At 34.5% G+C, this 72,089-nt stretch overlaps 4 protein-coding genes and 1 long non-coding RNA gene across 6 annotated transcripts; 3 read left to right on the forward strand and 2 right to left on the reverse strand.

Annotated features, from left to right (window-relative positions):
• Positions 1-1,330: 1,330 nt before the first annotated feature.
• LOC140873848 (DEAD-box ATP-dependent RNA helicase 5-like) lies at positions 1,331-6,674 on the reverse strand. Of its 2 annotated transcripts, XM_073277120.1 has the most exons (13): positions 5,967-6,674; positions 5,754-5,878; positions 5,214-5,321; positions 4,860-4,940; positions 3,953-4,031; positions 3,685-3,770; positions 3,551-3,607; positions 3,374-3,441; positions 2,780-2,848; positions 2,526-2,619; positions 2,139-2,303; positions 1,943-2,035; positions 1,331-1,635 (listed from the first exon to the last, which is right to left on the reverse strand). In XM_073277120.1, the coding sequence occupies exons 1-13, from the start codon at positions 6,565-6,567 to the stop codon at positions 1,540-1,542; spliced, it is 1,722 nt and encodes a 573-aa protein (XP_073133221.1). In that variant the 5' UTR covers positions 6,568-6,674; the 3' UTR covers positions 1,331-1,539. The 2 variants fall into 2 exon arrangements, with proteins under 2 accessions (XP_073133221.1, XP_073133222.1); XM_073277121.1 differs by lacking the exons at positions 1,331-1,635; positions 1,943-2,035 and having other exon boundaries at positions 2,161-2,303; positions 2,522-2,619.
• Positions 6,675-9,439: 2,765 nt separating this feature from the next.
• Positions 9,440-14,876, forward strand: LOC140873838 (CSC1-like protein At1g32090). Its single transcript, XM_073277110.1, has 11 exons — positions 9,440-10,225; positions 11,246-11,398; positions 11,760-11,895; positions 12,065-12,166; positions 12,349-12,468; positions 12,571-12,651; positions 12,751-13,091; positions 13,274-13,519; positions 13,664-13,988; positions 14,069-14,302; positions 14,383-14,876. Exons 1-11 carry the CDS (start codon positions 9,912-9,914, stop codon positions 14,599-14,601), a joined length of 2,271 nt encoding a protein of 756 aa, XP_073133211.1. The 5' UTR covers positions 9,440-9,911; the 3' UTR covers positions 14,602-14,876.
• Positions 14,877-19,071: 4,195 nt separating this feature from the next.
• On the forward strand, positions 19,072-22,451 carry LOC140873842 (G-type lectin S-receptor-like serine/threonine-protein kinase At1g67520). Its single transcript, XM_073277114.1, has 7 exons — positions 19,072-20,332; positions 20,515-20,616; positions 20,877-21,061; positions 21,188-21,398; positions 21,491-21,728; positions 21,816-21,966; positions 22,044-22,451. The coding sequence occupies exons 1-7, from the start codon at positions 19,102-19,104 to the stop codon at positions 22,353-22,355; spliced, it is 2,430 nt and encodes an 809-aa protein (XP_073133215.1). The 5' UTR covers positions 19,072-19,101; the 3' UTR covers positions 22,356-22,451.
• Positions 22,452-59,495: 37,044 nt separating this feature from the next.
• Positions 59,496-60,842, reverse strand: LOC140873843 (uncharacterized). The gene is made up of 3 exons (XR_012148103.1): positions 60,712-60,842; positions 60,153-60,346; positions 59,496-59,606 (listed from the first exon to the last, which is right to left on the reverse strand). It is a non-coding gene; the product is annotated as an uncharacterized lncRNA (long non-coding RNA).
• A 7,471-nt stretch (positions 60,843-68,313) lies between these two features.
• Positions 68,314-69,443, forward strand: LOC140873871 (cysteine-rich receptor-like protein kinase 8). The gene is made up of 4 exons (XM_073277145.1): positions 68,314-68,355; positions 68,405-68,685; positions 68,773-68,923; positions 69,001-69,443. Exons 1-4 carry the CDS (start codon positions 68,314-68,316, stop codon positions 69,310-69,312), a joined length of 786 nt encoding a protein of 261 aa, XP_073133246.1. The 3' UTR covers positions 69,313-69,443.
• Positions 69,444-72,089: the final 2,646 nt, after the last annotated feature.

Genomic DNA, 72,089 nt, shown 5'->3' on the forward strand with positions numbered 1-72,089 from the left:
AAATGTATAGATTTATTCTAGATTGCTCTTAATTCTTATGCACGCTGTCCGACAGTACGTGCAATTTCAAAAATGGGATTTTTTTATGAGCTACTCTTTCTAACATAAAGTAGAAATTATATTTAAAATTTTAGAAATTGCATTTAAAAGAAATTGTATTTTTCAAAAAACAAATTATATTTTTTTGTGTTATTTGTAATAGACAATATGATATCTGATGCGATCCCAAAATTTATTTTCACTGCTTGTGAATTTTTCCATCTGTGTTTTCCTGAAAATCATGAAAATCCGGTTAGGGGCGCCAGGATTTCTCTCGACGTGACCCCTCCAATGCCTAAGTCAGGCAGAGAAAACATGGAAGAAAGAAAAAAATAATGGGAGACATCATGGAGAAAAAAGTGCAGAAACTCTCTTCCCTCGTTGTGTGTGTAATCAGGAAGAAACCATATAGATAAAAACTTTCCTATGATTTAGATCGTTGAAGACGTGTATCCCCTGATGTCAGTCCATAACTAAGAGGGCAATGCCCATGATATGATGAGATGTAACCCATGATCTGATAATATTGACAAGCCCAAGCCCGAGTGTAGATAGTGAATATTTGCGAGGCTCATATCCAATAATAATTACAAGAAACCAACTATCACCAATAACCTGCGTGTTATTATCACAAATCCCGATCTAAGTTCATGCGAAAAAATAAATACATCTCGAGATCTCATCATATGATATCTTGGGATATGTCACATTACATCAATATCCATACTATAGGCCTTACCATCGGATCAGACACGTCACAATTATTAGGTATCATTTGGTACATAATATTATTAATCTATATATAATTTATCACATCCAATCTTGTATTCTTCTCGTCATATTATTTATCCATATATTAATTATTAATTTTACATCAATCAAATCATTGAATTTAAATTACTATATTATCTTTTATAAATAATATTATTTATATTTTATTTAATGTTAAAATAACAAAATGATCATTTAACATTTTTACATAAAATCTATTCAATCAAATCAAATAAACTATAATGTATCAATCAAATCAAATCCAATACTCTACTACTATCATTTTTTATTTATTTTTTATTACATTATATTATTTATTTATATATTATTTATCATATCCCTAACCAAATGATAGCTAATAAGTCATCAATTTTGCCGTCAAGTTTGGAACCATAATTAAAAAAATAGCTTTGATTATGCTTCCCGATTAATGTACCGGTCTATAAAAAAAACATTGTGATGTAATACACATATAAACCAAATCAATATTGAGAAGTAATTTGAACCACCTAAAAATATTTAACGGGGCAAAAAAATTTAATGTAAGATACAAAATATATGGTGGTATAAATATGATCTCCATTAAGAATCGCATCATTTAATGTAGAATCACGATCAATAAAAATAAAAATAAAGAAAAAAATATATTGATTTTACATCGACAAAAGCAAGCAGCAAAAACAAAATCGAGATTTCCTTGAAAGAAATAAAATTATAGATCTTGTAAAATCAATCTTCGTCCTCGGAATCATCAAACTTAATCTTTGTAGCTTTGGGAGCATTAGAAGCAATTTCCTTGAAATGGGCACCGTATAACTTGGATTCCTGCACGAAGAAGTTAACAGTCAAATAGTGCCAATTAGAGTTCGGGGGCACAATCTCGAGGGTGCGAAAGAGCACGATGAATTTCGAGCTCGAGTTGAATTTTTCTAAAGATCATCAACCAACTAAAGAACTTAGAATGGCGTTTCTGATGAATCTTATATAAAAGATCATGTACGTATAATGACATAATTAATAAATATACTAAAAATGTGATTTCAATTTTATACAAGATAAGCTCCAAACCAAATGAAGTTGGAAAAGTTCTGAAATGCCTATTTTGGCCCCTACTAGGAAACGATATGCTCACCTTTTTCTTCACGTGAGTCCCGAATTTGAGCAAGGCTTCGGGTACGACCTGCTTAGCTTCCCTAAGAACGTTAACCAACTCCCCAGCAAGTCCCTGAAAGGAGTTGAATAATATTCGCGTCATACGCTAAAATATAGAAAATTCGTGTTCTAAACAAGAAGATTGGGATATTTTCGCTACACAGATGGAAACATACCTTGTTCTCCTTTGTGAAGAAAGTGTGAGCCACTCCCTTCTTACCAGCTCGTCCGGTCCTACCAATTCTGTGCACATAATCCTCTGTTGTGAGTGGAAAACTGTAGTTTATTACAACTTCAACGTCGGGAATATCCAAACCTCGAGCAGCAACATCAGTTGCTATCTGTAGAAAAGAAAAACAAACCAGGTTCCGAAAATTAATGGTCACTGTTTGGCAGCTCGTCTTGGTGTGTGAATATGTGTATCAGTACATGAAGTCCAGTTTCAAAAGGAGGCCGAACCACTAGATTTTTATTCACTCGGAAGTGAGGGGATGGACGAAGGTTTAGTACCATCATTACTCATTAGTAATTTTATTTAATCAAACTAAACAGTTATTACCTACCAATAGAGGGCACGATCCCTCCTTGAACAATGACAATGCCTGAGTCCTTGCATGTTGTGCTTTATCACCACTTATAGAAACAACTTTCCAACCCCTGGAAAGGAAAAATAAACAGAAATTGTAAATAATGCAAATTAATAAAATGTGAAATTAGGGATAATCAATCTTCATTCCTGAATCTGCAGAACAAGAAACTTCGCGGCAAGAGTCGTGCCTCGTTTAGGAGGGAAAATTAATATGTAACTCAAAATCACCTTTTCTGAAGCATATTCTCGACCCTTGATGCTTCCTTCTTGTATAAAACAAAAACCAAAACTCTATTGCTGCAACAGGTTAAACCCCAAATGAGAAGAATTTGGATAACAGCTGTTAATAACAAATAATCCATGCTCGCTTCTCTAGTAGGCATAAATAAACAAAAATAAATTTTATATCATTCATAAATTTAAAAAAGAAAGGTCAAAAGAAATACAGTTGAAATATAGAACCAACCGATAATATACGTAAATGTAATTGAAAGTTTAACACATCATTTCACCAACTAGCAGAGTCCTTGACATTGCAAGTCCAGTTCCACAAATTTGTGATCAAGCAGATACATTACTTAGCACAACACTCAGGGGGATTTCTTCCACGTAATGAATGCAGCCAAAAAATGAAAAAAATATACATGGAGGAGTGCTTAACTTTGCAAGCATATTCCACAACTTTGAAATCAAGCAGATACATCAGTAAGCACAACATTCTAAGGAGATCTTTCTTCACATAGCTAATGTAGCAAAGAAACTAATAATATGTACATGTATATATACACGTGCACAGACAAACACATATTTCAGTAAACTCACCTTCTAGACTTGTGGTATTTTTCTAGCAAATTCTGCAAGCGTTCATCCCGTGCTCGATCCTCCAACACCTACAACATCAAGAAAAATAAAAAAACCAACTGTAAATAAGCATTCAAAAAATATGAAGGCACTCCTGATTCACGCTAGTCCTTCTATGGTATCATCTCTAAGCCATACCTCCACTATTTGCAGGACATCATGGTTGGCAGCTAAATCTTCTGAACCCACAACCACCTGAAACATGATTGCTTCAAAATTAAAAGACGAGAAATAAGGTCGGTGGTATTGTAACTCCAAAAGAAAATATATACCTTAACCGGGGAGGGATCCATGAATTCTTGAGCTAATTGATGCACGGGTAGTGGCCACGTTGCACTGAACATTACCATTTGGCGAACTGCATAGAAAGCCACATGAAATTACAAGAAAAACCAGGGAAACGGAAAATACAGACCAATAAAATCAAACTAGATATGGTATAAGAAAGTATAAATATAATCAAAACATAAGGTCAAGACATTTACTTAATTGGAGCCAAAACAAAAACGTTATCATAAGTGATTAAATTTAACATCATACCGGTACACGTTTGACTTAATATTGAGCGAACCTCGGGTTCAAATCCCATGTCAAGCATTCGATCAGCTTCATCCAACACCTAAATCATAAACCATGGAAAAACACTTTTGGGTCACGTTTAAAAGTAATACAAGCATTTAAATACATGTGCATCTCACATTCCAATTATAGATGGGTAAAGCAAGCACAAACTAAAGTAAAAATATAAAAATAAATCATTCTATATGCAACTTCTTGGATGCCGAAGGACTTGGCTTAAGTACTTTTTCTTTAAAAAATTGTAGAAGTAATTTTATATTTAGATAAAGTAGAGTAGTAAAAAAGAGCTCTTTCCTGATTTTTTTAAATGGAAGCCCTAAGAGGTACTGAGACATATTGAACTTTTGTCTTGTGGCTTTATAATTGCTTGTTTTGAACTAAAAGGGCCGACCCTGCACAACCTTTTTTTAAGGAAAAAACTTACTATTCTAAGAAAAGCTGCTGCATTCAAACACTTTCAAATGAAAAGGAGACCACTCAATCTCAATCCAGGTTCTTGTCCAGATAATAGATTGGGCACCTAGGCTGGCTGATTAGCACTTTTTCGGTGAGGCCCGCCTAGGCCGATTTTTAGAACACTGGTTATATGCAATTGGATAATTAATTCCAACATATAAAGTGATTGGGATGCCTTTCTGAATTGGAATTCTAGAAAATCTTACACCTAAATCATGCGACTCTTAATTATTATCACTCATATCACCCCAAACTTGCTGTCTAAATGAACACTGTAAAGAAGAATATTGAAGTAAAAGAAATCAATAAGTAGCCTGACGGGAGAAATCAAAGCCCTGGCCAACTGACATTGCAACTTGCCTTTCTCAATATAAGCTAGAAAATCAATGACAGAAGAAAAATTGTCACATACCACATAAGAAACGTCCTTTAGATGGCACAGTCCCATTTCAATCAAGTCCTTTAGGCGACCAGGTGTCCCGATCACAATGTCCTGAAGTAGGTCAATATAAGAGAGGCCGAGTTAATGATGTGCATTAGTAAAATATATACAAGCACAAGCTGGTTAGAGTGAACGCGTGACACAATAAAGCGAGGACTATAACCTCACTTGAAAATTACGAAAATGCATCCCATTAAGACTTGAAAATTTATTATTGCTAGTTACAATTGAACATCAAATTTAGAGAGAGCATGTTTGAATCATCAGAAAAATAATACTTCCTACGCTCACACGAAACGGAGTTCAAGATTGCAGCAAACTTACCACACCAGATTTTAGAGCAGATATTTGGGGTCCTTTCGAAGTTCCTCCATATATACAAACTGACTGCACTCCACAAGGCCTCCCAGCATCACAAAGTACATCTGAAATCTAGCACAAAAAGGAACCATCGTTATTTTTTCTACATCATCACAACGATTTTCTGAGCAGCTCACATTCAGAATGTGTATCGGAAAAGTCACAGGCAGATGGCAACGAGGTATTGGGAAGCATCAGGTGGGAGGGGTGTGTGCACAGTAAAACCCATCCCTCCCCTGCATAAACAAAATCCATCCAGAATCCACAAATAGTATTTTGTATAGGGAACACAATATTAGGTCAGCGTGGAAAAGGCTCAATTAGGGTGGGAAGTTCTAACCGGGATTGCCAATATGTGTTACTCATATTAATGCACATATAGTAAAACCAACTAATGTGTGAAAAAAATACAAATCTTTGTTTAGTAACCAAAATAATTGCGCTTTCACAGTGGTACTAATCACAAAACTTTTACAGTACTGTTATATATAGGAGAGAACTTACTTGTTGAGCCAGCTCCCTTGTAGGCGAAAGAACAAGGCAAAGTGGATTCTTTCTCACAGCAATTTTACTTTTTCGTTTGCTTAATACACTCATTATAGCAGGAATTCCAAATGCCAGAGTTTTACCTGATCAAACCAACGACAGACTGTTACAACAAAAGCACAATGTAAACTCCGATGCCTTAATCAAATAAGATAAATGATATAATTTTACCAGACCCAGTGGCCGCTATTCCAATAAAATCACGACCATCAAGAAGAAAAGGCCACGAATGGGACTGAATTGGTGACGGTTTATTAAAATTCTTACAGCATTCCAGCACCTCACTTGGGAGCCTCGATTCGGAAAAAGAATTCAATGTTGCGTATTTAGAATCATTCACATTCTTCCCAGATACCACTACTCCACTGCCATGTCTAATCTCCTCAGAGGCATTCTCTGAACCTACGCCACTACACTTCTCCAGTTTCCTCGCCGTTTCAATTATGCCATTATTCGCACTCTCGTTCTCCCCTCCTTTGTCTTTTTTCTTTTTCTTCTTCGGTATTTCAGTTGATCCATCATTGAAGGTCTCTTCCTTTTCCTGTTTCTTCTTTTTTGTTGCAGAAATCTCAACAGACCCGTTAAGCACCTCTGCCACTTCTTGTTTTTCTTTGTTTTTCTTCTTATTCACAACATTCGCGTATTCAGTACCGATCTCAGCGGCAGTTTCTTCAGGCTTTCTCTTTTGCTTGTTCTTTTGCTTTTTCTGCAGCTTGATTTCAACATTTTCCGTCGTATTGGCGGCTTCTGCATCAATTTTGTGGCCACCCATTACTAGTGAGGAAAGAAAAATTGGAACTTGGAACCCAAAACCCTAGACGGAGGGGTGGAGCGATTCTCTGATGTCAGTAGGGTTCTGGGTGCCAAGCCACAAGGGGTTGTTTGGCAATTCGCCTTCATAAATATGTATTATTTTTGTGAGTTTTTTTCCCTAAAATATAAATAAATAAAATTTGTTTTTTGTGTTTTTTTAATTTAATATTGAGCATATATCATCTTTATATCCATATATATCTTAGAGCATATTTAATAATGCAAACAAGTTGGTGGTGCCATAATTTAAAAAGATGAGTGATGATAATTGTATTGTATGTTCCACCGTAGTAGTACGGTGAATTTACAATGTTGAAATATTAATATTTACATTAAAAAACACACATAATTTTTTTAAAGAATACAACTGATTTAAAATGACATGTGATTAAAAAAATACACATAATAAAAAATGACATGTTAGTAATTTTTTGAAAAAACTTAGACATCTTTCGAAAAAAACTATTTATTTATTATCTATTATCTATTCTATATTATAAAAGATGTGTGGGTTAGAGTAACTAACTTGGGGACACCAAAATAATTTACTCCAAAATTACCTTTTTTAACCATTACTTTACTAAAAACTTCCCACTAACTCCGTAATTTGTTTTTTTTAAAAAAAAAAAAAAAAATTCTACACACACAAAGTGTGTGCATTTTTTACTTAGTTTTAGATAGTATTTAAAAACACCATAATTATCTGACCTTTGATCTTAAACGACGAGATAAATGAGCATCCATAATTCTTAAACACAATTTAAAAATTAAAACATTGGTGGGCTTCATAAACTCTCAGCACAAGGCCCACCAACATGATGACCGCATTTGAAAGTTTCTACGAGCGGTATTCTCGTCTCTGATGATTTGGGCCGATGAAGTTGGGCTTCTTCGGCTCAGATGATTTGGGCTGATGTTGGACCCACATTCATAATAAACCAAATGTCATACTTTCGGCCGAAGTTTATCTTGTCAAAATAAATTTTATTTGTAGTTACACGATATATCCAACAAGGTGCTCTTGTAATATAAAAAATTGGTGTATGACAAAAAATTTAATATGAAATCGTTTATAGGTTTGTGAATGAATATATGATCCGACCTAATATATGAAAATATATTAATTTATATGTCGAAAATTTAATTTTTTTACATCAAATATATATCAAATTAACTTGTAGACTTAATATATGATCCGACCTAATATATAAAAAATAAGGCTCACTCGTGAACTATGTGAAGTTGTAAAAAAAGAACTCGAGTTATTGCCTTTTCACAATTTGGATTTAAATCCAAAATATTTTATAGCTTGATTATAAAATACAATGATTGAGTTTTTTTTTTTTTTTTTGCACAGTTATCTCTTTTGTTTCTTTTTAAACATCCATATGTTTTGTTTGACAAATTTCATTCAATCCATACTCGATTTGCTCCACCATATATTAATTGTTGAGAACTAATGAGAAGTAATCATAGTCCCTACAATCATATCCGAAAAGTGTTGTTTTCGAACGACTTAAAAATTTGATTTTTCATCATTCGACTTTTGTGAAAAATCTATTTTAAGTGTCTTGTAAGAGGGGGGAAAAAAAAGAGAGAAAGGATTTAGACAAATCCAAGAAAATTTGAATTCCGTTGGATTAAATACGGGATAAAAGGGCACACTATTTATTTATTTATTTATTTTCCACATATGGGAAGATCCTCCCATGTGATAAAAACAAGTGTATGGAGTATGGACACAATTTCGATCTAATAAACTTTGAAATCTTTATTACGTTCTGTCTAAAAATAAAAAGGGAAATCTTGATAATATTGGGGTGACAATGACCTAATTAATTACCAAATTGCCGTAAAATATACCGAGTGTGATGATTTAATTCAAAAGTCAAACTTTTTAATTTAGCAAATGTGCCATTTAAATAGTTACGTGTGGAAAGAGCTAGCATGCATCCACCTTGAGCCATGAACCATACCAAAAAAACAAATGTCACATAATACAATAACTAGCGATAACACACACGTATTGCGTAACGTAATACATAAATATTATGTGTTGTGCGTATATTATATTACATTTATTTTTAAAGTATTTGATTTTGATATGACGTGCATTTTTTGTAATTTGACATTTTTATGAGAGGGTTTTTTTTTTTTTTTTTGCAATTTAAGGTTAAGCATGCCAAAAGACCAACTAATGTGTTTTTGCTTAATATGTAGTATATATATATTATTTGGATTTGGATCCTCTGCTGTCCAAACATAACAGCACCCCGTGCTGTCTTGTTTTTTTGTTTTGAATTGAGATGTTTGCGTGAACATCTTTCGCGAACATCTCAATTGAAAAAAATAAAAAAAATAAAGATTGCAATAAAACGACGTCGTTTATGTTTGGACAGCAGAGGATCCAAATTCTTATTATTTTATTTCCCTCAACTTTTTCCATATTCTTGCTCCGGGTAAGGATATGATTCCAAGAGAGGTAAAATGATGAATTTGAAATTAAACTCAATTTAGATGGATTACAAATTCATTAATTTTGACATCACATTTGCATAATTCAAAGAGGTGTGGATTTGAGAAAATGTATTTGATATCAATAGCAAATCTATATATTACATAAATTTGAAATAAATTATGTTCTTTTTTCGCATAAGAATGCAATCCATGATATTAATAATCAAGATTTTATTAACAGAATCTTGAATGGTGTGTGTATGCATGCTCACACTTAAATCACGGCGGTCTTAGAGCGATTTGCCATAATAACCACCGCCTCTCCTCGGCGGAGCACAGACACTTGGGAGACCGAGAAGTCAAAGGAAACAAGAAGAAAACACCCCACTTTTTCACTTTTCTACCCCACGAATCATGCGAATCAAATCACATATCCATCCAAAAACACACTAGAAAACAATCCTCAATCACGAGCGCAAAACAAGAACCAAAAACCCACCACCTTATGCTCTATTCTTTCTGACATCAAGTTCGTCTTTTTCAGTCACCAATCCTTGAAGAAACCACAAAGTCCCGCCATGCTTAATGGTCCCAAGTTCACACACAACGCATATTCGCAGACACAAAAGAGCTTTTTGAATAAAATACTGAATTCACTCGGCCAGATACCAACTATTTTCTGAGCGTAAAAGCAAGAAATCGCATACCCACCCAAAAAAATATATTCTTTGCTTTCAACTTTTTGACAACTTCCTTTCAAAACACACCTTTTTATTCTTCTCGAATTTTCTCTTTCTGTTTCGCATTTTATGCTGCTTTCTGTGAATTCAGGCATAAGGAACAAAAATGGCGACTCTTGAGGATATTGGGGTGTCGGCTCTTTTTAACATAATAGGTGCTATTGGATTCTTGCTGGCTTTTGCACTGCTCAGGATTCAGCCAATCAATGATAGAGTCTACTTTCCCAAATGGTACATTGCTGGGAAGAGGACGGCCCCAGGGAGCAGGGGCGGCGTGGGGGGAAAATTTGTGAATCTCAATATCTGGACTTATTTCACATTTCTGAATTGGATGCCTCAGGCTCTGAAGATGAGTGAATCTGATATTATTAACCATGCCGGGCTTGATTCTGCTGTTTTCTTGAGGATCTATAGACTTGGGTATTTTCAAGATCCCAACTTTTTTATTTATTTATCACCATTTATCTTCTTTGATGATGTGTAGTGGTGCATATTTCTGTTGGAAGAAACAATGGAATCTTGAATTATCAGCTCACTTTTCTGTGTTTTCAAGTTTTTGTAATCTTTGCATGCTTGCCAAAGTTTCAACACCCCCACCCCCCCTCTTCTCTTCTCTTCTCATATTCTCTTCCATGTGCTTTTCCTTTTCGTTTTGTTTGTGTTGTGGTCTGTAGTCATGTGACGCTGGATCAGATCATGTATATTGAACTACAAAGCAATATTTTTTCTCATCTTTAGTTCAGTGTTTCTGTATGCGCTGCTTGTTTTCATTAAAAAGTGGTTGTATTTAGTGTTATTCTGTCTCCAAGATTTTGTTTTTATGTTTTATTTGACCGAAGACCTGGCTGGGGCATGGTCATTTGAATTGGAAAGAAGGAAAAAATATGTAATTTTTGTATAAATTCAAAATTCGTTCCTCAAATATTTAGGATTGTCGTTGTGTCTCCTTCCCTCTCACTCAATTACTCAGGCCCAGTCCTGATTTAAATTTTTTGTTTTGTTACTAATTTTTTTTTTTTTAGGTCTGTCAACTATTAAGTTTTGTTACTAATTTGATGGCGTTGGGTGCACTTCAAATCGAATAAGCTATTCTTTTTGTGCTGTGAATTCAATGGAATTTGTTTGAGGTTCTAGTTTGCTTTTATTAAACAGTGTGTATCACATTACTGGAACTCTAGGCCTCAATTTACCCTCAATAGTGTGAACTGTTTTCCTGGACCCTTTCTCGTATTTATGTCTCAAGATTTTCCGAGCATCATGCTACATCAACATAACATGGTGGTCATCTCCACTAGATTCACACAATTAGCAGAGTTTAGTTAAACGTGATGATTAATGCAAAGTCTTCTCAGATAATCATCGCGTTTTTCAACTACATTTTTTGAAAATGCATCGATTATTTTCCAGTACACTTGTTATGGTTTTCTTTGCATTTTACAGCTTGAAAATATTTGGACCTGTGGCCATTGTTGCACTCCTAGTTCTGCTTCCAGTGAATGCATCCGGTGGTACTTTATTTTTCCTGAAGCGTGACTTGGTTGTGAGCAACATCGACAAGCTTTCCATATCAAATATTCGTCCCAAGTCCTTCAAGTAAGTTTCACGTCTCTCTTCCCTGAAATACACGAGTCATGACTTATGATCTCACCATGGACACATTGTCATCGTTTACATTTATTTTGTGAACCAAAATATTTAAATTAATTCTAAATATATAAAATGCTAATTTAACTAGGTTCATAGTAGATGTTTAAACTGAATTTTCGAAAGTGTGGACATGGATTTTTAAAGGAAAGCTGAAAGTCCACGTTTCCAGTTATGCAGAATCACACAGATAAGGTGATTGATCGTCAAATATAAAATATAGGAACACAACTCATTGTTGCATTCTCGATACTTTTTCTTGCTACTTATGCATGATTGCTGAGAAAGGATCTACCGTGATGAATTTCAGGTTCTTTATCCACATATCATTGGAGTACTTGTTCACATTTTGGATTTGTTTCATGCTTTATAAGGAATATGGTAAGGTTGTGTCAATGCGACTAAAATTTTTGGCTTCACAAGGCAGGCGTGCTGAACAATTCACCGTGAGTTCAACTGTTGATGTCATTTGCAATCAAAGAATCCTGCTCTTAGTGATATTAGCTTGTAAATATGATACAGCCCGTGTTTTAAGAATCAATCACATCTATTCTTATTCCTTGTTTCACTTCAAAACTCTGTCGTTTCGGTTATTCTCATTTGAACTATCCTCAGGTTCTTGTTAGGAACGTGCCGAATGTTTCTGGACGTTCGATATCAGATAATGTGGAGAGCTTCTTTCGAAGAACCCATCCAGATCATTATCTATGCCACCAGGTAATAAATGTGGAAAAAAATTCTTATTCTGAAAAACTTCTGTTTCATCACATTCAGGTTTTGACCCGAAAATAGAACTTCTACAACTCCATTCAGTAATGCCTTTCATCCTTTATACTGACTTGCGAAAATTCTTCTATTGTCCAACCTTTATACGTTTAACTTGTACCATTTTCTTGTAGGGTGTATATGATGCTAATAAGTTTGCTAAACTTGTTCAAAAAAGAAACCGTCTCCAAAATTGGCTGGACTACAATGAACTTAAATTTGAGAGACATCCAGGGAAGAGACCAACTACGAAGGTGCACTACTTTGTTAATTAAAATCCCTCAAGAAAAATTCTGAGAAGTATGTTTGCTGTTAAACAGTCTTGTATTTATCGATAATCCTATTTGGCCTTTCAGAGAGGCTGCCTTGGACTGTGGGGTGAAAGGGTCGACTCAATCGACTTCTACAAAGAGCAAATAAAGGATTTCGATAGAAAGGTGAGTTGTGCTTGTTCTTTCTCTTTGAGACAGGCCTCTATATTTATATTATTTTGATCTCTTTCTCTGTTTTTTTCCCATTTTGATCCTTTCATTTAGATGGCTGCGGAACGCCAAAAAATTCTCAAGGACTCTAAATCTGTCACACCAGCTGCCTTTGTATCGTTTAATTCCAGATGGGGGGCTGCCGTTTGTGCCCAGACACAACAGAGCAAAAATCCTACACTCTGGTTGACAAATTGGGCCCCTGAACCACGTGACGTATACTGGAAGAATTTGGCCATAACGTTTTTTTCACTTAGTATTCGGAAACTTGTTATTTCAATAGCAGTGTTCGCATTGGTTTTCTTTTACATGATCCCTATTGCTTTTGTTCAATCATTGGCGAATCTGGAAGGGCTGGAAAGAGTGGCGCCATTTCTCAGGCCAGTTGTTGAATGGTAAGCAGCTATTGAAAACATTTATCATATCTTGTGTGGTATTGTTTGCATCATTCTATGTGTCAATACATAGGAAAGGGCTATTTTATTTTATTTTATTTTTCACAAAAAGACAGTCGGGTCTTTTAAAAATCTGCCCCTCTATATCTTAAATTTAACAAGCAGCTCCATCTGTATTGCAGGTCATTTCTCAAATCAATTCTACAGGGTTTTGTTCCTGGTTTCGCTCTCAAAGTTTTTTTGTATTTACTGCCAGTAATTTTGATGATCATGTCAAAAATCGAGGGGCACGTGGCAGTCTCAGTATTAGAACGAAGTACGGCTGCAAAATACTACTACTTCATGTTGGTCAATGTGTTTTTAGGCAGCCTAGTGACTGGAACTGCATTTCAGCAACTTGATGCTTTCCTCCACCAATCAGCTACGCAGTAATGTCTCCATCTCTTCTTGCTTCTATTATTGTTTTTTGGAAAAATTCAAGATCAAATTTGGGCTGGAAATAAATTTTTCCATGCTTAATCTATCACCAGATAGTTCTCAAATGTAGCATCTCTCTATTACTTTAATTGCAGAATCCCAAGAAACATCGGTGTATCCATACCAATGAAGGCTACTTTCTTTATCACATACATCATGATTGATGGCTGGGCTGGAATCGCCAGTGAAATCCTTCGTTTGAAACCTCTAGTAATTTTCCACCTAAAGAATATGTTCATCGTGAAAACCGAAAGGGATTTGGAGATGGCGATGGACCCTGGAGGTGTTGATCTTCCCGAAGCTTTACCAAGTCTTCAGCTTTACTACCTTCTTGGCATTGTGTACATGGTTGTCACACCGATACTTCTTCCTTTCATAATTGTCTTCTTCGCCTTTGCGTACTTCGTGTATCGTCATCAGGTTAGTCCATCTCACGCCATCAAACTTTTTTTATTCTTTTTTTTAGTACACACATATTCATGCATTTTACCACAATCCAGGTTATTAATGTGTATAATCAAAAATATGAGAGCGCTGCTGCATTTTGGCCACACGTTCATGGACGAATTATAGCAAGCTTAATAATCTCACAGCTGCTACTAATGGGCTTACTAAGCACAAAAAAGGCTGCAAACTCTACTCCTCTGCTTGTAGTGCTGCCTATATTGACTCTAGCATTCCACGTGTACTGCAAGAATCGCTTTGAACCAGCCTTCAGAAAGTATCCTCTCGAGGTAAGATCATATGTCTTACTGAATCTATCATTCTGTACATCTAATTGGACCTTTTTGAGCAACTCTCTTTGCTTCTTCAGGAAGCCATGACCAAGGATACACAAGATGCTGCTGCTGAATCAGACTCCAGCTTGAAATCTTACTTGTCTGAGGCATACTTGCATCCCATTTTCCACTCTTACGAAGAAGTGGAGTTGGTTGGAGTTAGAATCGATAAGAACGAGTCCCATATTGCCAATGCCTCTCAAAATGATCTCGGTTCTTTGCCCCCTCATGGCGCATATCATCGTGAAAACTAGACACCACTAAACGTCCAACGCTATGAGGTTGAATCAGGGGAGAATGCGTATAGGTATGATATTGAATCACACCATGATGGCCATCGACATTGAAGTTTGATACATGTTTGATTTAGTGGAATTCTCTAGCTGTGGATCGTAGTTTGACTCCATAGAAAGCTATAACATTTCAGTTGTAAGTTTTGTTAGTTTGATGTAACTGAAAAACTGGCCAGTGGTTACTAACTTGGTAATGAAGCCAATCAGTCAGGATTCTTTTCTACCTCTTTGTTCCACTTTTTTTCAAGTCATTGCTAAGCAATCATCGTTTCTTCTTTAATGTTTTTTTTTTTTGCCGAAAATATAGTATTTCCGGTTTAAAATAATTTCTTTTATATACACTTTAGCAGAACAATAAGAAAGTTTATGATGTTAAAAATATAATAAATTAGTAAATTCAATAATGGAAATAAAAATAACTTTAATTACTTTGCTTATCTCATAAGAATAGATTAACCCATAAAGTGTGTCAAAAGTAAAATTATATCAAAAAAATTGTCTAAAGGTTGTGTTTGTAGATAGAGACCGAATCTCAATTGACACTCAAATAATTAATTGCATCATCTAAGTTACCCATCATTATCAATAGTCATTACATATATTTGTAAATTAGAAACTGACTGACCATCCATTCAGTACAAATTAATCATATTATATTACTATAATATGTGAATCCTGCAAACTAATATACTCCACACCTCATATTACTACCATTTCGAATTCTTAATTTTAGCTGACTTAATTCTTTTTAAAAAAATTACCTAATAGCAAATATATATATATATATATAGAAAAGTATTTGTAAATAATTAAATACTGTAAAAATCATAATTTAAGTGGTGTACTTTTATCAATAGTAATTTGACTATTCCTATTGAAACGACCCTAACTCTATAATTAATAAATAAATATGCGGAAATTTTTTTTTTATATATATATACTTACTAAATAAAATATGCACATATATGCCTATACATATATGCACAGAATAAAAAGATAAATAAATAAATAACTTAAATAAAAATTTGCATTCTTTAAATAAAATAAATATCTGAGTCAATCATTTAATTAAAAATACTGCATAAATAAAATGATTAAAGTTGCATGCACTGACAATATTCAATAAAGTATTCAAAACCACAACCACTGAAAAAAATAATTAAAAAATGTAACATGCTGACATAATTAAAACATGCAATGTGACTCAGACATCTATCACGGTCACGGGGTCACTGCATGTCCGCTCATATGTCCTCGCCGCCGGTAGGAGCTACATCCTCCTCTACGTACTCACATGCACCATACCAGTGTAGTGAGCCTAGAGGCCCAACATGCTAACATAGCAAGGGTTTAAAATAATTTAAATCACTTTAATACTAATACATAACATATACATGAATAAGCATGCTTAAAATATTATCATGGCATAACATAACTTAAATTTACTTAAATAACATAACACATACATATTGTTGAGCAAATTATTTTCTAACATGGCATGGTTGTATCCGTAGTGTAACCTTAAATCATACATTAAATACTGATCAGCGTGGAAACCAACGTACGTGGCCGGGGACGAATCACCTCTTAAATTGGCAGTAAACTGCCCTTCAATCATATGGGGACGAATCCCCCTTAAATTGTCACACTATTTCAACTTCCAACATAAAATATTTTCTTGCTCAACCTTAAACATTAAATCATGCATAAAATATTATTTCATGAATGCATGTACTTAAATAAACATGTGTGTCCTTCATATATATTTAATTTAATTTCTTACTAACATATACATATTAAAATAACTTCAATGCATAAAAAAAATAATTAAATATATAATCAGGACACATGCAATTTCTCATGGATTGCACTGGACTGCTAGCCCTAACACTCAAGCCCAATTACTTAAATCTGGCTCATTAAAAATACTTAAGCCCAATAAAATTGTTCTAAGCCCAATTAAAATAATTTAAATCCCATAAAACATTCTAGGCTCAATAACAACTTAAACTGGCCCAATGAGCCCAAAAGCCCAAATACTAGCCCAATAACTTTTATGGGCTCAAAAGCCCATAAAATTAATGGATTACTTAATTAAAATTTTAAAAACCCGGAGTCCAAATAATTTTATTTCTAATTAATTGGCCCCAAAAACCAATTAATTCGTAAAATACTTTAAAAATAAAAAGACTCGAGCCCGGCCCACCAAACCCGGACCCGAACTCACTTAACCCGCCCCACGACCCACTGACTTGACCCGGACCCAGCCCTAACCCTAAACCCGAAACTCACCCTCTCCCCTCCTTCTCGGCCGCCGCGTGCAACAGCCCTTCTAGGGCTGCTGCCGCCCTGCTCCGGCCACCCCTGGCCGGAGCCCCGCCGCCCAGACGTAGCCCACGTCTGGGCGGTCCTAACCTAGCCCAGACCCCGACCCCATGCAGCCTGAACCGCCAAGGCCGAGCCCCCTTCACTGAACCCTAATCCTGCGCCTCATGGAGGCCGATCGAGCCTAGCTTGCTTCCTGGGCTCGTTTGGCTCAAACCAACCGAGCCAGACACCCCTTAAACATCCTAGGGACCTTGACCAGCAGTCGCACGATCCATGGCTAAGAAAAAAAATGAGTGTATGCCAAACAAAGTGAGAAAAACGTGAGATGCTCAACCATCCCTAGCCTTTTCTGAAAAATTTCTGAAGGTCTTGATGCATACACAACACACACATATATTTCACTGATATAGCATGAAAATAAGGGGAAGAAAACATGCCTTGATAATTAAATCGACGAAGATAGATGCGTTTACGGGCTCCGGAACGACGAACGGACCAAAAACCTTCAAATCTAGAGCTTGATCGGCTAAGGGCTTGTGGTTTTCTGTCAAAGCATGAGGGAGGCTGATGAATAAGGTTGGAGAAAGGTTGGAGGCGGCTAAGGGAGAGGGAGACGTGAGTTTAGGATAGATAGGATAGATTTTTGGTTAATTAGAATTTAATTAGGATAATAACTTATTTAGGAAGATAATATACCATAAAACAAATATTTAAAAACCCCTAATAATAATAATAATCTGATGGGAAAAACTAAATCCCGAAATATTAAAATAGGAAATTTTTAAAATTTAATAAAAGTCATTAAAATGACTTATTTTGGCTAAAAATAAACCCTTAAATAAATATATAATTAAATACTAAAATTTTCTTGACAAAATATCTTAAAATATTATTTTAAATCTCATAAAACTCATAAAATATATTTGGCTAAGAATTTTGGTATTTCGTCCGTCCACGGTCCCGTCTACGCGATCAAAACAATTAAATTCCTATAAATCATGAAAATCACTAATTATGGGTTAAATGCTTAAAATAACTTAAAACATGCACAATTAATTTCACATAATTATTTAACCCATAATCTAAAATTCTAAATAAATAAAATCCTTAATTATGCATGCGAATTTACGTATTAAAAATACCGGGTGTTACACCTATTGTCAAATTTCATGTTTTAGTTTTGCATCATCTAATTTTTGTCATTCGATGTACATTTTTTTTTCTTTTAAAAAAAAGGGAGCTACCTACGTCTATTAAATTAAATAGACTAAAATTGCAAATAACAAATAAGATGAAGTGAAAAAAAATGATTTGAAAAAAAAGATTATAAAGGGAAGAAAAAGATACTAATGTAATATTTAGAAAATTATATTTGAGCATAGAGTATTTCTATTTTTCTTTTGGGGATAATAAAAATCACATAAAAAGAATTAACGAGGTGTTAGTTTTATAACATTATTCTCACACACCGATTTTCAGAAATATGATAGCTGACATCTAAATCATTGAGTTGACATATAGATAATCGGATATACTCAAACACAATACCAAATTTTTTTTTTCGAATCAAAAGGCCATACTTTTAAACACAACCCATAAATCGATATTTCCTTGAAATGATCAAACCTCCGTGAATGAGCATGGAAAAGAAGGGGGGGGGGGGGGGGGGGGAAAAGAAAAAAATCATTTTCAAAAAACCAAAAAGAACAACTAAAAGGAAAAAAGAAAAAGAAATAGAAAATGCTTCTAATCTGAAAAAAAGAAAATAATGAGAGAAAAATATTACATGTACATTGGGGTTATATATTAAATTACACGTTTTATTTAAAATTACAAAATTATACCTTCAATTTATTTAAAAAACTATTTCAAAAAATAAATTAAAAATAATTATTTAATTTCAAATCATATTTAGACAAACATTGACTAGGCAATGATTTGCTCTCTTTCTAAAGATTATAATCCGCCACGTGTGGATAAAAGTAAGGTTACTTTATTGGAATATTTCTTATGATTGACTCTTCTTTGAATATTCAAAACACGCAATTTTCTATAAACGTATATTCAGACCATTCAAAGAAATTAGATATCCAATCCAAAGAATCAATCCTTAATTTTCAGCTTGAGATCACCATGAAATCCCAGAAATGGTTTCTTAATATAAACACCATTTTTTGGATTCTTTGTAGCTTAGTGGTCTCCCAAGTTGCAGGCCTCGACACCCTACAACAAGAGGAACAGCTGAATTTCACCTCTCAATTAGTTTCTCAAAGAAACAATTTCACGTTAGGATTCTACACACCCAGAGACACTAACAAGAGTTATATAGCCGTATGGTACACTGCTCACGGTACCTATCCGGTGTGGATTGGCAACAGGGATCATCCCGTCGGAAACAACTCCAGCCCCGCTCTTACTATAACCTCCACCGGCGCGTTGATCGTCGTGCACGACGGAGGAAACGATCCCTTCACGCTATACGCAGGCGGGTCGAGCCGTAATGTGTCCGCGACTTTGTTGGAATCGGGGAACTTCGTGGTGACCGATGGCTCTTCGGGCAGTGTTTTGTGGCAGAGTTTCGATTATCCGACTGATACATTGCTTGCGGGGATGAAGCTCGGTTCGGACCACAAGACCGGGAGAAAACGGACCCTCACTTCTTGGTTTGGGGAGAACAATCCCGCGTCTGGTCCTTTCACTCTTGAATGGGAGAACGGCGCACGCGGACTTGTGGTGAGGCGACGAGGGGTGGTTTACTGGACTAGTGGCGCCATGAAGGATCATTATGGCGAGTCGATTGATTTTAAGTATCAAGTCAAGACTTTTGAGAACTTGTTTTTTGATCCGGATCCATTGAACTGGAACTATAACTTTACAAATGTAACGACTCGGGACGAGGAATATTTTGCCTATTCGCTGTTCGAAGATCCGCGGTGGACACCTGAAGACCGGAAGATTGTTTCAGGATGGAGAGTGCGCTATACGGGGGACGTTACCGATATCGATAGTATCAGGGCTTTCATTGTAGTAGTTAGTCTTTGTTATGGTTATAGCCCTTCTGGCTACAAAGGGTGTGAACTGTGGCAACAGCCGACGTGCAGGAACAGTCGCGAGACATTTGTTTTGAGGTCTGGAGGCTTTTTACAGAGAAGTGGACTTGTTGCTACTTCGGATTTTGTCGAGAATTCGAGCTTAAGTTTTAGCGACTGTAGGGAAAAATGTTGGAATAACTGCGACTGTTTCGGGTTTAATGGGTATGAATCTGGGTGCGTTTACTGGACAGGAAAAGATTTGGAGTTTAGGCAGAGTCTTGCTGGCAATGAAGCCCAATACTATGTTATTGATCCTTTATCTTCGGATACAGGTAATATTTGAAACAAATTCCAGCTAACTGATGAGTTGAGAAAATAGGTAACATACAAATGTTCAATCAATTTTCATGTTTCTTATGGCTAAGAACACAAATTTAAATTGTCCAACTATGATAAATCATTGGTTCGACCGTGCTGAGATTAGAGCTAATCCTTCTTGTGAATTTCACGGCAGGCGCGAATAAGCGGCGGAGACGGATCATCATTTCGATAGTAGTTCCAATAGGGCTTCTGTTTTTGGGCACAGCTCTGTTCCTTCTGCTAAGATTTAGGCGAGGTATGATTCGATTTCATTTTTATTCGAATGTCAAATTATCTGTACAATTACATGTATAACTTGAGGTGTCTGTTTACTAACGCTAGCTAGACAACAAATGAAAACGTTAAACAAAAGAAGAATGACTTTAGACTCAATGGAAAAGAACAAAGCACAAAGATAGAGCACAACTTCACTGATACGCAAGTATCATTTTGTTGAGTTAATTTCAAAGTTGTCGATATCTTTATTTCCATTCGGCCTCGATGGTCATCTGATAGGGAGGAAAAGAGAGGAAGAAGTTCATGAGCTGCTGACGTTAGAGGGATATACTGATACATATGAAGATAGAGGAGCAAAGGGCCATGATCTCAGACTCTTCACATATGCATCTATTCTTGCAGCTACAGATAACTTCTCCTTTAAGAATAAACTGGGAGAGGGTGGTTTTGGCCCTGTTTATAAGGTATAACAAAATAATTACTTTGTTTTTTTTAATATTAATTGAACATTCTTGATTACAAATTATCTACTAGATGTTGCATCCCTTATTTGGTGTCATTTTTTTGGTGAAAAAAAAAACTTGTTACAGGGTGTGACACCTGAAGGGCACCACATAGCAGTAAAGGTTCTGTCGCGAAGCTCGGGACAGGGATTGCTCGAGTTTAAAAACGAGCTAATACTTATTTCGAAACTGCAACATGTCAACCTTGTGAAACTAATAGGTTTCTCCATTCATGGAAATGATAAAATTATAGTATATGACTACATGCCTAACAAGAGTCTCGACTGTTTTCTCTTCGGTACGTAACTTTTCCTTTCCTAGTATCAATTAAAGAACGGCAGATTTAGATACCTAGTACATATGACAATATCTGTTTTTATGGCACAACAGATTCATCCAAGAGGGGGCTATTGGACTGGCTCAAACGTTTCACTATTATCGAAGGGATTGCTCAAGGACTTCTATATCTGCACAAGTACTCGCGCCTGACGATAGTTCATCGAGACCTGAAGTCTGGTAACATATTACTCGATGAAGATATGACTCCCAAGATTTCTGATTTTGGTCTGGCAAGAATCTTTAAGCAAAGTACCAGTGAAGCCAACACGGAAAGGCGTGTTGGGACCTAGTAAGAAACATATGATCATTCCTCTGTACCATTATTTTTTAAGTTTCTTTGTTTTCCAGAATTTGATAGAATTCTTTGCATTTGTAGTGGCTATATGGCACCTGAGTATGCAATGCAGGGGATATTTTCTTTGAAATCGGACGTTTACAGTTTCGGAGTTCTTGTTCTTGAGATTGTGAGTGGCAGGAAAAACAACAGCTTCCACGACATTCAAGGTCCCGTAAATCTTGTGGAACATGTAAGCATTTTCTACAATCGATTTTGCTATAGTTTCTGTTAAATGCCACCAACACAAGCTAATTTATCACTCTTCAGGCTTGGGAGCTATGGAGCAATGATTCTGCTGTAGAACTGATGGATCCAACACTTAGGGGTTCATGCAATATTCAACAACTACTCAGATGCATTCACATCGGCCTTTTGTGCGTCGAGAATCGCGCGGTTGATCGGCCGAGCATCGAGGATGTTATATCCATGTTGAAGAATGAAATGAAGGATACTCCCATGCCCAAGAATCCAGCTTTCATCACGAGGGATAGTGTGATTGAGTTGAATAAGAAGATATCACTACAAAATAACTACTCTGTCAATGAAATCTCACTCACTCAAACAGTACAAGGAAGATAAATTACTCATTTAAATTGGTATTGCAATTTGTTGACTTTTAATTTTAGTTAGGAATTATTATTTGTAAAAGGTGTTCATTCAGAGAGGGACACATAAGTGATTTTCTTGTTAAAATATAATAAATTAGTAAATTCAATAATAATAAAAAAAAACTTTAATTACTTTTCTTAATTCATAAGAATAGATTAAGGAACCCATAAAGTGTGTCAAAAGTAAAATATATATAAAAAAAATTGTCTCAAGGCCTTTCAAAAAAAATGTCTAAAAGGTTGTGTTTGTAGATGGAGACCGAATCTCAATTGACTCTCAAATAATTAATTGCATCATCTAAGTTACCTATCCATAGTCATTACATCTGTTTGTATTGTAAATTAGAAACTGCCTGACAATCCATTCAGCACAAATTAATCATATTATATTACTATAATATGGGAATCCTGCAATCATTTACCATTTCGAATTCTTAATTTCAGCTGACTAATCTTTAATTCTTTTTAAAAATTTTACCTAATAGCAAAAATATATATAGAAATAGTGTTTGAATCATAATTTAAGTAATGTACTTTTATCAATAGTAATTTGTCAAATTCAGTTTTTAGTTCTGCATCATCCAATTTTTTTCATTTGATGTACATTTTTTTTAGGAAAAAAGGAGCTACCTTTGTATATTAAATTAAATAGACTAAAATTGCAAATAACAAATAAGATGAAGCGAAAAAATGAAATGAAAAAAAATTATAAAGGAAAGAAAATACGAATGTAATATTTAGAAAATTATATTTGAATATAAAGTATTTCAATTTTTATTTCGGGGATATAAAAATCACGTAAACAGAATTAATGAGGGGTTAGTCTTATAACATTATTCTAATATTATATCTAAATTAGCCATCAAAACACGTGTGTTGCTAAAATTTTTATTTTTTTAGTTAAAATGTATATTATGTTAAAATTTCTTACATGTTGAAAAATAAGTGAGTTTGTTGTTTGTTTCATTAATCGTGTATTTGGATGTGAAGAAATGGTCATGTTGGTTTTTAAGAAGAGTAAAATAAGATATTAATATTTAAATAACAAATAAGTTATTTGATATCAATGTTTTCATAATCAGACCGATAATCGAACCGGTTTATTTTGAAAAAACAGTCCAATCAAACGGACCGTTTGAATCGAACGGTCAAACCAGAAAACCGTTTATATATATAATTAATAATATATTTTAAATTTTAAAAATTAAAAAATATATGTAAATGGACAAAAATATATATTTATCATAGTATGAAAATAAATAACTATATGAATATATTAAAAATATTAATTATAGTTATATATATTTTTAAAAATAAATAAATACATTAAAAAAATCTAATAATACTAAAATTATATTTTTAACAAAGTGCACATTCTAAATAATCATGAATATATATAATAAATATTAAATTAAATTTCTAAAATGTAAAAAAAAACTAAATTAAAAAATATAAAAAAATTTCAAAAACCGGTTCTTGGGACCGGTTCGATCGGTTTTGACTGATTTTGAGCGATTCAATTGTTAAAACAACTTTTTGGAGTGTTTCGAACTAAATATCCAGTTTTGAAAACATGTCTTAATATCAAGAATACTTATGTGTACATAAATTTATGAGCAGAAGCAATTGTTTTAAGGGATTGAGCCATGCACTTTCAAAAAAAATCATAGCTGACATTTAAATCATTAAGTTGACATATAGATAATCGGATATACTCAAACACATACAATACCAAAATTCTTTTGGTGAATCAAAGACCATACTTTTAAACACAACCCATAAATCGATATTTTCTCGAAACGATCAAACCTCCGTGAATGAGCATGGAAAAGAGGAAAAAAAAGAAAGAAAAACAACCATTTTCAAAAAACCAAAAAGAACAACAAAAAGGAAAAAAAAAAAAAGAACAAGAAAATACTTCTAATAAAAAAAAAAGAAATAATAAAAAATATTACATGTACATTGGAGTTATAAATTAACTTACACATTACATAAAATTGGTAAATTTATATGATAACAATTCGATTTAATTTTGATAAATATCTATTTATGTTAATAATACTATATTCATAAATATTACGAATATTTAGGGTTTACTTTAATATTTGGTTAATTTAATATAAAAATAATAAATTCATTATACCACCACCACAACAATAGCTATAGTTACTGTTCATCACTAATTTATTTGTATTGATTTTTTTGTTATTATTATTTATTTAATATTTAAAAATGTAGAAAAGGAAAAAAAACGAAAGCTTTTTAATTAACGGTCAACTATCACATACAAAATAAGAATTGTTTGTAATTTACTATTTCTTTTTAAAAATGCTAATTTTATCTTATATTTTATTAATTTTGGTAGAAAATTCCTTATCATATATTTAGAATTTTTTTGGTATAAATTTTCTGATTTTTATTATGAACTTGTACGATATTCGTTATTTCAAAATGATCATATTTATCTACGTCATGTTCTTAGATCGACGAACATTGTGCATATAGCCCTTGCCTATTTCCTCTCTCGCCCTTTTTGTATTAGTTTGCCTCTTTTGCTATTTCATCTCTTATTGATCTTATCATTCAAGAGTTGTGTTCTTGGTGATTTAATAATATGAAATTAAAGTATCATAATAATTTTTAATTTTTTTTAAAAAAACAACATCATCATAATAATATATCTAATAATTTGCATATATCATCACACGACTCCAGAAAAATATATAAGAACAAACATAATCTAAACCTCGGTGAATATGATTGAAAGGAGGGAAACTTTAAACATTTAGACAAAAACATTGCCTTGCTGTCTTTCTAAAGATAATATCAGTCCACTTGTCGACAAAATAAGGTTACATTCTTTCTTGTTGATTGACTCTTTTTTGACATGCAACTTTTTAGACCATTTAATTTCTTAGAGCATTTACAACCCTCTTCATTAATATGGGCTAATTGCATTTACACCCCCTGTGAAAAGTCTAAAAGGCATAAAACCCCCTGTGTAAAATTAATAGGCTAATGCATCCCTCAGTTTTTTAAAATGTAGCACATTTCACCCCTATGTTATACAAAATCGGGCACATTTATACCCTCTCATAGGGGTTTTTATGCTAATTTTTTTAAAACATAGGGTCTAACATGCTATTAATTTTACACAGGGAGTTTTATGCCTTTTAGACTTTTCACAGGGGGTGTAAATGCAATTAGCCCTCATTAATATATATAACACCAATAACACCCTTCACATCATCAAAAGTCATGAGCCCCACTGTTAATAACACATCTTTCTTTTCACCCACAATCCTATTAACATTAACACTCATTATTTATGGGTCTCATATTCCACTCAACATTATAAAATTATTTTATACTAAATAATTCATTTTCTTTACATTTTATAATATATTTAAAATTAAGAAATTATTTTTTAAGTTTTAATTTAATTAATTTTAAAAATAAAAAAATCATTTTAATATATTTATTCAATACAACGAAATTATTAAATTCAAATGCAATAATAACTTTAAAAAAATCACAATACAAAGAATTTAAAAATAACAAATACAATATTAATTCACGGATTCATGTTGTTGTAATTCCCCCAGATATGCTCCACTAAGTCCGCGCGAAGTTGGTGATGAACTTGAGTATCACGTAGCTCTGAATTTGTCCGAAGATAATCCTGAAAGCCTCGGTTGGATGAAAGAGTGTTGGAAGTGGAATGAATTTTGGTGTTACCATCATCTCCTCCGTGGTTTTTTCGTACATGTCCGACAAAATGGACATCATCTCCTCCGTGGTTTTTTTTTTCCGCCACGTTGTGTGACACGTTCTTTGTTAGGGTTAATCGTATTACCCCCAACACATGTCGATCAAGGAGCTCCCACTTATCATCCTCCATATTTTTTTGGCTTCATCTCGGATAGAGGTTGGTGTAGCTTCTTGCTATACATATAATCTTTAATCTGTAACCGCCAGAACTTGAAATATGTACCGTCGAACTTATTGATTCCAGGTCCCGATCCGTCATTTCCGGCCATCACTTCTACCGCCTTAATAAAATTTCAAAAAATCTTTTCTGATGTGGAATATCAGATAAAGCTGCAACCACAGAGCATACTCAGAATGTTAAGAAATTTTTCACCAAGGCTCTCGGACACCGTAACAGCTTTGATACCAGTTGTTATGATTATGTCGAAACGAACATGACGATAATAGAAATTTCGGAATAAAATAATCAACAAGAACACCAAAGGTTTACGTGGTTCACCCAATATAGGCTACGTCCATGGAGCTGCTTCAAATCTTTGTAATCGGAAAAATATTACAAGTGTATACAAAACATTATATCTCGCCACACCCAAGCCTCGAGTATTATCGAGAAAATATTTCTCTAACTCACACAAGAGATCACCGAAAAAAAACAAATCTTTTTTCTCTCTTTATTTTCTTCTCTAATGTTAATACAGAAGAAAGGAATGAGATATAATAACCGAAATAAGGGAGCTTTATTTATAGGGGATCTTCTCATTCATTTACGATAATCTTCCGATTTGGGATTCTTTTTTTCTTAATATTTTATTTGTGGGCCTCTCACATGCCTAAAATTTGTTGCTGTGATTTTGCGTAAGTTGTGATTCAGTTGGTTGAGTGTGTGAGATTGTGTTGGAGTCAGAGAAGAGAAATCAGTCAGTGAGCTTGAAATTCGTCTGTAAAGTTTTTGTTCTTCCTGCTTGATTGTAAACTCCTCGATTTGCAAAAGGATCTTACCCAGTAATCAATAAGATGTAGAAATTTATGCTGAACCACATATACCTTGGTCTTGTGTGATTGTTGAGATTGATTGCTATTATTTGGTTGAAATTGCATCTTAGCTTCTGTTGTGATCTTGAATTGGAAGATTGATACTCAGTCTATGAGCTTGAAATTCTTCTGTAAAGTTTTTTTGTTCATCCTACTTGATTGTAAACTCCTAGATTTGTAAAAGGATCTCACTCAGTAATCAATAACATGTAGGCATTTATGCTGAACCACGTATATCTCGGTCTTGTGTGATTGTTGAGATTGATTGCAATTATTTGGTTGAAATTGCATCTAAGCTTTTGTTGTGATCTTGAACTGGAAGATTGATTGTATATGAATCTATGTTTGTGAATTTTGTCGAGTTTGTTGATCGATTATTAACAGTATTTTTATTTTGTGATTCAATAAAGATGGTCCTCGGTTCAACCATGTAAAATTTCTCGTGTCATTGCATCTTTAAGTTTCTTTGCCATTTTGTTGCTGTGATTCTTGCCATTTGCGTGAGTTGTGATTCAATTGGTTGAGTGTGAGATTGTGTTGGAGAATGGGATCTTATAATTCCTAAGTGTATCAAGCAAGAACATCTTGCTCCTGAAATTCCTTGATCAAAACATTTATTCATGTTCTAATTTGAAGATAAGCCAAGTTTATGGCAAACAGTGGGGATAATGATGATGGCAAGGATTGCTATTACTATGAGGTTGATGTGGAGAATGATGAGGACAGCGAAAAATCATCTGAGGAGCCAAATTATCCTAACGAGGTTGATCAAGACGACAACCACGAAGATGAACAAAGGCTGAAGAAGAAGCTTGAAAGGACCGTCGTCCATCCTGCTCAAATTGACTGTTTTGTGGCTAGCAATGATGATGAAAGGCGTGTAATAAATAAGATTTACAGGGATTTAAATCCATCTCCAGATGGCGGCCATGAAGATGAACGTAGAATGAAGAAGAAACTTAAAGTGGTCCATACTCCTCCAGTACAAAGAGACACTTATGACCAACAATTATGATAAGTTGAATCTGGACGAACAACATAGTTTTGGAGAGAATATCAACAAGTCCTCAAATTATATCGAACAAATGTCTTTGAGAGAGAGACCAAAGCCGCACTGTGTGTCAAGCCCGCCGAATTGTGGAAAAAGGTAAAGTTTACATTTGATCTGTATATAATTTTTTTTAATGCTGGTATTTTAATGCAGGCAACATCTTCGATCTATTGACTGAGCTTTTCGTAGACGAATCTCAACAATCCTTCTCCATCTCAAACAACACCTTTCAGTTGACAAAAAGGCTTGGTCCTAGCACAATCTATGGAAAAAGTATATATTTTTGGTTTTAAGGAATATATGATAATTGATGGATTATTCTTTTTCTTTTAACATTGAAGATGCTGGGATAGCAATTTTCCCCGCGGGTTCGGGTACCCGCGGGGAAAACCCAAAACGGGGAGGGTTTGGGGAAGTATTTTTTGGTATGGATTTGGGTTCGGGGATTTTTAAAAATCCTCGAAACATATTGGGGCGCATATGGGGATGTTTTCCTCATCCCCAAACCCGCCCCGATAATAATAATAATAATATTTTAATTATCAAATTTTTTTAAATCTAAAATATTATTAAAAAATTAAAATTATTATTTTGTCATTTATATATATTTTTTATATTATATATAATACATTCGTTTATGATTGCGTAATTTTTTATAATATAAAAATATTATTTGAATCTTATTCATGTTACGTACATATATAAAGTAGTTATATTAGTCTATATATATATATATATATATATTATATATATATAATATATATATTATATAGATATTATTTATTTGATAAATTTAGAAACAATATATAATCTTAATAATTTTTAAAAATACATAGTATTTTTTAAAAATATTAATTTTGATTTATAGAATTATTTTTTATTTAAAATATTTTTATTAATTTTAAAATTTAATATTATAATAAAAATTGACCCAAAATATTTTAGGTATTTTATTATAAAATTGAATAATAATTTTTATATAATAAAATTTACTAAATCATATATATATTATAATAAAATTTATTTATAATATATATAAATATATATATTTTCGGGTATGAGTATGAGGATGGAGACTTGATCCCCGTGGGAATGGGTATGGGGAATCTTCGATAAAAATTAATGGGGATTGATGCGGGTATGGGGATCAGATTTGAATTCGGAGACGGGGATGGGGAAGGCATCCCCGTCCCCGACCCGCCTCATTGCCATCCCTAAATTTAGATGAAGGGCACTCGTGGCAATGATAATTGATGTATTAATCTTTTTTTTTTACCATTGAAGATGCAGGGCACTCGTGGCGTCTGTTTGAAAAAGACTCCCAAAATCTTGGTGGCAGTTGTATTTTCCAAACACATCAGGATTGAAGTATTAATGAGTGTCGTTTTGATTTATTTTTCCTTAGATGTATTTTAACGTTTGTAACATGAGATTTTTTAACCATATGAGTCACGTAAGAGATAATTTATGTCAAATGAACAATATTTATTGGATCCATGTTGTAACAATAATACGCCATATAATGCTTATGTTGATTTTCTTTTTCACTCAAGTCAGGTATAATCACATCAAAATTATTGTATTTGAAATTTAACCATGGCATCATTAGTTTTTAAAGCACAAATAAAAATATACTTGATGTATATAGTAACAAAATGTTAGACATATGTAAAACCAATAAGAAAATCATTTTAAAATTGGAGGAGATGGAGAACAAGAGATAATGAATGACAAACAACAATAAAATAAATGTGAACGAAGTCCGCGTACAAACTATCACAAATTTATAGTCAATCAAAATGTTAGATGTATGTAAATCAGATAGATTTCAACCTAGCATATGAGTGTTACCCCAATCATAGATCTAATATTCCATGATTTGCCACATCAACAATATATAATTAATTACGTCTATGTGTAAAAATACGAATCATTGGATGCATGATTTAAGTATTACCCATATGCTATGATCTCATCTACCGTGAAACCAATTGGAAAAGTATTTTTTTAAAAGAAAAACATTTTCAAATTGAACGAGATGGAGAAGACAAAGAGATGAATAAGAAGCACCAATAAATAAATGCAAACAAACTCATGGCTCATGCTACTATAAATAAATTTTTTTGATCTTTTTGTTTGCCAAAATATTTTTAAAAAATATTCATTATATCTGTTTCCAACAATTAATTTTACACAATTATTTAATAGATTATGTCGGGATCGAATTGGCCAACGAACAAAACTTACACGCCACAAGATACACAATAAATTAAATAGAGTACACAAGAAACACAATACAAAGAAAAAATAAATATCATCACATCACAAACAAGAGCAAGTTCGGAACTTACATTGAGCTAAACCCAAACCAAGATACTGCCGAACATGTTCATGTTCTACAATGATTAAAAGAAAAAAAACCCAAAAAATAGCATTCGTTAGTTGGGAAATTTAAAATTGACTATCAGGAAATAAAAATAAAATAAAAATTGAAGAATAGCAACACCGGAAGTAAACGCAACATGAGCGCCAACAAACACATCACTTTGGTTTTCCTATGAAAAACAAAAAAACATCATCATTATAGAACGACGAAACCCACGACAAACGACTGAATCAAAGAACGCATACAAAAGAGAACCACCTCGTAACAAAACCGGCGACAAGAGCGGGTGTCCCTGTTACGCCTTAAACGCATACAAATCTCGTGTTATGAGATTAATGTTTTTAATGCATTAACAAATCTCATATTATTATGTTTTGATGATTACAAAACTCGGTTAATTGTTACTAACCATTTAAAGTAAGACTTTGAAGATTAGATCATATTAACAATCAAATTCTTGGAAGTTACTTTGAAGTTGTAAAAGAAATGGACAAGGACAAGCCAATATTATAAAGCAGAAACTTGAAAAATTCACCGGGCACTGTCCAGTCATCCAAATCAGATCTCCAACAGTGAAAATTAAGATCAGGATGTTCTCAAGCTTCTCTCCAAATTTCATAGCAATCCAACGGCTGGATATGGAGATATGATTTTTTTAACAAAGCTGCACAGTACTTACTTCTGCAAGGAATGAACTATGAAGACTCAACTTCAGAAAATAACTGGGAATGCTTTGGTTATTAAAATCCGATCTCCACCGATCACATGGATTTCCATGATGTTTTAAAGTCTGTATCCAAATTTCAAATCAATCCAACAGCTGAATATGGAGTTATGATTTTTGCAAATATGTTGAACAGTAGCTTTTTCTGCAAGGAGCTAACTGCTGAAGTATCGGATTCAGAAGACTACTGAAATCGATGGAGGCATCCAAATCCAATCTCCACCAATCACTATCAATATCAGGATGTTACAAAGATTGTGTGTTACTTTCAGGCCAATCCAACGGATGGATTGTGAGATTCGAATTTTTGAAAAATAATGCTCAGAACAAAATCTAGAACGTGATTTTGCGACTTCCAAGATTTACTGGACGTGTTTGATTCTTTCAAATTCAATCTCCACCGTTAAGATTGAAGATTGAGATGTTTTCAAGCGACTGTCCAAATTTGAGCTCAATCCAACAGTTAGATTGAGAGATATGATTTTTCCACAAAATCCGCTCAGTGCTGGAAAAAGAAGGCAGCAACGCCTACACTTTGTCTCTAATCCTTGGCTTCCCAATAAACGCTCCAAGCACACAAATTCAAATTCAAATCTTTGCCAACTATAAATAGAGGCTTGCCAAGACCATTTAGAGACATCCCAACTCACTTCTTCTCTCATTTGCAAGCAATATTCTCTCTACCAAAGTGCTCAATCAATATTTGAGAGTTATTTGTGAAAATAGTTTGTGAGTTGGTTGTGCTATTGTTGTAAACACTTAGTGTGAAGCCAAATGTATTGTGAGATTGTTGTAAACACTTGAGTGTGAAGCCAAGTGTTTGTGTTGAGGCTATCCTTGGAGCCATTAAGGCCAAGTGTTCGAGTTGTATCGGCGCGGTGATCGTGTTGAGTTGTAAAGGCTATCCTTGGAGCCATCAAGGCCAAGTGTTCGAGTGCTAGTGGATCCTTGGTTAATCGTACTTAACCAAGAAGGGGAGACGTAGACGATTTATCGTCGAACGTCCATAAACAATTCCTATCTCTCTTTTACTGCTTTATTTACTTTACACATTTATTTACCGCTTTATATTTGATTGCTTTACTAGTCTTCCGCTTGCGTTTAGTATAATCGCTTTAAATTGCTAAAGTTGCCAAAGAACCTAATCCCCCCCCATTAGGTTCTAACAAGTGGTATCAGAGCCATTTGAAAATACTTTTCAAAACCTTTTTATGGCAAACCTAGCAAGTGATTATGCTCAAGGGCAATCTACTAATCGTCCTCCTCTTTTCAATGGCATAAACTACGGGTATTGAAAAAATCGTATGTCCCTATATATCCAATCCGTAGACTATGACCTATGGAAAGTGACGGTGAAAGGTCCCTATACACCTATGAAAATAGTTGATGGGGTTGAAATTCCTAAGGGAATGGATGACTTTTCAAAAGAGGACATGAAATTAATTTCGCAAAATGCTAAAGCTATGAATATCTTGCATTGTTCCTTAGATATGAACGAGTACAACCGGATATCGATGTGCTCATCTGCTAAAGAGATATGGGACAAGCTAGAGATATGTCACGAAGGTACCAACCAAGTGAAAGAAACAAAGATCGACTTACTCCAACTCAAATACGAAACATTTGAGATGGAATCCAACGAAGATGTTGACACCATGTTCCGAAGGCTTACTCAAATAATCAATGAGTTAGCGCAATTAGGAGAACAATATCCTACAAAGCAAGTTTGGAGAAGAGCTCTTCGTGCCCTACCAAAAGAATGGGATGCAAAGAGAACCGCCATCATCGAATCCAACAAAGGGGACACTGCCGCCTATGATCTTGATCAACTACATGGGACCCTAAAAACCCATGAGTTAGAAGTGTCCACAAGAAAAGAATCAAAGAAAGAAGATGTCAAGCACAAAGGGATAGCCTTGACTACACAAGTCGAAGAAGATGACGATGATGACATGGCTCTCTTCGCAAGAAAATTCAAGAAATTCATGCGAGGAAACAAATTCAAAAAGGACAAGAAACCTGAGAAAGAAGTGACCTGCTACAACTGTCAACAACAAGGTCACTACGCCAATGAATGCCCACTCAAGAAGAAAGTGGACAAAGGAAAGAAAAAAGCCCTACTATCTACCTGGAGTGATAGCGACGACGACGACGACGACGAGGAAGCAAACCTCTGCTTAATGGCTAAAAGTGATGACATCGTCTCTGACGACGATGACGAGGTACCTACTTACAATGAACTCTTACATGCTTATAAAGATATGTTTGATATGGTTAAGGTTCTTAGAAAAGAGAATAGAAATCTTAAAAAGGAATTAGAAACTAAGGAGCATGATAACCTTAGACTTAAGGATGACTTAGATCACTTAGAAATTTTTTTCGATAAATTCAATGTGAGTAGCAATAAATTGAACAACCTACTTAGCATGCAGAAATGTAGCTTTGATAAGGGAGGAATAGGCTATGGTAAAAAGTCTATAGACTTTGCTAGTCTAATAGCTAAAGCTAAAATGAGATCACCCCCTACTTGTTCTTATTGTTTCAAATCTGGTCATGTTAGACATAAATGCAGATCATTGAAATATCAATATGTTAAAAAGAGCTATATGAAATGGAGGCCTAAGAGTACTTAACAACTCATTAGTCGGCATTATGAGATCACAATCTAAGGGAGTTCAATATAGACCGGCTTAAAAATGCCTTGACTTGCGGCTGGTCTCCCTGTTGAACGTTGCTCTGTCCAAGGAAATGGGTTTTTAAAGTGACCATATGCCCTACCTACTATTGGGAGCACTCTTGGAAAGTGGCGATGATGTTGCTATGAGAGACTGAACTCTTAGAAGTCTATTTTGTATCTCTCTTTTCTAACATTGTGGACCCAAAAGAACTAAAGGGTACCAAAATCAATTATTTTCAGGGAAACAAGAAAAATGCTCTCCCTAGCATATGATATCTAGACAGTGGATGTTCTAGACATATGACGGGGAACAAGGATCTTCTTCAATCAATCAAACCAAAGGAGAAGGGGACTGTCACCTTTGGAGACAACAGCAAAGGAGTAATTGAAGGCATCGGCTCAATAGGTATATCTAATTCTTGTCTAATTGATGATGTACTCCTAGTGAAAGGACTTAAGCATAATCAACTAAGCATAAGTCAATTGTGCGATAGAGGTTATGAAGTCAAATTCACTCCCCAACACTGCACTGTATCATTTATTAGTGACAAATCCATAAATTTCAAAGGATATAGAAGTGAGAACGTTTACAAGGTCTCTTTAAATAATTTATCTTTATCAAATATAAAAAGCCTTGTATCCGTGAATGTTGATGACAACATTCTTTGGCATAGACGATTGGGTCATGTTGGTCCTAGTACCATCGAAAAACTTTTAAAACTTGACTTAGTCGTTGGTATGCCAAAACTTGATTTGAAACTTGATTCTGTTTGTGATGCGTGTCAATTTGGCAAACATACAAGGGAATCTTTTAAAAGCAAAAATTTTGTATCCACTTCTATGCCCCTTGAACTTCTCCACCTAGATCTATGTGGTCCCTCGAGGAACGCTAGTTTAGGAGGAAAGCTTTATGCGTTTGTCATTGTAGATGATTTTTCACGTTACGCGTGGACATTGTTTTTAGCTCACAAAAATGATGCCTTTGAGTATTTTAAAACTTTTGCTAAACGAGTTTAGAATGAGAAAAATCTTTCAATAAAACAAATCCGTAATGACCACGGAACTGAATTTCAAAATGAGAATTTTTCAAACTTTTGTGTAGAAAAAGGTATCGGTCACAATTTTTCTTGTCCTAGGACTCCTCAACAAAACAGGGTCGTTGAGAGGAAAAATAGGACACTAGTAAAGATTGCAAGGACCATGTTATGTGAGCATTCTCTACCAAAATATTTTTGGGCTGAAGCAATGAACACTGCCTGTTACATCATCAATCGCGTATCAATAAGGCCAATTCTCAAGAAAACTCCATACGAGTTATGGAGGGAGAGAAAGCCTAACATTTCATTCTTTCGGGCTTTTGGATCTAAGTGCTTCATTCACAACAATGGTAAGGACAACCTTGACAAATTTGATGCCAAATCCGATAAAGGTATTTTTCTTGGGTATTCTACTACAAGTAAGGCTTATAGAGTATTCAATAAGCACACCTTACTTGTTGAAGAATCAATGCATGTTATATTTGATGAATCTTTGTTAAATATTTCTCGCACTAACAATGATGATATAGAAATACTTGAAGAAGAGATGGTTTCCTTAAGCTTAAATGATATAGATGCTACAGTTGAGGAAACACCACTTCCTAAGGAATGGACACATCACAAAGATCATCCTAAAGATCTGATAATTGGAAGTCCATCAAAGGGAGTATCTACTCGCTCTTCTCTCAATAATATTTGTAATCATCTTGCTTTTGTTTCTCATGTTGAGCCAAAATGTGTTGATGATGCTTTACTTGATGATTCCTGGATTATTGCTATGCAAGATGAGTTAAATGAATTTAAACGCAATAATGTTTGGGATCTTGTTTCTAGGCCTTATGATAGACCTGTGATAGGTACTAAATGGGTATTTAGAAATAAACTTGATGAGCATGGCACCATCACTAGAAACAAGGCTAGGCTCGTAGCTAAAGGATATAGTCAAGAAGAAGACATTGATTATGATGAGACTTATGCTCCTGTTGCCCGTCTTGAATCCATTCGTATGTTACTTGCTTTTGCATGCTCTAGAAATTTTAAATTATTTCAGATGAATGTTAAAAGTGCTTTCTTGAATGGTGATTTGAAAGAAGAGGTCTATATTGAACAACCTGATGGCTTTGTTGATAATTTGTTATCTGATCACGTATATAGACTCAACAAAGCTTTGTATGGATTGAAACAAGCTCCTCGAGCTTGGTATGAAAAACTCTCTTATTTCCTTATTACCAATGGCTTTACTAGAGGAATTGTTGATATTACATTGTTTACTTTATCTAGAGATAATGATTTGCTTATTGTGCAAATTTATGTGGACGATATCATTTTCGGTTCTACTAACGAAGATCTTTGCCAAGAAATTTCTAAGCTTATGCAGGATCACTTTGAGATGAGCATGATGGGGGAACTTAACTATTTCCTCGGATTGCAAATCAAGCAGTGCAAGGATGGGTTCTTTGTAAACCAAAGCAAATACATAAAGGAGATTCTAAAGAAATTCGGGATGGAGAACACAAAATCATCATCCACACCGATGAGCACATCAATCAGACTCAACAAGGATGAAAATGGTAAACCTGTAGATCAATCTTCCTTTCGTAGTATGATTGGATCCTTACTATATGCTACTGCAAGTAGGCCAGACATTATGTTTAGTGTTTGCCTGTGTGCACGATTTCAATCATGTCCAAAGGAATCACATTTGTTCGCCTTAAAACGCATTTTTAAATATCTTTCAAATACTCCAAATCTCGGCTTGTGGTATTCGAAAAATTCTTTCTTTGATTTAAAAGCTTACTGTGATGCCGACTTTGTTGGATATAAGGTGGACCGGAAAAGCACTAGTGGAACCTGTTTCTTTTTAGGAAACTGTTTGGTTTCTTGGTTTTCCAAAAAGCAAAACTGTGTTGTGTTATCAACGACCGAAGCCGAATATATGGCTGCCGGTAGTTGTTGTGCGCAAATTCTTTGGATGAAGCATCAATTGCTCGACTATGGCGTATCTTTTTCAAAAATCCCTATTTTCTGTGACAACACTAGCGCCATATGTCTTACAAAGAATCCGATTCAACATTCGCGCACCAAACATATTGACATTCGTCATCATTTTATTCGTAACCACATCGAACGAAATGAAGTTGAACTTCAATATGTTGACACTAAAAATCAAATTGCCGATATTTTTACAAAACCACTAGATGAAAATACTTTTATTCGTTTGCGTGGTGAACTTGGAATGATTGAATTGTAATCATTTGAAGACATAAATAAATTTAATGTCATATTAAGGGGGAGCTTAATATAAAATTCGAGCAAATTTAATGTTGGATAATACAAATTAATTGTATTTATTCAATATTAAACGATCATATTTTGTTAATTATGTGAATTTATGTGTTGTATTTAGAAATCATATTTTCTATTTTTTTCATTTAATTTTCCAGCCTTTTTGATTATCACAAAAAGAGGGAGAATATAAATGGTTAACTAAGGGGGAGAATAATATGCTATAAAAAAGGGGGAGTTTTATTTATGCATAGTTTTATTCTTGCAATTATATTGTGCAAATTTAAATTGTTTATTTAATATTGTACTTTTATTTCCCCTATTTAACCAAGTTTTGTGATCATCAAAAAGGGGGAGATTGTTACGCCTTAAACGCATACAAATCTCGTGTTATGAGATTAATGTTTTTAATGCATTAACAAATCTCATATTATTATGTTTTGATGATTACAAAACTCGGTTAATTGTTACTAACCATTTAAAGTAAGACTTTGCAGATTAGATCATATTAACAATCAAATTCTTGGAAGTTACTTTGAAGTTGTAAAAGAAATGGACAAGGACAAGCCAATATTATAAAGCAGAAACTTGAAAAATTCACCGGGAACTTTCCAGTCATCCAAATCAGATCTCCAACAGTGAAAATCAAGATCAGGATGTTCTCAAGCTTCTCTCCAAATTTCATAGCAATCCAACGGCTGGATATGGAGATATGATTTGTTTAACAAAGCTGCACAGTACTTACTTCTGCAAGGAATGAACTATGAAGACTCAACTTCAGAAAATAACTGGGAATGCTTCGGTTATTAAAATCCGATCTCCACCGATCACATGGATTTCCATGATGTTTTAAAGTCTGTATCCAAATTTCAAATCAATCCAACGGCTGGATATGGAGTTATGATTTTTGAAATTATGTTGAACAGTATCTATTTCTGCAAGGAGCTAACTGCTGAAGTATCGGATTCAGAAGACTACTGGAATCGATGAGGCATCCAAATCCAATCTCCACCAATCACTATCAATATCAGGATGTTACAAAGATTGTGTGTTAATTTCAGGCCAATCCAACGGATGGATTGTGAGATTCGAATTTTTGAAAAATAATGCTCAGAACAAAATCTAGTACGTGATTTTGCAACTTCCGAGATTTACTGGACGTGTTTGATTCTTTAAAATTCAATCTCCACCGTTCAGATTGAATATTGAGATGTTTTCAAGCTACTGTCCAAATTTGAGCTCAATCCAACAGTTAGATTGAGAGATATGATTTTTCCACAAAATCCGCTCAGTGCTGGAAAAAGAAGGCAGCAGCGCCTACACTTTGTCTCTACTCCTTGGCTTCCCAATAAACGCTCCAAGCACACAAATTCAAATTCAAATCTTTGCCAACTATAAATAGAGGCTTGCCAAGACCATTTAGAGACATCCCAACTCGCTTCTTCTCTCATTTTCAAGCAATATTCTCTCTACCAAAGTGCTCAATCAATATTTGAGAGTTATTTGTGAAAATAGTTTGTGAGTTGGTTGTGCTATTGTTGTAAACACTTAGTGTGAAGCCAAGTGTATTGTGAGATTGTTGTAAACACTTGAGTGTGAAGCCAAGTGTTTGTGTTGAGGCTATCCGTGGAGCCATTAAGGCCAAGTGTTCGAGTTGTATCGGCGCGGTGATCGTGTTGAGTTGTAAAGGCTATCCTTGGAGCCATCAAGGCCAAGTGTTCGAGTGCTAGTGGATCCTTGGTTAATCGTACTTAACCAAGAAGGGGAGACGTAGACGATTTATCGTCAAACTTCCATAAACAATTCCTATCTCTCTTTTACTGCTTTATTTACTTTACGCATTTATTTACCGCTTTATATTTGATTGCTTTACTTGTTAGTATAATCGCTTTAAATTGCTAAAGTTGCCAAAGAACCTAATCCCCCCCCATTAGGTTCTAACAGTCCCCTTTGAGATAAACCTTTTATATATGGTGGTGGATGGAGTGGGTCTCCTTCCACGATCCAACAGGAAAAAAAACCAATGGAACCGAGATACAATACAATATGCATGCATATTAATGAATAATTAATTAATTCTAATTAACCAATATGACCGATCCAAGCGGTGGTGAACAAGAAGGGAAACATGTGGTGAGTGGTGATTATTCAGTAAATAGAGGAAGGTGAGAAGTCCATTGAGCGTCAAAAGACAATTGAGTAAATTCACATTTCTCATTTGTCATCAGCGATAAAATTTCTTTTTTTGAAAATCAACTAATCTAATATTTTTATTTAAATATTTTAATTTATAACACTTACGTAATACTGTCTATTTTTATTTGAAAAAAAAACCATTGTACTTTATGAAAATGAAAGTAAATTAATCTTAGAGAATTTTTGTTTTCATAGTTTGGTTTTTATAGACTAACTTTTGATTTTTGTCTATCTTTGTCTAATTAATTACGAACGTGACTTTGGACAAGTGATTAATTTTTGATTCCACATCAATATTTTTTAATGTCTCGTTAGCATTTTTCTGTTTCACGTCACTCATGTGAAATAGGATTGAAAGCAAACTAAATCTAAAGTTAGTGTATCAAAAACTAAATATATAACATATATATATATATATATATATATATATAATTTATGCGCTTTTATAAATGTTTACATATATATCGTGATGTGTATATGATAAACATCATGATATGATAATATCATGATATATACCTTTTCTTTTAACTATGAAAAACAATTTTATCTCTATCTGGCATCAACTTGATGCTGAACTCCACCTCACTCTCTCTGGTGGAATTCCTGCAATGTCGCCAGGAAATACATCCGAAAAGTCACGAACCATCTCTATATCTGATAATGATCCACTAGATGGTTCCGCTGCTGTGAAAACACTGGCAAGAAACCCCTGGCAACAACGTCTCAATAACTTCCTCGCACGTACATAGGAGATAACATGCGAGACACTGCTGCTCTGAGCTGCACCACCATATATTTCCTTACGTAAATCACAATGCATAACTAAGGGTTCTAAAACTTTGATAACATGAAAATTTTAAATCATTACATATTCTCCTTATAAATCATAAGAAAACAATTAAAACTTACAGATCGGTAATGGGGTTTCTGAGCTTCACATGGCAGATAAACACCCTCCAAAGACCGCGCTTTGATACCAATTGAAATGACTCGGACTAATGAAATGCGGAATTTTTTTATTACTAAAAATATAACTATACATATATGCCCATACATATATGTATAAACATTAAAAATAATACTATCCATTAAAACTTTTAATAATAGACTAAATAAATAATAAACAACAATTTAATAAAAATCTCAAGTCATGCAATAATAAAAATATTATGCAACTAAAAATCATAACTCATGTATGCGGAAATAATCATAAATAAAAATATGAAGTTTGCTTAAAAACCCTGAAAAAATATCTCAAAATATAATAAAACTCTACTGCGACGGTCACGAGATCCATTGCCAGCGAACTTATACATCCTCACCACCAGTAGGAGCTATAAATGAATCATCATGCTTACCTGTACCATTTAAGCGTAGTGAGCCTAGAAGCTCAACATGTCTAAACCTTTATCATAACAAGGGTTAAAATAATGCATAACGTAATCATACTAATACATATACATGAACATGCATGCATGATAAAAATATCTTGGATAACTGATTAAACATAAACATACTGAACTTAATCATATCTGAACATACTGAGTTTACTGAATATAGTTGAGCATATCATTTTCAAAACGATCTATGGTTATATCCGTAAGTGTGACTAAATCTGTGCTGATTGATCAATCTCCTGAACCAATGTACGTGGCGGTGACAAGTCACCTTTATACCGATAGTAAAAACTACCTCCTGAACTTGAGCGGTGGTAGACCACCTCTATACTGTCACACTACTTCAAATCCTATCATAAAAATATAACTGAATATTTTATGTATGCATGCACTGAAAAGATGTCCGTAATATATATTTAATTAATTTTCATAATATATATACTTATACTTAAAAATAACTTTCATGCATAAAATAAAATAAATATATATTTCGGACTTAGTAAATTTTCATGGGTTGGTCCAGACTGCCGATCACTCATTCTAAGCCCATAAAATCTTAATGTGACCCATTAATTAAATAAAATCCCAATCTCTAATTAAATTCTTAAATAAAAGCCCTTAATCATAAATGGGCCTAAATAAAAACATTTAAGCTCATTAAATTCCTAGATTGACCCAAAAATTCTCATGGGCTCCCAAGCACATAAAATAATTGGGGTAACTTAAATAAATTATTTAAGGCCCAAATAAAATTATTTGGAAGCCCAAATAATTTTCTAATTAATTTACTTGGTCCAAAAACAACTTAAATCAATAATTGCTTAAAAATTAAAATACCCAATCCCGGCCCACCTAACCCGAACCCAACAAACATAACCCAAGACCCCTTGGATCTGACCTGGACCACAGAGCCCAAGCCCAGACCAAAATAAAACCCAGAAGTTCAAAACTTAACCCAAGCAGATTTTTGCTCACGACCAACTCCATACAGCTGTAATAAATCCTTTCGTTATATCTCTGATCAAAGAATATTTGACCGTGAAACCACTTCTGGCACTTAGCCAACATCAAAACGTTTCCATCAAGCTAAAAACTAGCCCAAACCGTGCATTATAGGTGGAGAACGGCCACAAAGACCAGACATCATCTGTGCTCACGCGTGCAGGTGAACAGTGTTGCCAAATCCAATCGTTCTCCCCACTCCGGCCATAGTTTTCCATGAAACTACTTTTCAATCCTATACAACATCTATAGGTTTCCATCAAGAAAAAAATTAGCCAAAACCATGGTCTGAGGAAGGAGAACGAAGCCTTTAAACAGGCTGTTCTCCAGCTCATGCACAGCCCTGAGCGGTTGCCGTATTTCCGTTCGTACGGCTTGCTCCTACCACTAATGACTGTGAAACCACTTCTCAATCCTAGCCAACATCTAGTAACTTCAAAGTCTTCAAACCTCACCCAAAATCGTGGCCTGAGGAAGGATAACGAAGTCTTCTTCCTCAGGACCCTAATCTGCGCGAGCTATGCATCAGAAAAGAAGGACTTCAGTTCCAGCCTATTGCAGCCCCAAATCCTGATCAAGCTCGACCATGTGGACCCTAAGACACTCAACTAGCCATGAACAAGTAGCTAGACCTTCACCATGACAGAAACATGAGGCATGAAACAAGAAAATATAGAAAATGTGAGCATGCAATGAAATAACTCAATCCTCTTCAAACCTTTTCTTGATAAAACCGAGTAAAACATGGTGAATCTGTCATAAATCATGTAAATAGCTTATATGGTGAGAAAGAAAAATAATAGACATGCCTTGATAATTATTAGTTGGAGATTGATGCGTATACGACTCCGGGACAGTAAAGAACTCCAAGAAAGCTTGAAGGAACTTGGCTATGGAGGCTTGTATTTTTGCTGAAACGTGAGGGAAGGAAGGTGGAGAGGGTGGAGGCGGCTTAGGAGAGGATTAACATAGGTTTAGGTTGATTAGAATAGGTTTTAGGTTAATTAAGAATTAATTAGGATAATTACATAATTAAGATAGATTTAATACCATAAAATTTAAACTTTTAAACTCATAAATATCATACTAATCTGATAAAAATCCTTAAATCCCGAAATTATAATTTAAGACATTTTTAAAAGTTGATTTCATTAAAATGACTTATTTTGGTAAAAAACAAGCTTTCTAAAATACATAAATAAAATGCCATAAATTTTGGGAATAAAACTTCAAAAATAATAATTTATGGCTACTAAAAGTCTCCTAAAATAATTTGAATAAATTATTTACTCAAAAATCCAAAAATTCAGTAATTGCGGGTTAAATGCAAAAATAACTTAAACTCATGCATATAATTACATAATATTTCATAAATATCATTTAACCCAAATACTAAATTTTAAATAATTATTTTTCTAATGATGCATGCGAATTTACGTATTAAAAATATCAGGTGCTACAAAACATGATGAGGAGGAGGAGGAGGAGGAGGAAGGGCCGATCTTGAGAGAAAATAAGGCACAAGGCAATAAAAAAAAAAGAAAACTCAAATATATAATAATAATAATAATAATAATAATAATAATAATAATAATAATTCAAAATGTCTAAATGGAATAAGATCAGAAACAAAACAAAAAATAAAAAATTTACTTATATGTGAGATGTGCACATTACGAAATTGAATATGAAAATTAAAAAGTGATTGTCATAGAGATTTATTCCCAACTATTTTATTTTTATTTAATTAACTAAAATTAAATGAATATTATAATAATTTATAAAAATAATTGGGGTCCCAGGCCCTGAGCGACCACTCGTCTCGTCCTCCGTAAGGGCCGCCCTGGGAAGAAGAAGAGCACGATGAGGAAGAAGAGGAGGAGGAGAGGGAAGAAAGATCTGATGATGATGGAAATCAGATTGAGGATTACAATTACTACGAGTATGATGACAATGATGATGAGGAGGATGAGGACATTGACAAATCCTTCGAGGAGATTGATTATCCTGTCTTATGGCTAGTAATGATGATGAGAGGAGTCTAATAGAATGGCATAGTTTTGGACGCACTATTAGAAATGCCTCAAATTATATCAAACAAATCCTGGACTTTGGCGTTTGTTTCATCCTTTGGCAGTGGTATTTACCAAACAAATGAGGCATGAAGAGTGTGATCAGATAATATACAATTATGTTTAAATCTACTTCAATAGTAAATGACTTTAGAGTACTTGATTTTGGGTTATGCTTCATATTTGTTCTCCTAAAGGATTCTTGTTGTTTGCTTTTGTAAAGATTTGATCAATACTTTGGATTTGAACAAACAAAACCAGATTTGTACTTGACTAGAATACCAGAACAAAGATGAATAGCAATTTTACGCAGCTTAGGCACAACCTTAGACAACTCTAATCCTTCTTGTAGGATTATCTAGCTAGCTTCTGTCAACTTGGTCTCTACCTTAGACAGACCACTAGTTTCTTGAAGTTGTTTTTTTAGATTAGAAGCAATTATTCAACTATCCAATCTATTGAAATTAAATAAATCACCCAAAGTGAGTCCCATAGAAATTACAATGCACTTTCGTTCTCAAGTTTGGAAATATATAAATAATCAGTATGAGATCATATATTTTTAAATTTTATAGATATTTCAATGCCCAAAAATGAAATTATACATCAAGTGCTAGTGTAGTTTCGTTCATTTCACTTTATTAAGTACAAGTAATCCATTAATTATAAACTACAAATACTAATGATCGGGAGTGTGTTTTGTAATTTTTTTTATTTTTTGAAAGTTTTCCAGCAAATCAGTTGTAGTAGCACATACCCAAGTGAAAGGACTAAGGAATTAATTACAATTATTCCACCTAAGATGGGATGGCCCGAAGGGGTTTCTAAGGGTCCGAAGAGTTCGGACGATCCGAAGCCGAGTTTGGAGGCTCCGAACGGGTTCGGACGGTCCGATGGTTAGTTCGGACGGTCCAATCGGGTGCAGGGCTTGCGTCATTGCTTACATCAGCAAGATGACATCATGAATGATGTCTTGATGTGACTTCGAACGCTCCAAAGTTGAGTTCGAAGGATCAGAACGTGTTCGGATGGTCCGAATCCCAGTTTGTACGATCCAAACTCCGCCTATAAATAGGGGAGCCAAGACTCATTTTCAAATCACACCGATCACTTTTCCCTCTATGTTCATTAACCTTCTAACTCAGATCTAGGGAGATCCAGACTTTCTTTTGGAAATCCGGAAGCGACAGCGTGGTTCAGGCGTCGTAGCGGAGCTTTGGTCTAGTTTTGAGACCAGCAACATCAAAGGGCTGACAAAGAACGCACGTATAGCTTTTGCTTCCTAAAAATATTTAGGAGTATGCAATAGCTTAGTTAAGTCTTTTAGAGAACTGTGATGATATTAGTATCATTTGGCATTATAGTGTGGATTAGGGGTGCAAACTAACCGAATCGAGCCGAATAATGGTAAAATTTTAAGGCTTGAATTCGGCTCGATAAGAGTATTTCGAGTTTGAGCTCAATTCAAAGTTCGATAATTTCAAATATTTTGGCTCGAGCTCGGCTCAAAATGAAGTTCGAGTTCGAGTTCGGTTCGAAATATTCGATCCTATTCGTGAGTTATTCGGATATTATGGTTCGAAAAGCTCGAAATATTCAAAAATTTTCAAAATGTATATATATTTATTACATAAGTATATTATATTAATTAAATATTAAGGCTCGCGAACTATCGAACAAAGTAATTTCGGCTCAAGCTCGGCTCGAAAAAAGTTTGAACATGTTCGCATTTGGCTCGAGTTTGATAAGCTCGAATACGAATCAAATATTTATCGAGCGGACTCGTAAAGCTCACGAACATGTTCGGTTCGTTTGCACCCCTAGTGTGGATTGCTAGTAGGCGTGGAATTAGAGCGGATAGATCTTGCCTGTAGTAAGGTACGAAAGTACTGTTCGAGATATCCTTACTGAGTATGCATGTATTAGTGACTGCATGATTATTTGCCATGATTTTATGCTGCATGCATTTTTATATTGTACTATCTCCCTTGAGATGTATGTTAATATTGTTTTACCCTATCCTGTTAGTGGATGTACTTCCATCGATTTGGGTCTAGAATATCCACTGGTATTGATATGGGAGCCATATCCTAAAGCGACGACATAGAGTTCTACATATCAGAGCCCGATCTGTATTTGTTATCTGATCCTTGGACTCTAGTGTACGTCAGTAGGTGGTACATTTGCATTCATATAATACAGTATACTCATACTCTCGTGCTGATCATTTTTTCCTTACGTCTCGTACTCTGTTATTTCTGAATACCCAATTTCATGGGGCAGGTTTGCGTTTGGACGAGGCAGGCGACTCCAGGAGGAGCTAGGCGGTGTTTGGCCTGCGGGGATTCTTCTTCCTAGGTTTATTTCTGTTGTATTGGAAATATACAAAATTCGATTTGGTTGTATAATATTTTTTTGCTTCCGCAGTATATTCTGGTTTATTATTTGATTAAGTTATATGCATGCTTAAAGTTCTGATTAGTAGGTGATCTCGGTAAGGGTCACTACATCAGTAAGCATACGAACTTTAATTTCCATCTTTTTTGTTAATGATATTATTGATTTTATTGCTGAAAAAGGGTTTTAAATAAAATAAATGTGGTCTTTGTGCTTGTTGCCAACCCAATCACATCCTAATTTGACTTGTAATTTATTTTTGTATTTCAAATAATCCAACTCGAGAATTTTAATTACCAATAAGTAGGACGTGCATTGCACGTGTTACATGATTTGAAAAGATAAAATTTATAAGAATTAAGAAAAATTAAATATTTACGTACATTTCTTTGGAAAAGCAAAATTTTCATTGTTCATTGAATCTTGAATAAATTAAAAACATATTGTTCATTCTAAATTTTCAAAATTAAAAAGCATTATCAATTCTTCTGCCACCTAATTTTCCCTTTTGGCCACGATTATTCTATTTTTTTTTGGCTAATTACATCAACAACCCCTATGAAAAATCTAAAAGACATAAAATACCATGTGTAAAATTAATAGCATGCTAGATCCTATGTTTTAAAAAAATTAACATAAAAACCCTATGAGAGGGTATAAATGTGCCAATTTTGTATAACATAGGAGTGAAGCATGATACATTTTTGAAAACTGGGGGATAAATTAGCCTATTAATATTTATTCGGAGTTTTATGACTTTTAGACTTTTCACCAGAGAGATTAGCAATTAGCCCATTTTTTGTTTGAGTTTATTCACTTTTATATTAAAATAATTAATCATCTTATCATCTTGAATCTTTGTGATAACTTTTTTGGAGATGAATAACTTTGATTCTCTGTATGAGATTTTATCGTTTTGTTTGTGCTTGTTTTTCTCTCATCACTAGTTGTATTTTATTGATGTTATGAGTAATATTTCTTTTCTTATTATCTGTAAATTTCTCTTTAATTGTTCTGATTTCTCGAATTCATCCCCAATTATATATAGTGTCACATTCTTATATGAGACATAATTGTCTAATTTGAAAAGAAACTTGTGATATTATTTTCTTGGTGTGATAAATATGTTTTCTTGCATCAGTGTACATGATTTCTACAATATAAAATACGTGATTATTAGGAATACTATATGATAAATATAAAAATATTGGAATGAATATTTTAAAAGTATAAATGTGCTTGTCGATGTATTTCTCAATAGAACAACAAAAAATGACACTGCATCGTCTCTTCAAACAATTTCAATTAATTTGGACGTTTCAATATGATCTTGGACGATTATTTGTTACCTGCAAATGCAATTATTAGAATGTATACACAATAATTAAATTTTTTTGATTAAAAATCTATATATGGTTTATTAGCATAGATGAATACCTTACTACATCTTTTATATTGACCTCAACACAATTTTTGTAATTAAATCCTCTTGAAGTTTTGATAACATCTTTGTAACAATTACTGCAAGCTTTGAAACACGACAATGCTTTATTTTTAATTTAATTTATTCTTTACTGGATTTAATTATATTTGTCATATATGGAGGTTATCTTATCAATATTGTGAACAAGTCGAATTATTTTAATTTCATATTCAATATAAAAAATTGGATGACATTTAATTACTTATGTAGATTTTAAGAATTCACGTGTATGCAATATCGACATTTGTATTCTCTACAAAAAGTATAGCAATATTCAAAATAGACTTTTCTAGAGTTTTAAAAAGTCAATTGATATTCAACCTTGAATTTTAAAAATTTTACGAATGTCCACCGATAGTATTAAAAATTCCAATAAACTTATAAAAAATTCATTGTATTCGTTAACATAAAAACATTAAAACAAAAAATAAAATTATTAATTATTAATAATTTTCTTTGATCCAACCAAAAAATTTGGATGGATTTTTAAAACTCACTATTCACGTACAAGTTCTCTCTCTTTCTCTCTCTCCTTCAAAATGTATTTCTACATTTGCATTATTTAAATATCGTTCTTATCTTCACAATTTTTTCCTTGTTTTTTTGGCCGAAAAAGGTACAAATACTTTATTAAGTCACTAATTTTTTAAATATAATTTGAATATCAAAACCAATAAAAATTGCGAGTATTTTAATAAAATTATTTTGAAAATCATAAAATTTTGTTGGCCCATAGAATTGAAAGATGTTAATTTTTCCATAAATAAAATCTATATTTTTTTGTTAACTCTTTGTATCAAAGTGATTTTTTTTGTATTTTCAGTTATTATGTAAGTTAACATATTTTTATTCAAAAATTATATTTACACCATAGCCATGCCTCTCCAAGCTTCGTGATTTCACGCCGATCCACCATAGCCACGCCTCTCCAAGTTTTGTGATTTCAGTGTTTGCTCGATCCGTCTGATGAAATCCAATCTGAAGGCATATTCGCGATCTCGGTTGCGAGAGCTCCGTTGTACCGTAAGTTTTTCTACGATCGGTTTTATGTAAATTTTTGGATGCCGTTATAATTGGTTGATTTTTGGATATGTCGTTCTTGAGCTATGATAGATTGTATATTTGAAGTCGGATCGAACAAAATGTCTTTCGGATTTGTTATGAATTTTTTAGGGTTAAATTTATTACGATTACCATTTGCATTCGTATTGAGCCGGAAGATTTTTTACCTTTTGAATTAGACGATTTGGGGACTATAATCGAGCAGACATTGGTTGTGGATTCACTCCAATAGTCGGGAATACTCATCATAGTGCTTCAAAGTCTAGAGGAGCGAGATATGCCGCATTTACCTCGATTGGGAGAGTAGGTGAGATCATGATGATATATCTCAACCTCGGGATCCCAACCAAAGAAACAAAACTCCTTTGATTATCTGATTAGATAATCTTGAGCCCAGAAGACATGCATTGCATTTTTCTGCATTTTGAATTGCATAGTCGTTTTATATATATATCATGATTTGATATATTATGTGAATTACTTGTTATGTCTCTTTTACTGGGAATGTTATTCTCATCAGAGTTATCCGGCTATTGTCTTGTCTTTGTATGTGTGCTTGACAACATGTGGGGCAAGTTCGAGTCAGAGCAGCATGACTAGACTGAAATTGTGACGATATAAGTGAGGACTTGGTTTTAGAGTCATTTTGAATTCGAACTCCTTTGTATTGTATTTTGAACTATCGAACCTAGATGTTCTACTCATTTGAGTATTGTACAACTTAGAACTATCATGTACTGTTGTAAACAATTTTCATGGATTTATACTTGTTAGAAATGAGGATTTTGAGAATTGGTTTGGGTTGCATGCTGTAGTGACCCTGCATGGAATCACCTACTAACTGGCAACTAATAGCATGCATTAAACTTAATACAACATTATACTTAACAAAGAAAAAACGTGCGGAAACTAAACCATAAAATACATATCAGCTTAGTAATATAATCCAGGCTTAAATCTGTAGTGATACAACCATATCGAAATTCTTAAAATATTATATAGCTAACAAATCATGCTGTATAAAAACTCTTCAAGGCTCCTGCTCCCTAGTCATGCCTTGAACTACCAGCTCCGTCCATCCTGCGACCTGCCCCATAGAATAGGGTGTCCAAGATAACAACTAGGACGTGAGCGCTAACGCCCAGTACATAGACATGAGTAAACATATGTATATAATGCATGCAACGTGATGACTGGTAAAAGATCATCCGAAAAGTCATGCTCAGAACCGGCGCCACATGAGTGCTGCCACCGCACGGATCAACCTCTGGGTGCAACCACACTTGTCTAGTACACCAGAGTAGACAGACATAAATGCCCCCGCCGTCGCGGTACTCTCAGTGACAGACTATCGAGTATAGAGCTGAGCGGCTCTATAGTCAGGTACAACAAGGAATAGGCTCAACGTGTATATGCACATGATATATGAGTATAGAAAGCGGTAAATCATACATCATGCCATATAATAATGCCAAATAAATGCAACATATAAACATGTATACTCGCTGGCAATCTCAGTCAATGTGTACGTACCTCTAGGCTAGTTCAAGTAAGTAGATCCTAGGTTCCAAGCCTATATTCAAAAATTCACCGTATCACTACATAAGTTCTATAAGCCTTAACTAAGCTAATAAGTACTCCCAAAACTTAAATAGATTCCCGAACCATACCGTCGTCCGTAGTAAGCCCTTTGAAGACGCTAGTCTCGAATGACTATAACCACAACTTGGTTATTCCAGAACTTCGATTATAACCGATAGGGCCCTCAAGTGTATATCTCACACTATATAACTAAATAAGGAAACTCGGAAATTCGTAATTCAAAATGAATCAAATGAGCCCCTATTTATAGCCAAAATCTCGGCCATGATCGGAACCACCGATCTCGGGATCGGAGCTTCCGATTCCAGCTCATGCTGTGCATGTCCGACACGTCGGGATCAGAACCACCATTCCGGGATCGGAACTTCCGATCGAACCCCTGATCAACACTTGTCAAAACTCACAGCTGAGTCATCGATCATTGCTGGCTGGCTGAGATCGGAACTTCTGTTCCCGATCGGAACGTCCGATCTCCATGCATCCGATCAGCTTCCGAAGTGGTCAGGATCGAAACTTCCGAACTGGGATCGGAGCTTCCGATCTGACCCAAAGTCAAAAGCTCAAATTCTCTTCCGAAGTCCAATAACACTCCGAAAATGATTAATTACCAACCCTTAATCATGTTTAACATATTATTATCTAAAAATGGTTTCTGGGTTACTACATTCTCCCCACCTTTAGATATTTCATCCGCGAAATAATATCTAAAGACAAATCAAGATAACAATATGAAATACCAAACTATGTCTTATTACAACAACGGTAATTACATCTTACATGGTAATCAAAAATACAAAGCAAACAACTCAGGATATTCAGTCCGCATACGACTCTCAGTTTCCCAAGTTGCTTCTTCAACGCCTCGGCGCTGCCACTGTACCATCACAAGTGGTATAGTCTTGTTCCGAAGAACTTTCTCCTTCCTGTCTAGAATACAGATTGGTCGTTCAACAAAAGACAGATCTGACTCCAGCTGAATATCAGTAAACTGAATCACATGAGATTCATCAGCTATATACTGTCAAAGCAACGACACATGAAAAACATTGTGTATACTGGAAAGAGATGGCGGTAAGGCCAAACGATAAGCAACATCTCCAATCTTCTCCAGTATCTGGAAAGGCCCAATATAACAAGGAGATAACTTGCATTTCACACCGAATCTCATCACCTTCCTGAAAGGTGATACCCGCAGAAAAACATATTCACCAGGCTCAAACTGAAGTGGCCTACGGCGAATATTCGCGTAACTGGCTTGTCTATCTTGAGCAACTTTGATCCTATGTTTGATCAAATCTACCTTGTCTACAATCTGCTGCACCAATTCAGGACCCTCGACTTGCCGTTCCCCAACTTCATCCCAGAATAACGGAGTACGACACCGTCGACCATACAATGCCTCGAAAGGTGCCATATCAATACTACGATGATAACTGTTATTGTAGGCAAATTCAATCAAAGGTAACTGATCTTGCCAAGATAAGCCAAAATCCATGACAGAAGAACGTAGCATATCCTCCAGCGTACGAATCGTGAGCTCTGACTGCCCGTCAGTCTCCGGATGATACGCCGTGCTCAAACTCAGAGTGGTACCCAATGCCTGCTGAAAACTACCCCAGAAACGTGAGGTAAATCGCGGATCTCTATCACTGACAATGCTCACTGGAATACCATGCAATCGCACAATCTCCTGGATATATAAGCGTGCCATGCGATCATAAGAATACTCCCGGTTATAAGGAATGAAATGTGCTGATTTCGTCAAACGGTCAATGACAACCCAGATAGCATCACACTGACGTGAAGTCATAGGCAAGTGGGTAACAAAATCCATAGTCACGTGCTCCCACTTCCATTCGGGAATCTCAAGATTCTGCAGTAATCCACCTGGTCGTCGGTGTTCAGCCTTGACCTGTTGACAAACCAAACATCTCGAAACAAATTGATACACACTTCGCTTCATTCCCTTCCACCAGAATCTAGTTCGCAAATCCTTATACATTTTCATACTTCCAGGATGAACTGATAATCGACTCCTATGAGCTTGAGATAGAATATCATTCCTGAGCTCCGCAATATTAGGTACAACCACTCGATTAGATAAGCAAAATAAACCATCTGCCTGAAAATGGAATCCAGATGTATTAACTCCATTGGCTAGACGTGCCAATCGCTGAGTCTTAACATCAGATATCTGAGCATCTCTGATCCGAGAATACAATGCTGGCTCAGATAGAATCGTATACAAACGAATCCCATTTCTCCCTTTCTTGTGCTTGAGCGTAAAACTCAATGAACAGCACTCTTGAATCATATGAGATATTCCATTAGTCTGAAGTGCAGAAAGTCTCACCTGCCGACTCAAGGCATCAGCAGTAAGATTAGCAGAACCTGGATGATACTTGATTTCACAATCATAATCCTTCAGGAGATCCATCCAGCGTCTCTGTCGCATATTCAACTCAGCCTGAATGAATAAATACTTCAAACTCTTGTGATCCGTAAATATCTCAAATTTCTCGCCATAAAGATAATGTCTCCAAATCTTGAGCGCAAATACAATGGCGGCCAACTCGAGATCATGCACTGGATAATTATTCTCATGCGTCTTCAACTGTCGAGAAGCATAGGCAATAACATGGCCATGCTGTGTCAACAAACATCCCAACCCCTGACCAGAGGCATCAGTATAAACAACATAACCCCCTGAAGGTAGAGTTAGCACAGGTGCATTAGTAAGACGTCTCCGCAGCTCGTGAAATGACTCCTCACAATCCGAGGACCAAATGAAGGTAACATCTTTCCGAGTAAGCTGAGTCAAAGGCCTTGCCAACTGTGAAAAATTCTCGATGAACCGACGGTAATATCCCGCTAGACCCAAGAAACTACGAATCTCAGCAACCGTCGTAGGTCGAGACCAGTTCAGCACTGCCTCTATCTTACTAGGATCAACAGATATCCCTTCACTAGAAATCACATGACCGAGAAACACTACCCGATCAAGCCAGAATTCACACTTGCTCAATTTCGCATACAGCAGCCTATCTCGTAACGTCTGAAGAACAATCCTCAAATGTTGTGCATGCTCATCCTTGTCATGAGAATAGACAAGAATATCATCTATGAAGACGATGACAAATCTATCCAGATATTCTCGAAATACTTGATTCATCAGATTCATAAAGACTGCCGGTGCATTCGTCAAACCGAATGGCATCACCAGAAACTCATAATGCGCGTATCTGGTCCTGAAAGCAGTCGTAGATATATCTGAGTCTCGTACCCGCATCTGATGGTATCCAGATCTCAGATCTATCTTCGAATAAACAGAAGTACCCTGTAGTTGATCAAACAGATCATCAATCCGCGGCAAAGGATACTTATTCTTGATGGTGACACGATTCAACTGCCTGTAATCAATACATAATCGCATCGATCCATCCTTCTTCTTGACAAACAAAACAGGTGCTCCCCATGGAGAAACACTCGGACGAATATATCCCTTATCAAGCAGATCCTGTAACTGCTGTTTCAATTCCCTCATCTCTGACGGTGCCAAACGATAAGGTGCTCGGGATATAGGCGTCGTTCCTGGTACTAGATCAATACCAAATTCAACCTCTCGAACCGGAGGAAAACCAGGAATCTCATCAGGGAATACGTCAGGAAATTCGCTGACAACCGGTAGCTGATCAATACCCGTACTACTCATGGACATATCAACCGCATAGATAATGTAGCCCTCCCCACCTGACTCCAAGACATGACATGCCTTCAGAGCCGAAACAAGTGGCATCGGAGGTCGCGCACCCTCACCATAAAAATACCAGCTATCACCCTCAACGGGATGAAACTGTACCAGACGCTGATAACAATCCACAGTAGCGTGATACAAAGTCAGCATATCTATTCCCAAAATACAGTCAAAATCCGTCATCGCTAATATCATCAAATTAGCCGATAACACATTACCCTCAAATTCCAGAAGGCAACCCATCACTAGACGCTTAGTTACTACCTCCTGCTCTAACGGAGTAGATACAACTAAATCCACATCTAATGATACGTAAGGTAATCTATGTCTCTTAACGAAGCGACTAGAAATAAAGGAATGCGATGCTCCAGTATCAATTAATACAAGTGCAGGAATATCACATAACAAGAAGTTACCTTGCCAACATGCGATCGCTTCCCTCAATAGCCTGCTCCTGAGACAGAGCAAACACCTGCCCTTGAGTCTGGGGACGAAAACCAGAAGAACTCTGTGGTGCTGGCTGCTGACGTGGAACAATAGAAGCCTGAGATCCAACATGGGATCCCGATCCACTAGCAGAACCCATACGCTGAGGACAATCTCTCCGCAGATGTCCCTGCTGACCACAAATATAACAAGCCCCAGTAGCTCTCCGACATGAAGCTGCAGGATGCTTCCCACCACAGTGGCTACAAAACTCCTCCTTCTTCTTCTTCTTCCCAAAGCGTAAAGTACCTCGTGAACCACGAGAACCAGACGAAGTAGTAGGAGTAGAAGAAGACGTAGGCATAGATGGCACAACAGATTGAGCTCGAGGCTCAACAAATCCACTAGACTGTGCTGGCATCATCAGCTGTCCACGCCTGTTGCTGGTCTCCACAAGACGGCAACGGTTCACCAAAGTCTCATAGGATACCGGGTCATCACAGACGACAACCTGTGCATAGATATCTTGGTTCAGGCCTTGCAGAAAGATATCATACTTCGACGCATCACTCGCATTGATATGAGGACTGAAAGGTAGCAGATCTAGAAATCGCTGCTGATACTGATCAATAGTCATTGATCCTTGCCGCAAAGTAAGCAACTCCATAGATCGTGCTTGGCGAACAACCGGAGGAAAATACAATTTCTGAAACTCCCGACAGAAATCATCCCAAGTCACCAGTCCTCTCTCAGTGCGTGCCTGAGCAACCTTGGCATCCCACCAAAAACGTGCTCTATCCTCTAGAACGAATTCTAGTACTTCCAATTTCTGTTCCTCAGTACACTCGAAAGCTCGGAAAGTACTCTCGAGTTTAGACATCCAGCCTCTCGCCTGTTCAGGATTCTCGCCTCCCACCAAGGGTTTCGGTCCTACCTGCATAAACTTGTTAATCGTATAGCGACGTCTACCCTCATGAGGACGATGACGATCATCCTGATGATGATGATGGCGACGATGATGATGACCACCTCCCTGGCCAACACTACCGTGACTTTCGTCAGCAATATCCTGAAACAAATTGCACATTAATATCCCAAATACGCAAGAATTACTCAAGACTAAACTAAATCCCAAGCACTAATCCCAAAATCTACGCATGCTCTGATACCAAAAATGTAGTGACCCTGCATGGAATCACCTACTAACTGGAAACTAATAGCATGCATTAAACTTAATACAGCATTATACTTAACAGAGTAAAAACGTGCGGAAACTAAACCATAAAATACATATCAGCTTAGTAATATAATCCAGGCTTAAATCTGTAGTGATACAACCATATCGAAATTCTTAAAATATTATACAGCTAACAAATCATGCTGTATAAAAACTCTTCAAGGCTCCTGCTCCCTAGTCCTGCCTTGAACTACCAGCTCCGTCCATCCTGCGACCTGCCCCATAGAATAGGGTGTCCAAGATAACAACTAGGACGTGAGTGCTAACGCCCAGTACATAGACATGAGTAAACATATGTATATAATGCATGCAACGTGATGACTGGTAAAAGATCATCCGAAAAGTCATGCTCAGAACCGGCGCCACATGAGTGCTGCCACCGCACGGATCAACCTCTGGGTGCAACCACACTCGTCTAGTACACCAGAGTAGACAGACATAAATGCCCCCGCCGTCGCGGTACTCTCAGTGACAGACTATCGAGTATAGAGCTGAGCGGCTCTATAGTCAGGTACAACAAGGAATAGGCTCAACGTGTATATGCACATGATATATGAGTATAGAAAGCGGTAATCATACATCATGCCATATAATAATGCCAAATAAATGCAACATATAAACATGTATACTCGCTGGCAATCTCAGTCAATGTGTACGTACCTCTAGGCTAGTTCAAGTAAGTAGATCCTAGGTTCCAAGCCTATATTCAAAAATTCACCGTATCACTACATAAGTTCTATAAGCCTTAACTAAGCTAATAAGTACTCCCAAAACTTAAATAGATTCCCGGACCATACCTTCGTCCGTAGTAAGCCCTTTGAAGACGCTAGTCCCAGATGACTATAACCACAACTTGGTTATTCCAGAACTTCGATTATAACCGATAGGGCCCTCAAGTGTATATCTCACACTATATAACTGAATAAGGAAACTCAGAAATTCGTAATTCAAAATGAATCAAATGAGCCCCTATTTATAGCCAAAATCTCGGCCATGATCGGAACCACCGATCTCGGGATCGGAGCTTCCGATTCCAGCTCATTCTGTGCATGTCCGACACATCGGGATCGGAACCACCGTTCCGGGATCGGAACTTCCGATCGAACCCCCGATCAACACTTGTCAAAACTCACAGCTGAGTCATCGATCATTGCTGGCTGGCTGAGATCGGAACTTCCGTTCCCGATCGGAACATCCGATCTCCATGCATCCGATCAGCTTCCGAAGTGGTCAGGATCGGAACTTCCGAACTGGGATCGGAGCTTCCGATCTGACCCGAAGTCAAAAGCTCAAATTCTCTTCCGAAGTCCAATAACACTCCGAAAATGATTAATTACCAACCCTTAATCATGTTTAACATATTATTATCTTAAAATGGTTTCTGGGTTACTACACATGCTCTGTTGTATGTTCTTTTATTTTTCTTCAGAAAAATCACAGGGCCGGACCCTTGCCTACGTCCGTGTATGGGTCCATGTACCCTCGTATTTTTGAGTTCTCGGATTTTGTTCATGCACTGACCGCGTACATGCATCCGTGCATGGGTCCGTTTGTCTTCATTCGATGCAGAAACTTGGAGTTTATGATAATGTTGGCCACGGACTGTGCACGGACTGTGCACGGAGTCTGTGCATATTTCAGAGAGTTGGATTTTTGTGCATTTTGGTGCACGGACCAGTGCACATATGTGTGCATGGGATCCGTGAATTTTTGTGACCTCAAAAATATTGGCTACAGATTAATGCACGGACCCGGGCACGGAGGATGCATGGAGTCCATGCATGCCTTTAAAAAAATTTCTTGAACTTTTTGGTCCGGACTCTCTGTCGATTATTGAATGATATATTTTGATTAGATGATTAGAATACAGGTCCTCACATGCATGATTTTTCTGAATTTATTGTGTAAGTTGGGTTGATTGAGGCAGGATATGTGAGCTCTAAATTCACTTGGACTAATATGAGGGTTTGGAAGCGGTTTGATACAGTTTTGATGTCGTCAGCCTGCGCACGAGTTTTTAATGCTTTCAAGGTGGAACACCTTCATAGAGGCTCCTCAGATCATTGCCGGTTTCAGATATCAGCTTCTTTTCTGCCTAACCTCGTCTCTTCATTCCGTTTTCAAATTATGTGGACTCTTCACCCGGATTTTCTTCAGACTGTGAGACTGAATTGGCACCTTCATTGCTCTGATACAAGTCTTTCTCGGATGTTCATCAAGATGAAATGCTTGAAACATCATTTGAAGTGGTGGAATAAAGATGTCTTTGGTAATGTAGTGGACAAAGTTTGGGCGTTAGATACTTTGGTTGCCGAAGCAAAAGAGTTGTTTGATAAGGCGCCTTCAGAAGTTAACAGAGCTTATCTATCTTTAGCTCAGAATAATCTATCCCTTTGTCTATCGATGGAAGAGGCTTTTTGGAAACAAAAAGCAACTTGCAAATGGACAGAGAAAGGGAACGGAACACTAAATTATTCCATAATATGTTTAATAGAAGGAGATTGGGGAACAAGATTTACCGTATTTGGGAGGATGGCATTGCCTTGGACAATCATTTGGATATTCAAGCTTCAGGCGTCTTTTTTTTTTATATATATAAACTCCTCACTGGTGATCCCACAGTCCTAAACTTAGCAGATTTGCGGCACATCCCGGCTCTGGTGATTGAGGAAGATAATAATTCCCTGTTGGGAGAGATAAATGAGAAAGAGATTTTTGACTGTGTACAGTCCTTGAATGCAGATAATGCAACTGGCCCTGACGGTTATTCTGCAGGTTTCTTCAAACATTGTTGGACTATTATCAAATTAAATTTGTTAGCCACTGTTCGATAATTTATGATGGGTGCTTCCTTACCGAGGTTGGTCACTGCCACGACTATCATCCTTATTCCCAAGGTCCTGAATTCTCTGGCCTGGACAGATTTCAGACCTATTATCCTATGTAATGTGTTGAAAAAATGTGACGACTCGAGTTCTAATCGCTCATAATCAATTAATCAACAATACTAGACAAGTATCAATGTCTAAATAAAGGAATAATTTTTTTTTAAAACAGAGCACCTCGCTCGATCGGGGAAAAACCCCCGATCGAGCGAGCACAAAGTGCCCAACTCTCGGGTTCAAATAATAGGGGCCTCGCTCGATCCGTGATAAATCACCGATCGAGCGAGCCCATCTCCAGAAACAAAACATGAGAGTTCTTTTGCTGTCAAAACGAGATCATGCAAGGTCTTTGTTTCAAAATCATTTTCTACCAAAGTCTAGACATGGTTTAATCAATCACAACATCTAACATGCATTCCAACATGCTATAAATGATAGGAATAGATCATTCTAAGGCCTTAAACATAACCATAAAGCTCATAAACATGCAAGAACATTGCAATATAAACAAGATCAAGATACATCATGTTTATTCAAGGATTTACAACATATTTCAATCCTATAAACATCAACAAAACCCCAACTAAATCATCTACAAGTCTTGGTACAAGTATCTTCTAACATGATCATGTTTAAGACTCAAATATACATCATGACAGCTCATACAACTCTAACTCGGATCATCACGCTATATTCGATTCATCCCTTGTTCTTTAAGTCCGCCTTTGCCCGGTTCCACTCCCTCCTATTGCAATGACACATACAACAAAACAATAGCCGGATAACTCCGATGAGAAATAGATTTCCCAGTAAAAGCAACTAAACATGCATAATCAATATATATCAAAATCATGATATAAAGGTAAGTACAATGCATGTTTTCAAAACAAGGTTCATTTTGTCATTCATCGGTTGGGATCCCGAGAAGAAGATATCATAGCTAATCCACCGACACACCCTATCGAGGTGGGGCTACTATCTTGCTTCTCTAGACTTTGAAGCCATTACATATGTAGATCAGACGCTAGGCTAAAACAACTACCCAGGTCATACATATACAATCCCTCAAATCGACTATTCGAACGTTTTCGTTCATTACAAACTCAAGGAATAGGTCATCAAGATGAATGCAACATATATCATAATCAGAGCATTCATTATATCAAAAACCTATTCAATCAATCAAGGTAAAGCACATAAGAGCACTTGAGCAAACAAGTATGTGAATTGAGGGAACTCGATACAAACCATCTCGAGTTGTAATCCCAATCAAATAGTAGTCCACTTTTACCTTTCAAATGTGATGTTTAGGATGTCTTCTAGCTTGTCCAACTCTGTCCAAGATCAATTACCAACCACAACTCAAAATCTGCTCAATAACCATCCAAACTTCAACAAGAACTTCAAGACAAACTCTACCAACATTGTTCTATCTTCTATCGGTTTTTGAGTCGACTTCTCGAGTTGATAAGCCCTGTTCAACCACTGAAATGATAGCATAACCATCAATAAATCATCATCCAACATTTTAGTAACATCTAAATTCAAGAACCATAGCAAATCACTTCAATTCAAGAGTTCGACGGCATATCGGTAATACTTCGGCGATTCCCGAACATATCTATATCATGTCTAACATTCATATCAAACGTTCAAGCTATAAACCAACATATCAGCAGGTATATGGATTGAATCATAACTGAGAATCACAAGAACATAATATACAACTCAATCTTCAATCAACCTTCAAGATTCAACAAGATAGAAGCTCAACAACACCAATTCAACCATAATTCTGATATCTGTCATTTTCGAAATCTCAAACCCTGATGAACAAAGAAGAAACTTACATCAAATTGAAGGTCTTGTCTAGAGGATTCCAAAACATCTTTCGGAATCGAAATCGGATAATCGTAGCTCAAGATATAAGGATTTGAAGATGAAGATTGAACTTGGAAATTCTGTTTTGCTCTTGCTCTCGGTTCCTTCCTTTCCAAATTTGAGAAATCTGATGAAATTTCATTCAATGGCACGTGCATGCTGAGTCCTCAATCAAATTCTGATAAGTTTAATAGAATTTGCACTTTAGTCCCTAAACTAATCAATAATTGCTATTCAGTCCTTAATTCCTCAATTCATTCAATTTCAATCCTAATCAATTTAAGAATATTAGAATTTAAATCAAAACTCTAAATATTCCCAAATTAATTATTCTCGAATTAAAATTAAATATTTTCGGGCGTTACAAAAAAAATCATCACAAAACTTTTGGCTATTCGTTTGAGGAACATCTTGCCAAAGATTATTTCCCAGGCCCAAAGTGGTTTTGTAGTTGGAAGACTCATTTCAGTAAATATCCTCATGGCTCGGGAACTGGTTAATATATAAGATCAATTATAAGGTGAGGGGAGGGAATACTATCCTAAAGTTGGACATGGATAAGGCTTATGACAGAGTCAGTTGGAACTTTTTGACTAAAGTGTTACAGGCTTTCGGATTTTCTCCTGCTGTAGGTGATATGTTTCTTTGTTGCATTTCTAATTTTTGGTTTTCTGTCAGTATTAATGGCCCTCTCTCGGGGTTTTTTTTGATCTCAACGAGGTTGCATCAAGGAGATCCGTTATCTCATCTTCTGTTCATCATTGCAGCGGATTATCTTTGTAAAGGGTTGGACAACCTTTTTAACAGATATCCTCTTATGAAATTCCACTTTGGTAGAGATGGTAATATCTCGCATCTTGCTTATGGTGACGACTTCATTATTTCTCTAATAGAGCAACAAGGAATATCAAACGTCTGAGGATGGAATTTTGGCTATCGGAGGCATTATCAAAGATCGTCCTAGGTTTCCTATTCTGGCATTCCATGAGAGGATCGATCCGGGTTCCATTAATACCAGAGCGGAGATGCTAGCTATTCTTAGAGGTCTCCTCCTTTGTAGAGAATAATTTCTTTTTCCTTTGGCTAGAAGTTGATTCTTTGGTTTCTCTTAATATTATTATGCAGACTCCTCCTGCTGGAACATCTCAAACACTTTGGATCAGATCCAAAACATCCTATCTAATTTCCATGTGATCAAGTCTCATGTTTATAGGGAAGCCAACGCTGCAGCGGACAAGCTTGCTAATATGAGAATTCTTCTGGGTTCCGCCGTTCTATTTCCGAATCAAATTCATGGCATTTAAGAAGCATTTGCAGACTAGATAGGACTGGTTTTCTTTACATTAGAGCTAGTTCGAAGCTTGCTTTATTTGTACTCATTTCTTGAGAAGTCTTAGTCTAGTCTCCCTCTCTTGTACTCCTTTTTCATTATCTAATAAATGGGTAGCGGTCCGTCTATCCCTCCGCCATAACAGACGACTTTTCTTAAAAAAATCTATAGATATTGAGATTTATTTTCTCAAATATAATTGATCAATTTGCTTCATGAAGCTAAAAATTTCAAGAGTAGAATAACTAAAGTATCGACCCTAAATAAAATGTTCATCGCTCGACCTTAATTTCCATCCTATATTTGACAATTATTATCAGATTATTTTGTTTTTAACATAATTTGTACCTCAATTATTTTGGACAAGAATAAATCAAAACTGTTTCATTTTTTATCTTTGCAACTAGTATTAACTCATTGTTTCCGTATTCTTGTATACTCACGCATAAGCTTAATTAAAGAAAATTGAAAGATTGTGCTTTGTAGTTTGTTAATTAAAACAATAGTGTTGTTCGTCGTATTATAACACCAAAGACAACATGCAGCGAAAAATCAATAGCTTAAATAAATAATACACGAAATTAATTTAACACGAGTAAAAACTCGTGCAGGTGCCTTAGGTCTAAATAATCAATAGAAAATATAGAATAGTGTTACAAAACAATACTATTGATTTTACGAAAACGGTAAACTCTAAATTTCTTAACAAGTTGAGATATCAAACTTGCATCCTAAATAATCAGAGTATAAAATAAACAGATGCAACTCCTATAAACCTAAGGACGACACAACAAAAATTGTTCAACAATACTATGCACTAACTGTTTCATCTAATGTTTTCAACACCATCGATAAAACGACGAAATTAGTAACGATGAGTACAAAATCTAGCTTCAGCAACCTTCAAATTCTCCTCTAGAATTCTTTAATGGTGCTCTGTGAATTATTTGTTTGAAGTCTTCTTTTTATAAATCTCTATAATGCATATCAAATCATATCTTGAATATATTTTATATATCATAGAATATTTACCATATTTCTTTTTTTTTAGAAAGCCAAATTCAATTAATAACATTTTGGATAATGCTATGTGTACTTAGATTATTACATAGAGGATTATACACACAATTAAATTAGAAAATTATCCCAATTTTTTTTTTAAATTATTTATCTTCAACATACAATTATTTTTATTTCTAAAAAAAACTTTTAATGAAAATATAATGTTTTATTTTACTATTTATTGTGCAATTCTAGATGTGTCAAAATTTAATACGAACCAAATTGACAAAAAAATATTGGATTAGGTTGACATTTTTCGGTTAAAGTCAGATCTAATTGGACCCGAAAAATTAATTATGTAATAATTATATTTTTAAATAAAAATTTATTTTTATTTTTTAAGTTTTTAATGTATAAATAAATACACATAAAAATATTCAATTTGATTTAAATACATGATAACAAATCTCGCTTAAATATAATTTAAATGTGAAGGAATAATTGTAAAAAATTTTAAATATAAAAACAACACAAACTAAAAACATATTTTTTAAAAAACAAATTTTTTTAAAAAATAATTAATATATGATGAAACTTTATGAAACAATACACAAAAAAGTTCTTTCCAACATACAATATATAAAAAAATATTTCAATTTTTCTTAATTCTATAAATAATTTTTAAAAAAATTTAGTCATCTAGGGTAAACCAAATCTAACCCAACCCGATTAATTTTTTTAGGTTCAAATTGATATGATCCAAAGACAAAAAATTCAACTCAATTTTGACATCATAAAACTATACAATAAATAATAACATCAAAAAATAATATTTCCATTCAGAATAGGACTCTTTTGAGACGATTTCACAGATCTTTATCCATGATAAAGTCAACCCTACCAATGTTTACAATAAAAAGTAATATTTTGGCATAAAATATAATATTTTTTCATAAGTGACCCAAATAAGATACCGTCTCACAAAATTGACCCTTAAGACCGTCTCATAGGAGTTTTTATCTTTCATTAAAGTTTTTTTTTTTGCGGTATAAAAGCAATTCTGGGTTGAATAGAAATAATTTTTTTAAAAATTTTGAGATATTTCTTAATTTAATAGAATGTATAACCTTTTATATAGAACTTTATGTATACATAACATTATCCTAACAATTTAACAAATAAGGAAATTCAAAAAATTAAATATTCCTTTTAAAACTGAATTAATTAGAATTAGAAGTAACTAATTATCAAGACGGAAATTCAAGAAATTAAATATTCCTTTAATTAGAAGTCGTCATCATCCTAGTAGTAATTGTAATCCTCCTTTTGATTGCCATCATCAATGTTTGTTCTCCTCTTCTTTCTGGAGATGGATTTGAATCCTTTGTCATGCTGAATTTTATGGCTGCAATCCCATGAATCACAAATTTTATGGCTGCAAACACATTTAAACATATGCCAAAGCAAAAGCAATTTCATACAAGAACAGCTAATAAGAGATGGCTATGGGCAATTACCTTTCGATCATTTAAGCTTCAATAATTGGTGGAAATTCGCTCTTGTCATGCGAGAATGGATTAAGATCTATATACCTTCTCAAATTACCAATCAAAAACTTACGTTGTGCCATCATGTTACTATATTTTGAAAATATCTCTTTATGCTCCCTGCAAGTGTAGAAACAACAATTCAAATTCAATTTTTCAGAAGAAGGAATTTCAGAAGAAGGATAAGGTGTTATAGAAAAAATTTAAACTGTCGAGAGGCAATAGCCTCCCTAAAATGATTAAATGATTTTCTTCTGATACACACACCATTAATTCTTTCGCAAAAATCTCAATGGCGTAGATCGAATGAAATATTACTCACATAGTTGGCACATGCAAGGACATGTACAGGTATCGAAACACAGGATTTGATAACTTTGAAATAAGGCATACCTGACAAAGTTTTCAAAAACTTTCTGCTTCATAATCTCCGTGAAAATTGTCTTTGATTCATTACTATCATTTATGTTTAAAAATCGACTTAGATATCCCTCAACTTCTTCCCACTCGCCCGCTTGCACTTGATCTTCAAAGTATTTTATCTTCTGTCGCCAAAGTAAACGAAAATATCTGCTCATTATCAGAGCACGCCAACTTTTGCACACGGCTTTGAATCTCATCAGAGATTTTGAAGGTAAACGTAGTAGAATTTCGGAGAGGAAATCGACGTTATTAGATAATAAAGAGATATCGGCACGTAGTTTTCCAGAATCTCCCTCGGCCGCCATAGATCGATGTTGTTTCAGCCTTCCTTCCATTATATATATATATATATGTATATTATACTTACCAAACAGAGATTTTATTTGTCAAAACACAAGAGGAGATATATTGTTTGTTTTAAAATTGGAATTTTGAGATTATCTTTTCTCATATATAACATTATCTTTTGCTACAATATTGGTTTCCAATTTTAAGATTATCTTTTCTCATATATAACATTATCTTTTGCTACAATATTGATAATTACCATTGCGTGTTTCATGTATTTTTATCAACCTCACATATCTTATTCAATTTCGGACTATTGATTACTATATATCCTACGACGATCTGTTCTCCTGTTCTACTATTTCCATAATATCCTCTGGCAACATAGATTTTGTGTATGTTCAATATAATCTACGATCTATTATATCTATCTATCTTCAGACGGTTTATTGCGGGGGATGCGGTGGTGCTGTGGTGTCGTTTTATTTTTTTTATTTTTTATTTTTTTTATAATATTTTGATTTTTCCTTATTTGTCTTTCGTTTTCTTTTTTTTTTTCCTTTTTTTTAATACAGTTTAGTTTTTTATATTGTCAATTTTTTTGGATCAATTTTTTTTTATAATTTATCTTTTTACAATATATAATATAAATAATACACCAATTGATTAAATATATCAATATAGAAACAAAAATAAATAATTATATGTTTTACTCCAAAAATAAATAACTATATGTTTGGTAACAAAATAATTAGAAAAAAACTGAAATGCAAATGTTAAAAAAATCGAACGTTTTCTATTTAAATATTTTCATTCCATGTTGTAAATTTTTTAAAAAGGAATAGAACAGAAAAAGGAATAATCAAACAATCGAGTAAAAATGAAACACAAACCATGTCTTCCTCCCAAAAGAAAGAGAAACAAAATGCCAAAAAAAAAGTCCAAAAAATTAAATAAAACCAATAAAATATATATAAAAAATAGGCTAAAAAATTTTTAAATGAAAATTTTTAAAGGGAACAAAAGAAAGATGAAAACTAAAAGCCCAAAAAACTAAATTTTAAATAATATATATTTTTTAAAGAAGAAAATTGTGTAGTAGTGCAAAAACTATCAATATACAAGTATAAATTATAACAAGAAAATTACGCAATAAAATTTGGCATGATAAAACGAAACTACAAACGTGCATATTTTTTACCGTTGGAACAACTAATATTCAAGTCGGAAATAAATTAATAAATAAAGCTTTTTTATTATTTTTCATGGTTTAATCATGAAGAAAGATAATTTAATGAAGGTGTTAGCATTTTTTTCATCAAACAACGATGAATTCAAAATAAGTAAATTATCCATTAACTTTCGAGATAAAAGATTACTTACGAAACCAAAATGAGGCGTAAAATGTTCATTGTGGGATTGGACGTGTTTAATTTGTTAGAAAATTACTAATTTGAGTCGATATTAAACCAAGGAAATCACTTATATAAGTCCCAGAGTTACCATCTTTTACAAATAATAATAATAATTAAACATATGCATACGTACAAATAAGTACTTTTTTTATCTAAAATATATTTTTATATTTTTGCATAACATAACGAACCTTTATATAAAATATAATAAGATTCTAGTCATTTATATTTAATATTATGTTTTTATTATTAATTTATTATTGTTTATTTTATCTAAAAAATAGTATGATAGTCATGAGATAAGATTATTTTTGACAGAAAAAATTGTATGATATAATATACACAAGTAGTTACTGCATGTATGTCTCAATAATAATATTATAGTACAGATGCTTAACTAATTTTAAAACAGTGGAATGAAATTCAACAAATTGTAAGACTGATTTAAACTCAAAATTTATCTTCCTTCTTGTGTTTAAGTGAGTGAGATTTCATTGAAAGAATAGTAATTTTGTAGTGATATCTTGTTCTTCAACTCAATCACACTAATTTTGTAGGGCTTCTGTTTTTGGGCACAGCTCTGTTCCTTCTGCTAAGATTTAGGCGAGGAATGATTCGATTTCATTTTTATTTGAATGTCAAATTATCTGTACAATTTAAAAAAGGGTTGATCCCGAAGTGGACCCCATCCCACATGAGTCAGAGGCTCATTGGCTCATGCGGGGTTAAATCTAGGGATGTGCACAAGTAGGCAGAGACATGAGGGAGGGAACAACATTGTCCAACCCCCAGAGCATACCCCCAAATATTTCAATGAGGAATATGCTCCACACGAGGATCGAACCCGCAACGCTGGGGAATTTCTTCCCACGTCACCTCAGGCCTTATCAACTCGCCTATGCCCCTGTGGGCAAATTATCTGTACAATTACATGTATCAGTTGAGGTATCTGTGACTTTAGACTCAATGGAAAAGAACAAAGCACAAAGATAGAGCACAACTTCACTGATACGCAAGCACAATTTTGTTGAGTTAATTTCAAATTTGTCGAGATCTTTATTTCCATTCGGCCTCGATGGTCATCTGATAGGGAGGAAAAGAGAGGAAGAAGTTCAGGAGCTGCTGACGTTAGAGGGATATACTGATACATATGAAGATAGAGGAGCAAAGGGCCATGATCTCAGACTTTTCACATATGCATCTATTCTTGCGGCTACAGATAACTTCTCCTATAAGAATAAACTGGGAGAGGGTGGTTTTGGCCCTGTTTATAAGGTATAACAAAATAATTACTTTGTTTCTTTGAATATTAATTGAACATTCTTGATTAAAAATTATCTTCTAGAGGATGCATCCCTCATTTGGTGTCATGTTTTTTAATAAAAATTTTGTTACAGGGTGTGACACCTGAAGGGCACCACATAGCAGTAAAGGTTCTGTCACGAAGCTCGGGACAGGGATTGCTCGAGTTTATAAACGAGCTAATACTTATTTCGAAACTGCAACATGTCAAGCTTGTGAAACTAATAGGTTTCTCCATTCATGGAAATGATAAAATTATAGTATATGACTACATGCCTAACAAGAGTCTCGACTGTTTTCTCTTCTGTATGTAACTTTTCCTTTCCTAGTATCAATTAAAGAACGGCAGATTTAGATACCTAGTACATATGACAATATCTGTTTTTATGGCACAACAGATTCATCCAAGAGGGGGCTATTGGACTGGCTCAAACGTTTCACTATTATCGAAGGGATTGCTCAAGGACTTCTATATCTGCACAAGTACTCGCGCCTGACGATAGTTCATCGAGACCTGAAGTCTGGTAACATATTACTCGATGAAGATATGACTCCCAAGATTTCTGATTTTGGTCTGGCAAGAATCTTTAAGCAAAGTACCAGTGAAGCCAACACGGAAAGGCGTGTTGGGACCTAGTAAGAAACATATGATCATTCCTCTGTACCATTATTTTTTAAGTTTCTTTGTTTTCCAGAATTTGATAGAATTCTTTGCATTTGTAGTGGCTATATGGCACCTGAGTATGCAATGCAGGGGATATTTTCTTTGAAATCGGACGTTTACAGTTTCGGAGTTCTTGTTCTTGAGATTGTGAGTGGCAGGAAAAACAACAGCTTCCACGACATTCAAGGTCCCGTAAATCTTGTGGAACATGTAAGCATTTTCTACAATCGATTTTGCTATAGTTTCTGTTAAATGCCACCAACACAAGCTAATTTATCACTCTTCAGGCTTGGGAGCTATGGAGCAATGATTCTGCTGTAGAACTGATGGATCCAACACTTAGGGGTTCATGCAATATTCAACAACTACTCAGATGCATTCACATCGGCCTTTTGTGCGTCGAGAATCGCGCGGTTGATCGGCCGAGCATCGAGGATGTTATATCCATGTTGAAGAATGAAATGAAGGATACTCCCATGCCCAAGAATCCAGCTTTCATCACGAGGGATAGTGTGATTGAGTTGAATAAGAAGATATCACTACAAAATAACTACTCTGTCAATGAAATCTCACTCACTCAAACAGTACAAGGAAGATAAATTACTCATTTAAATTGGTATTGCAATTTGTTGACTTTTAATTTTAGTTAGGAATTATTATTTGTAAAAGGTGTTCATTCAGAGAGGGACACATAAGTGATTTTCTTGTTAAAAATATAATAAATTAGTAAATTCAATAATAATAAAAAAAAACTTTAATTACTTTTCTTAATTCATAAGAATAGATTAAGGAACCCATAAAGTGTGTCAAAAGTAAAATATATATATAAAAAAAATTGTCTCAAGGCCTTTCAAAAAAAATGTCTAAAAGGTTGTGTTTGTAGATGGAGACCGAATCTCAATTGACTCTCAAATAATTAATTGCATCATCTAAGTTACCTATCCATAGTCATTATATCTGTTTGTATTGTAAATTAGAAACTGCCTGACAATCCATTCAGCACAAATTAATCATATTATATTACTATAATATGGGAATCCTGCAATCATTTACCATTTCGAATTCTTAATTTCAGCTGACTAATCTTTAATTCTTTTTAAAAATTTTACCTAATATCAAAAATATATATAGAAATAGTGTTTGAATCATAATTTAAGTAATGTACTTTTATCAATAGTAATTTGTCAAATTCAGTTTTTAGTTCTGCATCATCTAAGTTTTGTCATTTGATGTACATTTTTTTTAGGAAAAAAGGAGCTACCTTTGTATATTAAATTGTGGGGCCCGGATGGAAATTGGCCAATCCTAGGGTCGAAGGACCCCAAAAATATTGAGGCAATGATTTGCTCTCTTTTTAAAGATTATAATCAGTTCACGTGTCGAGAAAAAGTGTGGATAAAAATACGGTAATTTATAATTCAGTTTCTAAATTCAAACATAAATCGGTGATCAATCTCTGTCAGAAAAAAACTTTGTTTAAACTCTCTGGGCCCACATGTTTTTTTTCGGATGAAATTCGATACAAAACATGAAAAATATGGTACATATACATGATATTTGAGTATCAACTATTTCAAATATAGTACTAATGTATGATTTTTGAGTACTCAAATATATAAACAAATATTGATATAATGACAAATTTGTCTACTTTAGATGACAATCGGTACAAAATATTAGAAATACGGTACTAATATATGATATTTGAGTACCCAATGTGTTAGATCTGGTCAAATATATGATTTTTGAGTACTGAAACATATGTTGCAAGTTCACATGAATAAAAATGTTTAGATTTTATAGTCAAAATCTTATTTTTGTACTTGATCTTGAACAATTAGTGCTCAAATATCATGTACATGTATCATATTTTTAATGTTTTGTACCAAATTTTATCTGAAAAAAATAATGTGGGACCAGAGAGTGCAAACAACTTTTTTTTCTAACAGAAACTGATTAATAACTTGACTTTTGATTTAGAGACTGAATACCAATTCACCCATAAAAATAAGGTTACTTCCTTGGAAATATTCTTGTTGATGGACTCTTGTTTTAATATTCAAAACACGTAATATTATAATATATTCAGATCATTCAAAGAAATCAGTGGCCAATGCATTGAGTAACATGTCCAAGAGAACCAAATAAATTATTTTATGACATGTTACAAATGTACTTAATTATTAGACAATATTTAGAAAATTATCTTTAAATATAGAGTATTTTTATTTTGAGAAAATAGTTGTAATGACCCTTTTACAACTTCTATTTTTAAAAATATCCTTGTTTACTAAAAATTTTATGACATAGCTAATTTATATATTTAAAAATCCTAAAATACTCATATTTCTCGTTTTGCTCTTTCTTAATTTATTTTGTGTTTTATGCGTAAATTTATTTTACCAATCATAAAATTGGTAAATTTATATAATTACAATTCGATTTAATTTTGATAAATATCTATTTATGTTAATAATACTATATTCATAAATATTACGAATATTTAGTATTTACTTTAATATTTGGTTAATTTAATATAAAAATAATAAATTCATTATACCACCACCACAACAATAGCTATAGTTACTGTTCATAACTAATTTATTTTTATTGATTTTTTGTTATTATTATTTATTTAATATTTAAAAATGTAGAAAAGGAAAAAAAAACGAAAGCTTTTTAACTAACGGTCAACTATCTCATACAAAATAATAATTGTTTGTAATTTACTATTTCTTTTTAAAAATGCTAATTTTATCTTATATTTTACTATTAATTTTGGTAGAAAATTCCTTATCGTATATTTAGAATTTTTTTGGTATAAATTTTTTGATTTTTATGTACGATATTCCGTACATTGTTATTTCAAAATGATTATATTCATCTACGTCATGTTTTTAGGTCGACGAACAGAGTGCATATATCGCTTGCCTATTTCCGCTGTCGCCCTTTTTGTATTAGTTTGCCTCTTTTGCTATCATCTCTCGGCTATTTTGTTTGGAGTCGCAAGGTTAATCGATCTTGTTATTCAAGAGTTGTGTTCTTGGTGATTTAATAATATGAAATTAAAGTCATCATAATAATTTTTAAATTTTTTTTTTTAGAAAACAACATCATCATAATAATATATCTAATAATTTGCATATATTATCACACGACTCCAGAAAAATATATAAGAATAAACATAATCTAAACCTCGGTGAATGAGCTTGAAAGGAGGGAAACTTTAAACATTTAGACAAAAACATTGCCTTGCTATCTTTCTAAAGATAATATCAGTCCACGTGTCGACAAAATAAGGTTCCTTTCTTGTTGATTGACTCTTCTTTGACACGCAACTTTCTAGACCATTCAATTTCTTAGATATCCACGAACC

Source organism: Henckelia pumila, unplaced genomic scaffold (assembly GCF_033568475.1).
Source record: "Henckelia pumila isolate YLH828 unplaced genomic scaffold, ASM3356847v2 CTG_80:::fragment_3, whole genome shotgun sequence".
NCBI classification, from domain to species: Eukaryota; Viridiplantae; Streptophyta; class Magnoliopsida; order Lamiales; family Gesneriaceae; genus Henckelia; species Henckelia pumila.

Bases quoted from the DNA above. Each gene is read 5' to 3' on its own strand.
- LOC140873848 (XM_073277120.1), bottom strand. From the start codon at position 6,567: ATGGGTGGCCACAAAATTGATGCAGAAGCCGCCAATACGACGGAAAAT. The intron at 2,849-3,373 runs GTGAGTTTACTG...AACCTGTTGCAG, and splicing joins AAATACCACAAGTCTAGAAG to CAATAGAGTTTTGGTTTTTG. The intron at 1,636-1,942 runs GTGAGCATATCG...TTCTTCGTGCAG, and splicing joins GGACTCACGTGAAGAAAAAG to GAATCCAAGTTATACGGTGC.
- LOC140873838 (XM_073277110.1), top strand. From the start codon at position 9,912: ATGGCGACTCTTGAGGATATTGGGGTGTCGGCTCTTTTTAACATAATA. The intron at 12,652-12,750 runs GTGAGTTGTGCT...CCTTTCATTTAG, and splicing joins TAAAGGATTTCGATAGAAAG to ATGGCTGCGGAACGCCAAAA. The intron at 13,520-13,663 runs GTAATGTCTCCA...CTTTAATTGCAG, and splicing joins CTCCACCAATCAGCTACGCA to AATCCCAAGAAACATCGGTG.
- LOC140873842 (XM_073277114.1), top strand. From the start codon at position 19,102: ATGAAATCCCAGAAATGGTTTCTTAATATAAACACCATTTTTTGGATT. The intron at 21,062-21,187 runs GTATAACAAAAT...AACTTGTTACAG, and splicing joins GTTTTGGCCCTGTTTATAAG to GGTGTGACACCTGAAGGGCA. The intron at 21,399-21,490 runs GTACGTAACTTT...ATGGCACAACAG, and splicing joins TCTCGACTGTTTTCTCTTCG to ATTCATCCAAGAGGGGGCTA.
- LOC140873871 (XM_073277145.1), top strand. From the start codon at position 68,314: ATGACTACATGCCTAACAAGAGTCTCGACTGTTTTCTCTTCT. The intron at 68,356-68,404 runs GTATGTAACTTT...CGGCAGATTTAG, and splicing joins TCTCGACTGTTTTCTCTTCT to ATACCTAGTACATATGACAA. The intron at 68,686-68,772 runs GTAAGAAACATA...TTGCATTTGTAG, and splicing joins GAAAGGCGTGTTGGGACCTA to TGGCTATATGGCACCTGAGT.